Genomic DNA, 65,707 nt, shown 5'->3' on the forward strand with positions numbered 1-65,707 from the left:
TGACACAGGAAACAGGGGTCCCCGGGTCCCGAGGCCAGGATAGCAAAGTGCCACGTGGCGCCCTCCCTCGTGGGTTTACCTCCCCGAGGTCCGAGAAGACCAAGTCCCAGGAGAGGATGCTCGGGGCCATAAATAGTGGTCCCCGAGTACTCGAGTTCCCCGATGACCTAAGAAGACCAAGTGCCGGGAAGAGAGTGCTCAGGGCTGCGAGCAGTGGCCCCCGAGCACTCAAGTCCCCCGACGACAAGAAAAGCCAAGTCCCGGGAAGAGGGTGCTCGGGGCTGTGAACAGTGGCCCCCGAGCACCCGAGTCCCCCGAGGACCCAAGGGAAGTCAGTTTCGGGAAAGAGTGCTCGGGGCCGTAAACAGTGGCCCTCGAGCACTCGGTTCCCCGAGAGCTTGAACAGCCAGTTCCAGGAGAGAGTGCTCGGGGCCGTGAACAGTGGCCCCCGAGCACTCGGTTCCCCGAGGACCAAGAAAGGACGTATCCAGGAGAGAGTGCTCGGGGCTGTGAACAGTGGCCCTCGAGCACTCGGTTCCCCGAGGGCCTGAGAAGTCCTTCGCCAGTGGTCCCCACAGAGGCCCAGCGGTGATGTGTCAACTGGTGAAAGGCCTGATGCTGCATTTGAGAGGGCGCGTGGCCTGTCACCTTCAACTGCTCCCCCACGCTTGCTGTCAGTCCCTGTCATGGCCTGGCAGGGAGGCGTGGGGACATTTAATGCACGGGTCCCATCGCGGGACATCCGGCGCGCCTCGGGATAACATCGCGAAGCCCAAGGCGCCCCTCCTGCCGTCCTGCTGTGTCAGGCTTGCTCTGACCGGGCGGGCACGCCGGGCTGCTCGGTGGCTGCCCGGTGGGCCCTCCCAGCGGCGCCCTTTGAAAAACGGCATAATGACAGACAAGACTGAACGGGGGCGCGTTTTCAACCCTCCCCATCACCTCGCGCAGCAGCCCATTATGGTTGCTTTCCATTTATGGTGCCTCGGAACTCGTGCCATCTCTTTCTGGGCACGCTACCGCCCCGATAGGTATATATGTCGGGCGGGCTCGCCGAAGAAAAAGGGGACTGAGAGACGAAACCAGTTGAGCCAGGACAGGAGCAAAGTGAAGCACAGACAAGCTGGACGAGTACCGAAGAACAAGGAGCACGAAGCTCTATACTAGACAAATATTCTTGTAACCCAGCAAGCACTCAGAGAGACATTCTCAGAGCCTTTATAGCATACACACAGAAGTAGGGTGTTACGCTCAGTGCGGCCTGAACCTGTCTAAAAATCCCCTGAGCATTTACTGCCTCCTGCATCCGACCGTTCCATTCCACCTGCATCTCATTTACGCCCATTTATTTCACCCGCAAAACAGATTCAGAATCATCCCCCCGGCCGAATCTCAAAGGGGGTCCCTCCGGATCCCCACTTGAGGAGTTCACCCTCCGACAATAGTAGTACTAACACCGGATCATCCGGCGAGTACACTCTCACAAACTAGCTGTTAGAATCCTCACTCAAGCCTCTATGAACACCGGATACTCAGATGTATACCGCAACTCCATCACCGGATATTCCGGTGAGTATACCTTAGCTATCCGAGCCAACATCTTCTCTGTGTAAATTGGTCCAGTGTAAGCAGCCGGTGCATATCACTTCATCACCGAACGATCCGGTGAGTTATCCTTAGCCAGCCGAGCCAATGCAACCCTCTCTAAAAAATATGCTTCGGTGTACATATCTTCATAACACCGGACCTTCCGGTGAGGTCACTGCATTCTCCCCTTTGTCAACAATGCTCCGGTGCTTTTCTCCGGAATGTTCGAATCAATCACCAGATTATCCGGTGGACTTTGCACTATTTATTATCCGGTGTATTGTCGATGCATTTCTCTTCATCACCGGACCTTCCGGCGTGTTGATCTTCGATCTTCAACGTCTGTAACCTTCTCTGGTAGAAATGCTCCGGTGTGTATCCTCCTCTGAGCACTGGACCATCCGGTAAGGTCAAATACATCTAGACACAATGCTCCGGTGTGTTCAACCATATGAACACCGGACTATCCGGTAAGACAAATCTTTTTGAAACTTCTCCAATTCACTCAAATTTTATCCCAGCTTCTGTGACTTCTTTATGTATTGCATCCATGAGACCTACTAACATATATTCTTGACAAATATGTTAGTCTCATTGATTATGTTATTATTAATCATCAAAATCACAATCATGATCTAATAGAACTATTTTCGCTATAAGAGGCAGGGTCGAGTGAGACCGCTCGTGCATGCATGCCTGTACGAGCGCTCGGGCTTGAACATGAGCTGGCTCGAGCGCTCACACCGTACGAGCACCGTCCTTATCAACCGGGCTAGTGCTCGGATGCCACATGGGAAGATGGTTGAGCCGGAAGAACGCATTACTGGACCGTAGCGTGGATGCATTGAGTTGAACCGAGTAGAATAAATAAATAAGTAAAATATTGAATTGAACCGAGTAGAATAAATAAATAGAAGAAAGTAAAATAATGGACGTGACGAAATGTGCATCTGCCCATTTGGTACGCATGAAGAGCAGATTGGACCGTAGCGTCGATGCATTGAGTTGAACCGAGTAGAATAAATAAATAAGTAAAATATTGAATTGAACCGAGTAGAATAAATAAATAGAAGAAAGTAAAATAATGGACGTGACGAAATGTGCATCTGCCCATTTGGTACGCATGAAGAGCAGAAGAGACGAGGTGACGCGGCTCGTCCTCGAACGTTGCGTTGCGTCCACTTGGGCCCGCTGACGTGCGTGGCCAGATGGGCACGGTGTACGTGTACGTCGTCTCAACCCAATACAACGCCACGGTGCCGCCGGCACAGTCGACACGACCACTGGTCATGGGACCACGACGAAAAATTGTACGTACATTTTGTGTGCACCAGTGCAGAGAAAGATGTACGCGACCTCTCCTTCCTTCCCTGTGGCCGTCGCTCTTCAACCCCAACGATCGGAGAGAATGATTGGATAATTGCACCGATTCAAGCAGCAGCTGGTTTTGAGTAGCACAACGCGCCATTGACCCATTTCACCGAATCTTACCGATGGTTGCACTGGCATGTCCCCATGGTACAAGTAGAACGAACCGGACTGGTTTTGACGTCCGCTCACTGCCAGGCAAAAACATAGGCAGCAGACTCTGGTGGTAGCACCACCAACACCCCAAATCAAATCCATGGCTCCGGGCATTTTTTAAAATCTAGGTCGAAAAGGACCAGTGCAGACAATGGCTACCTTATGGCCCCATCCAGGAGATAAGATCATCTCCTGCAGGACAACCCCAGGCCATTCCCCACCAAATCCTACTATAGCATCTCATCTCCTTCCTGTACCCATTTCGACAGCGAAAACCTCTCACAATCATCATCGTTCCTTCACAAAAGTCGCAATCCGACACACCAAAATCTTGTAAACTAATGTTGAAGACCCCATCAAGGTGCCCACATCTTCTTCAGTCCCCTTCAAAATAGACCTCCTACCAACCATGAACATCCATGCCACAATTCGACCTCTCCGGGCCATCCATCCATCCATCGGAGTTTGGTTACCCACCTCGGCCGCGTGTCCCCTATCCTGTCACTTGTAAGCATGACCATCCACAGCAAAGGGGAGCCTGGAGCTACCAGCAAAGCATGTCTGCAACAGCAATGATGGTCAAGCTTGCAACTAACATAGTTGCAATACTCTTCTCATCAGAAAGCATAAGCTACAAAGCAATGCAGAGTGCAAACGATGGAAACATGGTGTGGCCCAGATGTGCAGCATGTTATTGTGCAGGCCCGGTTTTATACGGCAAAAGGAGAAACATAAGCAGGGCCACAATATGAATTATGAACATGTCTGTCAGGCCGTCCAGCCCTAATTGAAAGATGATTAATCATACCAGGTTGTATAAATTTGTAACATCAGCTGGCTTCAAAGAAATTATTTAAGTTGCTATGTGATGCCAAAAATATATCTCATGGAATTTCCTTCAAGCATGCAACAGTAGGCAGCAAGAAGGAAGACAGGTGCCAAAACAAATAAACAGTGAGAAACAACCAGATTTTGCAAAACAATGTAGCAAGGAGGATACAGATATCCACCAAGTACATTAATATAGATGAACACATTGCATGTTGGAAATAAAGGCCTGTAATTACCACATGTGAAAATGACAAACTACATCAGTGCTTCCATGAGACAAACAACATCATCAGTGCTTCCATGAGGCTATACGACAATCGTATTACTGTGCTCGATGTAGCATTTACGTCTAAAAAAATGTAGCTCCATCACTGGTTCCACCAAGCTAAACAATAATGGTATTCCTGTGTTTGATGAAGTGTGTTAACTTCTATAAAATCGTGACATCTACACAAGAAACTGACTCCTTCAAACCACAGACGCTGTGATGTATTCAGGGCAATATAATTTTCCTCTTAGACAGTGACGGAGTTTGGGCCTAATTTCAGCAGGGGCCGGCATAGCAGGTTGGGCCAGAGGAGGGGTTAAATTGTGCTTACGAGGATAGGGTGCGCCAGAGAGCAGCGGTGACCTCCATGAAGCTCCGCCACTGCTTTTAGAGGTGGTTACCTACTGCCAGGTTAAATTCCGGTGTTAAAAGCCATGTAATGCAGATAAATAACAAGACAATAAATGGACATTATCAACTAGAGCTTGTTTTCAAGCAGTAATTCAATGTACGAAGCTCCCTGAGGCCCCATAGCGTGGAAAAGAACCATCATGCATAATCATTCTTGCCATAAATTTCCACAACCATTCACATTGAAGCTCTTGAAAATAACCATCATTCATGACAGATACAAAAGTCATATTCCCACTACGCATAAATCACTATCCACTTCTCTCAGTATTCTACTACAGCCAAGTATAACCACAGTTACCCAGCTATTACTCATTGAATCAGTGTCGATCAACTTCTTATAGTGCCAGTTAGCTTCTTGTACCTATGGAATAAGTTCCCTCCGATCAGCATCCGTAGTCAACAAACAGGGTATGAGGATCCTGATAAGAGCAAACAATTAACTACGTCCAGATATCACAGGTACATAGGGAAAAAAATTGTGTATAAACACTATTTTGCATTACATCTAAGAATCTAGTTGGTGTAACAAGAAAAAGTAGTTCAGAAACGGAATCAGTAGTTTAGGCGTTTCTACGATGCATAAATACAGACAAGTGGATTTATTTTGGAGACCAGCAAGATCTAACAAAAACTCAATTTAAAACTCTAAAACATGTGAAAGTATAGTTGTTGTGGACAACCAACATGGCCACCAAGCCATCATGGATTGCAGACAAATGCTTTGGCGAAAAAAAAAACCATGTAGACTTCAGAATTTGAATAGAATATTTAAAGAGTGAAGGTATTAACTATCAAACTCCACTAGTACCAAGCCCGGGTTAAGGAGGGTTATGATAGGCTTGGTGAGCTAACGTACAAAACCCAGCAACTCTTGTGGAGATGAAACCTAAAAATCCATTGAGACATAACCCTCTTAGCGACGCGCCATATCTGGATCGGGTGTGGTGTTTGATGGAACTATTTCTAGCTATAGTACCGAAAGGTTTCATTCCAGGCAATGGAGGTGCGAGGAGTCAGCCCCTACCCTTGACCCCTTGGATCCTTTATATAGGTGAGGGGGGAGAGATGAAACTTCCTCTCTAATCCTTGATGGGGTACAAATATTACAAAGAGGCCCTTAGGATTTTACATGAGCTGCTTTTCTACGTGGGTTTCTTTGCCAGCCTAGGTCTTTCCCCCAACAATAACTCCTCAGTTGTAAGTTCCGATGGGACAATGGAGCGAACAACTATAACTAGAGAAGGACCCAGGTTTATTGCCGACATGTATGCCTCGCTAAAAATTCCATCCCAAAAACCCAGTAGGAAAAAAGGGTATAGAGAAAAAAAGCACGTACATGTCGCATGTTCTTTCTTTACATGATTGCTATAGCTAGATACTCTTATAACTAAGCTTCGCTTTGCTGAGCGAAGGGGTTTTCGGCGAAGGCCAAAGTCGAAGGTAGATCTCTGTCCTCGACGAAGGAGGTCTTAGCGAAGGCTACCAACGAGGCTTCAGTAGGCGCCGCTTCAACGTATCCAACGAAGCGGAGGTCAAAGGTTGATACCACGGCTCGCCGAATTCGATGATGTTCACGCGACTCCGCTCACGTGCTTCGGCCAAACTCTTGGGACCCAGGACGGGAGTGTAACCTGGGTACCCCTGTAGCCCCTCTTGACCGGTGTTTGTGAGTGGTGAAGGATGCCACATGGTCGACATAGTCGAAGTCGGCGTATTCGTTGTGACCAAAGCCCCTCTGGTTGACGTAGTCGAAGTCGATGGAGGCGTAGTCATTGTGGTCGAAGCCTCTCTGGTCGACATAGTCGGAGTCAGCGGAGGCGTAGGCGTCGTAGCTGAAGCTCCTCTGGTCGACATAGTCGAAGTCGATGGAGGCGAAGTCGACGTGGCTGAAGCCGCTCTGGGCGTCGTAGTCGTAGTCGGCGGAGGCGTAGGCGTCATGGCCAAAGCTCCTCTGGTCGACGTAGGCAAAGTGGACGTGGCCGAAGCACCTCTGGCCTACATAGTTGAAGTCGAAGGAGTCATAGTTGATGCGGTCGAAGCCTCTTTGGTCGACGTAGTCGGAGCCAGCGGAGACGTAGGCGTCGTGGCCAAAGCTCCACCGGTCAACGTAGTTGAAGTCGGTGTGGCCGAAGCCCCTCTGGCCGACGTAGTCGAAGTCGACAGAGGCGTGTTCGATGCAGCCGAAGCCTCTCAGGTCGACGTAGTCGAAGTCGGCGGAGGCGTAGGCGTCGTGGCCGAATCTCCTCTGGTCGACGTAGTCAAAGTCGACGTGGTCGAAGCACCTCTGGCCTACGTAGTCAAAGTCAAAGAGTCATAGTCGATGCAGTCGAAGCCTCTCTGGTCTATGTAGTCGGAGTCGGCGGAGGCGTAGGCGTCGTGGCCGAAGCTCCCCCGATCAACGTAGTCAAAGTCGAAGGAGGCAAAGTCGACGTGGACAAAGCCCCTATGGCCAATGTAGTCAGAGTCGGCGGAGGCATAGGTGTTGTAGCCGAAGCTCCTCTAGTCAACGTAGTCAAAATCGATGGAGGCGAAGTCGACGTGGTCGAAGCCCCTCTGGTCGACGTAGTCAGAGCCGATGGGAGGTGAATACGACTCATTTGAGTCAATGTCGAAGTTGAAGGTGATGATGACCTCGTCTGGATCGTCGTCGAAGGCAAAGGCGACAACGACCCTCTTTGGGTCGATGAAGCTAAAGGTGAGGAACGACTCCGTCCGAGTCGATGCCAGTGTTGAAGTTGATGATGACTCTATCCTGAGTCGATGTAGAAGGTGCCAACGTAGTCGAAGAAGGCGGAGCCATCTGACGAAGCCCCTCCATCGTCATTGAAGTCGATGAGGGTGGAGCCATCTGTCGAAGCCCCTCCGTCGACAGTCATAGTCGACAGGGGCATAGTTGTTACGGCCGTAGTCGTCGGCCGAAGCCCCCTTGGTCGACGAAGGTGTAGTCATTGCAGCTGTAGCCCCCCTGGTCGACGTAGTCAAAGTCAACGAAGGCGTGTACACCTTGTACCAGGAGCAAAGGTCTTAAACCCAAACTCACAGGCCACAAAGCCACGACTAAAACCTTACCAAGTATAGTTTATATTCATCTGGCCCTAAGTTTCTCACTACACATTTTACAAATAACGAAAACAAAGGAGGTAATAATAGGTAGGAGAATAAAATTGATAGTTAAGTGATTCAGGCACCATTGTTATCGATTCATATGAATTGTTTCAAAAGTTGCATGCCTAGGCGCTAGGCGCCACCATCCCGCCTAACGCCTGATCGGCGACTAGGCGCTAGGTGCCAAAGCGTGGCCAGCCTAGTGCTTAATGATTTTTAAAACACTGCATATATCACACACAAAATCTGTTATGACCTACTACACCAGAGCAGAACACAAACAAATAAGCCAATCCCTGCCTCCAGCAATGTACTAATCTTTTACATTCGTTTGACTATGCATGGGTAACAGATCCTAACAAATCAGAAGGAACAATTTAATACAACCATAGTTCTGCCAGGTTCTCTATTGCTTCACATAGGAGAGTAGTGAACCCAGGGTTAGTCAAACATCTGTTGGGCTCTTTAATATTCCTTTCTCTATTTATAGTATCATACTCACATCGTGTTGACATTTGACTTCAACATTACACTGCCGTTGACATTCCCACAATACCATTTCCTATCTGCTTTCAACCATATGAACAAGTAGCGCGAGGGCGTGCAAGCACATGAGTATAACAAAGAAATCCTAGCCCCTTGAAACCCAAATCAAGGTGACACATTTTGCACGATTGGATACCTCTACATTAGAATCACAATAGCCCAATACAATGCCACTCCGACAATCCACACAAAAACTTCACCTCCTCCATTCTGCAAGTAAGATTAAAGCGTAGAAATAAATGATAGGACAGTTAAATCACCGCACTAACCTTCACAACACGACATCACACCACCTTGCCGGCCCATTGAACGCTGCTTCAGTGGCGTTCTCCCCGCGGAAAACCACCGGCACCCCATCGCAAAACACCCTCATCACCCTGCGTCGTGTGCGCCAGCCCCCTCGGTCGAACACTGCCACGGCCATGAGCCTGACCTCGACCTCCACAGTCCCCCCGCCCCCGCTCTTGAGCGCGGCCGCATCATCAGGCCCCACGTAGGCATCATCAGCGACGAGGCGGAAGGCGAGCGTCGTGGTGTTGCGGGGGCCCTGCGAAAAGGGGGGCAGGGTCGCGACTGCGATAGGGGAGGAGGGGGCGAGGGAGGCGGACGCGAGCGGGGTGAAGTAGGTGACGGAGAGCTTGGAGTTGGGGTTGGCGGCGAGGAGCGCGGCGTCGAAGGAGGCAGAGAAGGTGGAGTTAGCGGGGGAGTAGGCGACGCGGGAGAGGGTGAGGGAGGTGAGGGAGAAGGCCGGCGTGCGCGGGCGGAGGAGGAGCCAGACGATGAAGGTGGCGGCGCCGAGGAGGAGGAAGGCGCCGACGACGAGCGCGAGGAGGCGGCGGAGGCAGGTGGGCGGCGGGGGGTACGGGTAGTGGTGGTGGTGCGGAGGCGGCGGGTGGTGAGGGGGAGCTGGGTAGGGGTACGCGATGCCGAAGGCCGCGGCGTTGCCGTTGGTGGGGGGAGTCGGTGCGGCGGCGAAGTAGGCGGCGGGGTAGCCCATGGCTGGGGCGGGAGGGGGCGGGGGCTTGGTCTTGGGGTGGTCCGGCGAGTGGGAGGACGACGACGACGGGGAGGATCCCGACGGCCGCATGCTGGAAGCGGCGACGGCGGAGTGGCGAGGCGTCGTGGGGTTTGCTTTTGTTTCGGCGAAGTGGGGTGGGGGGAGGTGATTGTGATTTGGGATCTAACCGAGCATAATGTTCCGCCGGAACCGGATCATCTGACAGTTAACTCGGGAGAGTGCGGCAGTGATTTCGCACATAGACACAATTTTCTGCAAAATTATGAATGCTATGTAACCAATTTGTTAGCTACAAGCCTGAGTACCTTTTACATAATGTGAATTTTTTGTTTATGTAATGAAATTTTGGTCTATATTATCAAATATTATTTGATTTAAAGTTTTTCTTGTACACATGGAGTCTCACTTGATTTTGCTTTTCAGAACATATTATGTGAGCATTTGATAACTGTTGCACGGAGATACAAAAGATCCAAATATATTGTAGGAAAAGAGAGGTACAACAGCTCGAGTCGTAGGTATCAAAGAGAGCTAGAACATTTCAAATATGTTTTAGGCGGTCAATTATATTTTTTATGAAAACATTTGGCTCATATTGCAAAGCATGGACATTTAACTATACAGTTTATTTTATACACACATGCAGGGTAAATCTATCATTCATTCCGAGAAGTATTAGAAATAATAATAGTTACAAATGAGTATCAAATCTACTATGAGGCAGCACAGGGAATTATTTCTTAAATCTATTGATGTAAGTAATATATATATATATATATATATATATATATATATATATGTTTGATGTTATTTTGTATAAATTTTATTTTTGTTGCAACGTACGGGTACTTAATTAGTTTGAAAGATATGTCCGTGGTATTAGGGTGATGAGGTTTAAAGAGTTATATATTTTAGAGGAAGAATTTTCATATAATACCGATACGAAGAATTAAATCTTAATCCGGAAGATTAAGTATCCAAAGTTAATTATGAAAATTATGTGAAGCATTTAGGTGGATTGTACTCTTTTTCTATTAAATAAGTTTTTCTGAAGTTTTCTCACGTCAAAGTTTTTATTGAGGTAATTTATGTGACCATATTGTAAGCTATATACTCTTTCTCCTAATTTTTTTCACTGAATTTTTTGGGAGTTTTGATAAGCCATATATATTTTACGAAAAGTGTCTAGGGGAAGTGTTATAAAATCTAGAGTTTTACACTAGAATATAGGCATATCTTTAGAGTTTGGCTTTATCAGAATAGATCTTTATCTGTTTGAGATTGATTCTATCTCTAAAAGATTTTTGATATTATAAATATAGAAGTGAACTTTTCATTGTAGAACACAGATGAATAAATAAGAGGAAAATTTTCTCTTATATTATATCTTCTTTGTATGATTTTTTCTTAAAAAATCTCTGGACTACACTGATAATAGTAGTTCCTCAACAAATGGCACGATGAAGATGTGTGATGACGAATGACATTTAGAGACTTATCTTCCAATGGCACTATGAAGATGGATTGGTGGGAGATTGCTACACGAAAGTACCAAGATAAGAATGGTTTTTTTCCCTGTAAGGGCATTGACACGCAAAGTTATAGCTGGTTCGAATTACCTGCTCAGAATGAAAGACGGTGAACTCCAAAGATTGGTAAGTTCCTGAGGGCGGGGTCGTTGTATTTGAATTTTGAGGCAAGCACGGTGCCAAGCTTCTTACAGTGTTAACGGTTAGTTGAATATGGTTTTACAAAGTCGGTCCGTGTTCGAGACTCAGCACCCTTTTAATAAAATTACAGAGAGATATCCTCCCCTGTGTGCTTTTTTTTAAATGGAGAAAATGGGGAAATATCCTAAGTGAGCGGCTAAAGCCAGATGAACTCTGTTCTTTACTTTCACTGCATTAGAAATATATTTAGAATGCCTTCTCTATAATTCATTACTGATCAAAAAATGCTTGAGAATGACTTATTCATCGTGAAAAGCGATGTCCAAACTGTCTGTCACGCTGCCCAGTGCACACGTCGTCGAGGTGCATCCTCTGGACAAGGTGTGTTGTCGACTTGGTTGAGAAATTTAACGGTGGCGTTAGGGTGCAAAATGAAAAGGGGAACACGAAAATGGAAAGAAGATACAGGGCGCAGAACCAGCCCATCAGTATTCCTACCGAAAAAGCTTTCGTTCCGAGCAATGTCCGAAACGTGATCATTTAAAAAAAGAAGTATGAGGACTGTGATAAAAAAAAACAAAAGGGCTGAAATAGAAATATTGTGCCGGCCCATTTAGAGCCTTAGATCATGCACCACGGATTCCTTCACGACTTAAAATCTCTTTATGAACGGATTTTGGTTCCTTTCAACGTTTTAACAGTTTTTCTTCACGGTTTATTTCACGAAGGGATTCTCAAGATCATTCCCTACAGAACAGGATTCTCTTTTATTTCCTTTTACGAATCACTTCAAAGGGAAGCTGTTGGAGATGAGGAAAAATAAAAAATAGGAACGAAAAAGAAAATCAGAAAGAAAACGAAATGAAGGAAAAATAATTTGAATAGTCTTATGCATTGTGACATTGAAACCTGAACAGTGGCTTGAGCACAGGTGCCACACTCTCTCCCAATTGCATTTGTCTTGCCCATAAGTGCTGCATGATCAAGCAAAAGTTTTCAATGGTGACGCCGGCAGTTGGTTCAGAGAGCGCGTTTGTATTGACCAGTGTTAAGCATGGGCGGATAAGGGGGGTTGAGCTTGAGCCCCCTACCCCGGAGCATATTTGGGAGCCCCCAAGCCCCCTTCACTTTTTGAGCATGGAAAGGAAAGAAGAGAAGGAAGATGAGGAAAAAAAGGAGGGAATGAGGAAAAAGAAGAGAGAACTCTCAAGTTTTTAGCTCTGGATCCACCATTGGTGTTAAGCATGTCTCAAGCTCTCAACCGTGGCGTTACGGTGGCGCAACTGCAAACCGTGTCAAGCTCAGCTGCAATCCCTTGCCTGATCCGCCACTTATTTGCTGCAGAGAATGGATCAAGCGATAACAACGCGTGTGTGCAGCTTTATTCTTCGAGTAGGAACGCAATTCACAGAAAAAGAAAGTAAAGCACTATCTCTCCTTTTCCCTCGCCATGACAATCATATATGGTATATGCGGTCAAGTAGAAAAAATTATTGAAACAGACAGTTCTATACCAATTGAACATGTTCTGCTTCACCAGCAGGAAACTAGAGCTGCTGACTGTGAACGCCACATTAGCATAGCATAGTTGAGGAATCCCCATCCGAGAAAAGAATTAGACTGGTGTCATGAACTCTTTTTTCACCTGTTAGCTTGCCGTGTCTGCCACCCAAATGGGGAAAAGAAAATTAGGTGCGCTTTCTGGAAAAAGAACATTAGGTAGTGTTCTGCAGAGCAAGGTTTATGTCAATATGTTATGTTGCAAAGAATTGATAGTTGCTTCGAAAGAAGTCTTGGCATAAATTGTGCTGTAGAACTTACTGGCTGTGCTCGTGCTGTAGAACTCTGTGCTCAACGCTTTTGCTCCGCCCATTGCTGTCCTTCGAAGAACTGACCCAAAAGTTGGTCCACCGCTTCTGGGCTGTACCTAACGTACTTCTGCGGGTTCTTGCCGTTCTCGACAAGATTACTGCAAGTCATAAGGATCGTACAGTTATTTCTTACTAGCTGTTACAGCCACGGGGCTGCCACTATTGCATATTTGCATTTACCATCAGGGTGTGCAAATGCGCTATACTACTATCCCCTCACTTATTCACACATAGAAATGAAAGTTTGGAAAAGATAGAAATAAGTCAATAATAATTGTGCTTCACTTGTAGGTGGGTGAAAAGAAATTATTAGATGACGTACCCAAAGCGTTTGATAAATGATCGATAGGCTGGCAGCAGGACTTCGGCTACAGCAAGTCTCAAGGATTCTCTCAATTCTTGATCAGGTACAATCCATTGTGATTGCTTTGCATGAAGCTCTTCAAATTGCATATTGAAAGACTTGAACCTGCCAAGGCAAGGTATAGCTGTTTGAGACTGCTGATTACTGTTATTATGCAAAACAGTTAAAAACAAGACGCCTCCAAGTACCCACCTTTCTTTGATCATAGCTCTAGAGACTCCACTGCTGCTAAGGTCTGAACCACTGCCTGCACCTTGAACTGAAAGTGTCTGAAGAATCTAAAATAACAATAATAGGGTAGCTACAATCAAGTGTTATTCTATATGTAGTTATGTACAATAATGTAAATACAACATGACAAACATGTTAACTATGGAATCCACAGAACATGACAAACATGTACTGTGGACTCCACAGAACATGAAAGATAGTCTTTCTTTTCCAAGCGAGAAAGTGCAAGTGTTTCTATTTTCACAAGTGCGGAATGGTAGTGAATAGAGAAAAAGATTCTTCTGATTTGAATGTCTTGCCAGGAAAAGGAAGACTATAAAAATGCCTAGTAAAATGAAGTCCTCTGCAGTTCAGCATTGCCACATGTTTTACTTTACAAAATTAAGTTTGGTTAAAATGACATGTGTTATCAAGTTTATTTAACACTAGAGGTACAAGAGGAATTTCCAGACATTATTATTTTTTAATTAACTAGAGTTGTATTTTATAAGCACAGCTTTATAACAATCTTTTTTTAAAATTGATGTATGAGGAGCACTATTATACCCACCTATGAATTATGATACTGATATGGTTTGGGTTCTAGCGGGTAAACATCTATCGGAGAGGAGCCGGACGGCGACGGCGTGGAGAAGAAAGCGGTAATGAAAGAGAGCGCCGAGGGATTTTTTTTTGGGGGGTGGAGGGAGAGACGCTAGGCAGAGGGACGTGAGGTAGATGGGAACCAGAAGGGGACTTTACTTTGATTATTCATTGCTTAACCAAAGAGATACACGGCTGCCTCTTAAATAGTCTGTACCCTTAAGAATCCAACCTAACAAACTTTATCTCTAAGCAACTAACAGGATAACCATGCAACTAACCAAATTTCTGTAATACCCCGTGGCCGCCAACAGTGATGACCGGGATGTGAGGAGATCTACAGCTCTCAACGGAGAGAACTTGCAAACCAAGAAGGACAGGGGAGGGGGAAAACTTGTTTCAGTTCATTTTGTTCGATGTCCTGTTCCTGCTCGGCTGGGGGACATATAGCACAGCTTTTGCACCTTGCCTGGGTCCCATGGCTCATGGACCCACTTGTCACTCAAAGGTTCGGCTGGTTCAGCATCAACTGTGATCTTGCCCTCTTGCAGCCCAGGCATTACAATCTCCATGTGTGCTAACAAGCCATCCACATGCACCTAAGCCTACTAACAACTCACTAACTAATGCATCTAATAGCTAACAAACTAACTAATTGCAGAACTAGCTTGCTGCTGTATGCGCCATGCATGTGCAGCTGCTGCTCGCACAGGCCCAAGGCCATAACAGATACCTTCAACAGGTAGCTCTCCATAATGTGTTAATATAAATTAAAGTGCTAATCACTAAAGAATAATAACAAAATAGCAGTCTGATCAAGGCAAAAAGATCCATTCCCATAAAAAGAAAGAGGCCAAAACGGTCCACACATCTAACACAGTGAAGCCAAATAGAAAAGAAATATGGTATGCCCAATTATCGAAGATTTCGTTAGTCCACTGACCTTTGCCCAAGCAACACGCTTGTACTGATTGGCATTTTGCTGCACAATCCTGCGATGCCTTTGAATCCAGTCATCACCAAGTATATCCTTTGCTTCTGATCTAAGGCAGCACAAGAGATCATCAAATAAAAGGTTACCAGAATATTATAGGATGAAAATCATACAAGTAGACTGAACATACCTGCGAACAGATCTAACCATATAGTGGATGTTGTTCATAAGAAATAAGTAAGTCAACGCAGGATCCTTATACTGCTTAGATTTTCCATCCAAGTTATTCTGTAGGGCTTGCATTATCCTTGTGGTAACAATGGCGAGTTGAGATTCTGCCTCACTACCAGTTTCAAATTCCTGAAATAGTAGCTTCAATGTCGACTGATAACTGTTCAAATGAGAATAACATTTGTTAGCTACTGCTTGTTTCAGAAACAATAGCAGGAAAGCTATCAACAAACTAGGCATTGCTTAATGCGCAAATGAACAAACTAACAACTAATACGTAAGCCAAAAGACATTCTAGAATCTAGAAAGTGAAATTGGCACATGCCTCCCCAAGTCTGTTGAGGAAAGCAAGGTCAAAAGATGCTGTAAATAACTTTGTGTAGGTATTACAGATTATAGGCAGAAGAACTTTTCTGAGCTAAATTTCTTCAAAATGATTCATATAACCAGTGCTGTTGTACAATTTTTTTTTTCAAAAGAGCCTACCTGTTATAATTACGGTAATTGAAATCCTTTCTACTTCCTCTAAAAGGTATGGTTTTTTATTTAAATGGAGATGAAGTTCAGAATAGTTCTCAGAAGGATATAAGCATAAAGCCCCACGAGTTAAATCATCATGGTCGTACCATTATGTTTGTCAGATTAATGTGATCAATATTATACATGTCCATGAATTTGATAGACCATGTGAAATGGAAAGTACTTACTCAAATAGGAATTTAACATAATTAATCACATAGCTAGTCAAAGGGTGGACAGTTCCATCATGAACAATAGTTTTTGAAGCATCTTTTTCAACTGCCTCCTCAAAATCTGCAAATGTTTCTTGAGCGGTCTGTGCCAAGCGCTTTGCTAAGCCTAATGCGGCTTCACGCATCTCAGAGCAAGGTTTGCCTTCAAATATTACCTCGATCTGATAAAAAAAAGTTCAAGCAAAGTTAGCATTGACATCTTTGTAATCATCATCAAAAGTAAATAGCTTAAAATCAAAACAACATAAAAACTGCACAAGCTGATTCTGCAAGCAGAAAAATATGCCGAACATTTGGGAGGTGGCCTCCACAAATTACTTCCAGAATACCTCTGATTGAAGTTCACGCATTACTTCATACATGTCAAGCAATACAAACAGCTTTTCAGGAGACCTTTTGCTTCTAGCAACAGCATCTCCAAAGCTGAGAAGAGTCACAACACTATTCGCTGTCAGTTCAGCAAAACATTGTCCCTTGTTAAAGTTGACACCATCAAAAATCTGATCGCAGATATTTCTTTCTCCTGCTAGTAGTAATTTGACCTGTTGGAAAAGCACAATATTGTTAGCTTCATTCTGAAATGAACAGACATAACATGGATATATTTTAGGAAGGTTCCTCACCGTAATTCGCATAAAGTGTATCCAGTTTCCAATTTTAGCCTCCAAAGCTTCCCATTGCATTTTTTGTACATCATCTTTACTGAGCTTTTCCACTCCTAGCTTCCGAAGGCTCAATTCTAGTGCTGAAGCACGAAAATCTCTGAAAGACGAGGGGAAAATAGCTTGAATTATAAAAAAAAAGTGTTAAAAAACTAAATGCAGACAGAAATCAAGATGGAGCAGGAGCAGAGTCATAATAGATGTAAAAACATCATTCACATTCTAAACCTACCTGTAGATTTTGTAGCAAGACTGCTGATTTCCAGCCTGGACCAACTGCTGAGCTATGTCATTCATGAGGGGCAATATTCTTGGAGGAATTAGTGTTGGGGTCCTGTATATGGCAGTTTCCAAGCTTTTGGATGGATGCTCTGAGCGGCTAGCACCATCATTCTCGTGCTCGCCTTTTGTTGGCCGCAGAGACTTGGGGAGACAATCAAACAGGCGATCAGGCTCAATAGGCTTGCTGTAAAAACAGATAAAGCAACACAAATTGAAATATTAATTAGGACAATACAATTTCACTGTTTTTTGCCAATATGCAGGCAAATAGGTGATAAACAGGACAACAGTTTCAGGAATGGGTGTGTAACAAGAACTGAATATCGAAAACTAAGCAATAGCTTAGTTGGTAAAGCATCTAGTTGAGAGGCACCCACCCGGGCTCGAACCCGGGTGCTCGCAGGTCGTGTGAGTACCTCCCTAAAGGGTTTGATACTCCCCTCTTAAGACAAAGCCAGGGGGACGTCTTCTCCCCATGGTCGAGGTTTTTTTTTTAACAATAACTGAGTATCTTACCTGTATGTGCTCATCAGCTGCCTAAATTCCTCTTCAATCTTCAGAGTAGACTTAGCTAACAGATTGTTGACATGATTCAGAACTCCTTCGCTGCTCTTGAAGTTCTTATTTGAGGAGAAGAAGCGAACGATGCCTTTCAGCACATCCACTGCCTCCAGGTAGCTCTCCAAATCCTCATGGGGACCCCTCAATATCGCCGCCTCAGCCTAAAGCCCGAAAGCAACAATTACAAAAACTAAGTGAAGCTGCCAAAATCCTGAGGTTTGAAGTAGAAGCTTGACAAAAAAAAAAAGCCGATTAGCAGTAACTTACAGAATTACTATATTTTCTTTTCAGTGCCATGAGTTCAATTAACTATCAAATTAACATTGCAAGATGGTCTAAAAATAACATTCTCTTCAAAAGAAACGTACAACCGTCTAATGGTAATCCAACTTAATCTAGTAAAAATGCTAAACATATCACCCACTGAATATGTGTGAGTGTGGGCCTCCTCTTTGAAAAAAAAAATCACCCACTGAATCTCCTAAAGAACAGAATCTTAACAGTAGCTTGTCAACATGTGAACCCAAACTAATCAACTCCACCCTCCAATCCAGCACCAAATTTATCAATTTAGAAAGAAATCAGTGCAAGTACCTGGCATTTTGCACATTCAATGCCCTCAGATCCAAACAAAGCCAGAAAAAAACATATCAAATTCACCACCGATTTTCAGCTAAAGGGCTAGCATATTGACAGAGGATAAGCGAACGCACCCGGCGGGCGAGGTCAAACTGGGAGAGGATGCCGTCGGCGGCCTTGATCGTCCTGTCGATGTTCTCGTGCGCCATCCGGATCGCGTGCGTCCTCACCTGCAACCGCACCAAACAGACGACACCCTCCCTGTCTCAAATTTCACCGAATGAAGCTGAGGTAGTTGAAATGGGGAGAAGATTAGGGGACGATGGTACCTGGGTGGGACGCATAGCGGCCTCGAGCGCGGAGAGGCGGTGGTCGAAGGAGCCGAGGATGGCGACCATGCCGTCCGTGTTCCCCTGGCTCCTCCGCAGCGAGTCCCGCAGCATGGTCGCCCGCCGCGACAGGGCGTCCATCGTCTTCGGAAGCTCCGCTACCGCCATCCCTCCTCCTCACAGGTGGCAGATCAAGCGCGAGCCTTCTCTTAGGAGGCCGGGGAGATCTCGGCGCGGGGGTGGAGGCTGAGGGGCGGCTCGGCAGGTGGACGCACCCTTCTGGAAGGGCGAGACCTCGCGGCGCCGCAATGGCGAGGAGCGATTTGGTGGTGGCGGTGGTCGGCGACGACGCGTACGACGTGGAGGATGGAGAGGAGGGAGGAGAGGGGAAGGAAAGAACTGTTCGAACGCCTCCGCGAGATTCGTGCAGGCGTGCTGACCGTTGACCGCAGGGACGGTTCGGACGTGCAGGGGAGCTGCCGGTGCCTCGAGATTCGTGTCGTGGGAGGGAGGACGCTCCGGTGCCGCGGTGGACGGTTAGGATGGGTTCGATGCATGGAGTACGTGCACGGAGGAGGAGTCGGCAGCTGCGTCGGTTGTTTGCACGGGGCCACGGGCGGTGTGGACCGGGTCCATCACGCGTTTATCCGGTTCGGGACTTTGGGTACTTTTTTAACGGTAACGCTCCTCCTCTTACATCCGTTACTGGGAAAAAATCGAACGCTGGCGCTCGAGTGTAAAACGCTAACGAGTTTGTATCAAACGTAAAATATCGCACGCGCTTGCCGTCTGCTCGTAGTCTCGCTCGCGGATCACATGATCAGCACACTCATCCGCTCGCATATTCACTCGTCACGCGTATACGTTTCAGAGACTCTTGCATATTTTTGTTGACGATGTTGCATGATTTTTTTTTTGTTACAGTATATGTTTTTATTCATTGCAGTAATAGTTTCTTTCAAGCGTCGGTGATGACGAAGGTCTAATAATACGGTGCCACGACAATGGTACTGCCCGTCGGATCATCCAGATCGAAACTTCTGATTGAGGAGGCCGAAACTTCTGATTTTTCCAGGGAGGTTTCGATTCGATTTACACACGAGTTGCTCAGTGTTTGGCGTGATAACTTTTCGTGTCAACACAATCTCTAGGTATCTGGTGGCTCCATATGTGGATTTGGTACAGTGATCGGTCTTGGCCAAAAAAATTTTGTAGGAGCAGGATACAACGAGCTTGAGGTCGTGAGATTGATCCCACAGCATCCCATGGCTTATAGTGTGCCACATTCTAAGTAGGCATGTTGTAACAATAATTTCAATAGGTATTTGATATTTGAGCATCCTCCTTTAGATATGTATGTTATAGATGTTGCTTGATACAGATATTTTAGTTTTTGTTTTTAGATGATGCAAGTACTATTTTTTAATGTTGTGAGTTATGTTTTGAAATATTGTAATATTGCATAATTCTAAATTTGTTTATTTGAGGTCTTTGAATTATATTTTAATATGTTACATCAGTGTTACTTTTATGTTTCATTAGTTATTCTGAAATATTGCAACAATATTTTCTATTTGTTATAATCTCTTTTATTTTTTGCATTTGTTGCACTAAGCTTTTTTATGTTGTAAGGACCATTTGTTTCTTGTTGCACTGCCAAATATTATTGTTTCAGTGAGAGTGTTATGTCATCTATTTGAGACTATTCGTATATGTCAGTTGTTACTGGTGTACTCTTGATTTTGTTCATATTTTGCTGTAATTTTTGCAACAGGGTGGCTTAGGATGTCGACCTTATCGTGAGGTGTTACAATTTTTCGGTTAGTTTTGTTGCCTCATTAGAAAAAGACGGATCGAAATGAATGTTATGTGAAACATCTTCATATGTTATGGTGGGAGATTTTTGGTTATGATTGAACGATAAAAAATTGTCAATATAATTTAATTAGATGGTAGAATATGCATCTGATACTAGCGTTTGATCGGACGTCTAGGCGCTAGCGGGACTTTTTTTTAAGGGAAATTTTGAGGTACTTCTGCATGTTGCACCGTCATGATTCGAACATTATCATTTTCACTAGTAAGTTCGAAGGACACGGGCTGTCGAAGGATTTGCTATACCAATTTTTCTCTATTTTTCCTCGATTACAGCGACGACGAACACGCAAGCACACCATACTCTTGCGACTACACACATACAGAAGATGGAACAAGTTTCCTTTTTAAAAAAATGGTGTGCATGTTTATTAGTTTTTTAATTTCTCTATTTACCTAACCAGTGGATATCCTTAAATTCTAATATTGCTAGGTTGGATGTTTGCTTCTACCAAACTAGGTGGGAGTCGCTGATCATGATCGTTTTGCACCATCTATTACATTTTACTGCTATAGATTTGTGTGTCTATTTTTTTTTAACTCCGTAAATAAAAAGTAGTGATGATATATTATCTCTTGATTGCCAGAAAGAAAAAGTTGATCAGGAAAGTTAGTGTTTAGTTGTCGATCGTGATGAGTAAGAATCATCACGGTTTTGAGCTCAAAAGGACTGAACAGGGACTAAAGAAAAAAGGGTTAAAAGTCCTAGGTATTCACTTACGAATCCTGGCATTCGTTCGTGTTTGGGACAACACTATGAGATAGTAGTCATTGACAACAGAGAGGGATGATTTTCTACGCCGGTTTACGTTTATCACTTGTAATTCTTGGTGCTTATCTGGGTGGAGTCGTAAGTTGCAATTTTTTTGGCTTTGAAATCAAAATTCAAATATAACTTGGAAAACCTTGAAAGTTTACCAAGTTTCCAGAATTAAATGCAATTAATTATGGGAGCCGCTACATTGAGACAGCTCTCCCATTATTCTAAATTAAAGAACCACCTTCACTTTCTACAAATAGAAATGCTTTCAGTCCGAAATAAATATCATTTTTAATATTGATACGTTCTCTAAAATATAACTTTGACTCTATTTGTTGTAATATATTGATAAAACATAGAAAAGTATACTATTATAAAAATATTTTTCGAGAAAAATTTACCCCTGTAATTTTCAATATCCAAACTCAATATATAAAAAATAATTTATTAAAGTTTGAAACAATTAACTGCATACAATATAAAAAAAAACTCTTATTTTGACTGAAGGGAGTATCACATAGTCAGCCCACATGTTTATGCCCTCGTACTCTCCTAGCCCTTCCACACCATAAACAAAGCAAGTAGATTGCAAAAAAAATGTAAGTTAAATCCAGTAGATAGAAAGTTGCATCCTTGTAGCTACATTCTCTAGCTTTTGAGTTATGTCTTTGCACTCCTCGCTACAAGTTGCATCTATCGCTTTCAACTTTCATCGTTGCAGTTGCTTTTGGCTTCTAGTTACACCCACTGATTGTAAAGTTACATCGCTCCTGCAACCAATGTTTACATCCCTGTTTGTTAGATATTATGAATTATGACTATTGAATTTCATCTAACAGACCTTATAGCATAAATATCTAGATAACTTGAGGAGGAAGCTAACCCCTGGCCTCATTGTTGATGGCGGTGGTGAGTATGAGGCCTCTCAATGTGATATCATGTGCTAATGTTTAAAGTATGCAACGTCATATAGATATAAAAGTAGATATAAATTGTCCCAATACATTTTATCTAAAATAGAGTCTATATAATTAATACATATTCTCTCATCTCAACCCACATCATACAAGACATAAGCTTATCTCCATTTAATACCATCTCTTAGATTTTGAGCCAACTAATATCTTACAGAAGATATTAACTTATTCTCTTCCTTCATTTAATGCTATCGCATGTCATTATCTTTCATCCTGGGTGGCTACGTAATTAACACATCGGATGGGTTTGTTTTTCGTGGCTCAACGCCAAGGCAAGTCAGCACTTAAACAGTGCGATGCGATAACAAAGTGTGTGGTGGATGCATTTGGCTATTTCTGTTTGCGCTATACATCTAGGTTTATTCAAGGCTTGGTGTAACTTCACACTGTTATTTTTAAAACTATCAACTAAAATAATTGGTATCCACATATCTAGAAGAAAGCAAATTTTTATATCCTCAATTATACTCTAACTAATCTTATCGGTGGGTATCTTTAGGTTAATTAATTTACACTTCTATTTTTATCGGTGCTATACAAATTAAATACGGTTCAATACAGATTCTTTCGGCGTCAGCGCGTACGTAACCATGATAAAAAATTTACACAATGATTACCATAATAACCCGTATCACAGACAAAACGAAGTTTTGATGGAGAAGTAACCATCCACTTGCAGTCCTAGATATTCATCGCTGCACCTGCACCACTTTTCCATGTAGTGGCCCATTCACACGCAACTTGCAAAGCTCAACGAATTAATCGCGGACAAGCTAGCAGCCACGAAATGCACTAACACCCCAGCGCCGCGTTTTTTTATTCCACAGCTAGTCCCCAAACACATGCCAGGAGAATAGTCTCGTCCTGGATGAGGATACGTGGAGGTGACTGTATCTTTTATTTATCAGTGATCAAATCTCATATTTATTTCTTATCTATCTTATTAAGATGAAATTAATTTTCTTATATATACATAACGTATCTATTAGTAGCAAGCGAGACATATGTAATAATTTTAGCAATTTTCAAACTTTGTATATCTGTTTTTCAGTAGATAATGAATGAGTACGTACATGTGACGGTGTAAATATATATAAGCCCGAAAATATTCCTCGTTCAGGCTTGAACCTCGATGCTATCGGGAGCGGTCATATGTAAATATACATAAGTCAAAAATATCTTCGAATGAACGGTCATATATAAAACATCTCTGTTCTTCAGTAGTATTTTAAACTCAGTATTATCATCCGTCGCTTCTACGACATATGTAAATATATATAAGCCCAAAAATACCTCTAGTTCAATCTTGAACTCAGTGTTGTCGGGAGTGGTTTAAGAACAGATCAATAACGTACCATATATTGAGACATATATATGTATGTATGTATGAGTCAGGGGCGGATCCGGGGCCTGTGTTAGGGGGCTGTAGCACGGGTCCAGCTCAGAAAACCAGAAGAAGATAGAGAAAAATTCTGAAAAAAATCATCATTTCAACCTACAATCTATAAATTTAGTCCAATAGCAAGAGGCTCAGCACTCCCTTATATTAGGCTGGATCCGCCCCTGTATGAGTTGTGCTTTTTATAAAAAAAAGGTCTAGTAGCGGCCAACAAATATCTAAATGGAGAACCAAACCATCACCTGGGGAAAGAAAAATCGCGCAAGAAATATCTCGAATTCATCTGCGGAGCAAAATATCTGAAACCACACACCCGCGCGCTGGCTGCTGGCCGGCCCCAGAGGAGGGGAGAGGCGACGGTGGTAGTATTTCTTGGACCCCACGCCTTCTCCTCCGCCCCCTCGCCGCTGACGTGGCGCCCACCGCTTGAAAAAAGACTCACGTAGCAGATATTCCCCCCGCTCCCTTCCCCTCTCGTCCTCCACTCGAATGTCTCCCCACGCCGACGCAGCCACGGCCACCGCCTCTTCCGGCGCGTCGCCGTCGCCCTCCCCAGCGGCGGCGGCGGCGGTGGGGCGGGGGATGGTGCGGTCGGACCAGATCCTCCCGCGCCGCTCCCTCCGCGTCCTCCTCGTCGAGCACGACGACTCCACCCGCCAGGTCGTCACCGCGCTCCTCCGCAAGTGCGGCTACCGCGGTGAGCCCTTCCCTCCTCGCCCCAGGCTGGGCGCGTAGTACCCTGCCGGCCCCGTGTGCTCGTGGGGTTGCTTCTCCTCAGGAGAAATTGGGGTTTGATTTTGCTTCTCTGCTTCTCTCGGAGCTGGCAGTGGCGGCGGTGGCGGACGGGATGAAGGCGTGGGAGGTCATGCGGGAACGCGCGTACGCCTTCGACCTCGTGCTCACGGAGGTCGACATGCCCACACTCTCGGGCATCCAGTTGCTCGCCAGGATCGCCGCCGCCGCCGAGTGCAAGAACATCCCCGTCATCAGTAAGCCCCCGTCTTTCGATTAAGCCCGACCCTGATGCTTCGTGTGTGCTGACGTGGCTGATTTGTGATCTTATATAGCTCAAATCGATCTTGAGAACGGATTAGGTCTCACTAAGTAAGCGGTTACTTTAAGCAAGGGATTCCGTGACAGACTTTTATGCTTGCTGCTCATTTCTGCCTGGATTTTTATTGTCGTCTGCACATGTGTTTTACTAAAATGGAATGCTTGTCCCCGCTTTCAAATGGGCTTGGGTATTGTGCTGTGTTCTTGTATAGGTTACTTTGTATGGGCGACTTTAATGTAACTGAATCACTATTGTTGGATTCCATTTGTGCTATTGCTCTAGCAATTGCCGTGGGTATAATAAGCCAAGTGTTGCATTTCTTTTATACCTGTGTGGATATCGTTGGAGGATTAAATTGACATCTCAATTTTAATTGGCGCAGGACGTTAGAGAGTGTAGAGAGTGTTAGGAATATGGGATTGGAGGAGTTTCATAGTTTGTTTGAAAAGTTTCTGTGGTAAATATAGTTCTGTTTTTCAGAATTTGATTTAAAATATGTGGTTGAAGGCGGAAATTTAGATTTAGGTGATTTTGAGTGGTATACAGATTGTGTCTTAGGGTCTAATCACATAGCTTGACTGGGGAATCACACCATTTCATGGGGTGCTTGCAATGAAACTTGACATATCCAAGGCCTGAAGCCCTGAACTTTTCCAAAACTAAGGTACTGCTAGTCATGGAAATTGAATTAGTAAATATTGAATTACCTGAACTTTTCCAAAAATGAGGTGCTGCTAGTCTTGGAAATCAAATCAGTAAATATTGTTTGGCAGTATTAGGTAGCCGTAAGAACTAAGAGAGCAATCACTTACCGTTAAGTACTTATTTTAATGATACTGGATCGATGCTAAATATAGGTGACGTTTACATTAAGAGAACAAAAAAAAAGTCTCTTTACTAAATATAAACAACCGATGCCCTGAATAACAAAATAAGAGCTATTCAACACGTGACTGGTGTGCTTACGGAAATGCAGTCACGATTGTAACACTGTTTTCCTAATGTGACAAACACATGAGCCGAACAGCTGATTGGCCTAGTAGAGTGATGGGCCTATATTTGATACTTATAATGACACTTATGCATCACGAGCGGCCTTGACTTACAGACAGATGCACCAGATATTTGGATTTGTTATGGGGTTTCATGTTTTTTCACTGGTTGGCTTTGGCAGTGATGTCGTCCCAAGATTCTATTGGCACGGTGCTCAAGTGCATGCAGAAGGGTGCAGTGGACTTCCTTGTAAAACCACTGAGAAAGAATGAGTTGCGTAACTTGTGGCAACATGTATGGAGGCGGCATGCAGTAAGTCCTCCTTTTGCAGGTCTTTAAGAACGTTCTTTCTTTTGGAACCAACACTTAGGTTTGTGCGGCAAAATGTAACCTTCTCCAAATGCACCACTTGATTTGTGTTGGTCAACCTATCTGGATTTAATTTGGATGCTTTGGTCTTGAAACACCATGAACAATATAGAAGTAGTGTTATATTGTATGCATCAATTTTAGCCATCTGAAATCCTGGGTGATATTGTTCATGTGATCATTTTAGCTTTTATCAGTTATCTGTTATGTATTATAGTTTTGTTTGGGATACTTAGGCTTAAGAATTCAATGCAGATGAATAGCCAAACAAATGGATCAGAAAATAATGCAGCCAGCAATCATATAAGTGCCAATGCTGCTAATGGGTCAAAGACAGGAGAAAACAGCGATGAGGAAAGTGATGCCCAAGTGAGTATCTGATCTTTTTTATACCTTATCTGTCCAACTGGTGTTGATTCATGTGTTCAATTGCAAATTTGCAACGCTGCAAAGTTTGACAACTCCAGTAGAACAGAAAGTAAAAATCTGACAGTAAAGTATTTCGAGACGCCTCTTTTTCTATGTAGCTGTTTTCTTGACTTTGCCCAGTTATTATAGCCATCACTGTTTACTGAAACCATTTAGAATTCATCATTTGGTCATCTATGCAGTTCTGACATATCCTTTTCAGTCATATTGGATTTCCTTGTCACCTAACATTATGGAGTCTGTTTTGCCTTGATCAGAGCTTTAGAAGCAAGAGGGAGACTGAAATTCAGAGCGTTGAGAAATTATCAAAGATTTGTACAGATGAAGGGGCTGGTTCATCCAGAAAACTTAAAATACAGAATGAGTCTTATAACACAAAAGTGCATGTGTCAAAAGGCAGTGATGGTAAGGAATTTGGACATGGTTATCTGTTCTTTGATTATTTTGCGCTCTGTTACCGGTGAGTTAGGGTCTACCACTCTGCCGTGCACATCTAATGATCTAATAGCTAATTGTGATTTCACCTCATGCAGATGCTCCAAGTGGAAGTGCGTGTGACATTAGTAAGCTACAAGCGTTTTCAGCTGAGAAGAATGCACGCTCCAAATGCCTTAATGGTATTACTTCTGCAAAGGTTGCTGAGCAAATAATGGATAATGCCTTGAGGTTCGCTGATGCAAGTTCACGTCGTCCAAGCAATCTTGGCAAAGATTTGGCTATGACCCAACCAACAGCTGACAGAAAATGCAAATCTTCAGTCATGGAAAATAATGCTGTCATGGAAAATAACCTTGGTGAAAACTCAAAGGGTGCTACAATAGGTCATGCAGAATCTTGCCCCTCCCAATTTCTGGAGATCAACTTAGGAAAGCAACACTGTCTTAATGGTTATGCAAACCAAGAGTTTAGGGAAAAAGATACCTTCAATCATTCAAATTCCTCTGCCTTTTCGAGGTACTTCATGCTGATGAATTTTAAATTTTAAATCTTAATTCAAATAAATTATGATATCATTTTCAGTTGCTGAATGGCGGTTCAAAGAAATTTCTGTTATTGAATGGCTTTCTTTTGATGCCCATTTGTTTCTTTATGAGGTTATGTTTTTGTGGTTTTAGACCCATAGTTTGATATTCGTAATTGCTCAAACATGATGCATAACTGACTAGCTTTATTTTGCTTGTTCGGTGCTTCAACATGACACAGATATGGTAATAAAACGATAGAACCATCAGCTCAGCAACAGTTGTTCCCTTCTCTCTGCATAACCCGCCAAGAACCTGTGTATGAAAAGGACCCAGTTCTACAACCCAATGGGGTATTGCCGTCCCATGAACATAATACAGGCGAGAGTAGAATGCAAACTCGAATTCCTTTGGGCAGTAGCACGGATGGTGCTGCTATCCTGTGTTCCAGTAGCGCAAGAGAAGATGCTGGTACAAGCAATTCCTCTCATAGAAAGGACAGCCTGAACCATCCTTCATATGGGTTTATACCTCTTCCAATTCCTGTTGGTGCTGCGATGCCCTACCATTATGGTGCAATTCTGCAGTCATTATACTACCCACAGGCTCATGTTCATTGTGATTCAGCTGGCATCAACAAGGCAGCAATTCAGCACGCCTCTGGTCAATTTAGTTACCATGAAAATCACAGAAAACCATCTCAGGTTGATGAACACAAACAGTTGGATGAAAATCAGCTGCATCATTCAAGACAAGTTCTCCGAGAATCAGGAGAACTAATTGACTTGGCAAGAGCTCATGGGGAGCTTGTTAACCAGAGTGCTAGCTGCAGCCAGGATATCTGTAAAGGAATTGGATGCACTGGTAGTGGTGAAACTGTCAATACAAATACGGTAGTTGTCCTAGAAAGTGGCAATGAAAGTGGTGTCCAGAACTGCGGTTACAATGGATTGGATAGTGAACGGTCTCGCCGTGAAGCTGCCTTGATAAAATTTCGTATTAAAAGAAAAGACCGATGCTTTGAGAAAAAGGTATTTTGTTTGATAAACCTTTTTAGTTCGTAAATAGTGAATGGACATTACTACTGTTGTTTGTGTAACTAGTTATCCAAGCAGTTGATCATCCATACGATGCTTTCTTTATCAATCTTTCATTTTTCATTTCTACAGGTTAGATATCATAGCAGGAGGAAGCTCGCAGAGCAAAGACCGAGAGTTAAGGGGCAGTTTGTGAGCCAAAAACTGAAATCAGCTACAACAACAGATGCGGAAACTGACCAGTAACGATGTTAATTCGTGACTGTACTTTTGATTCTTCCCTTCCCAGGTGAAAACGGTAATTGAAGTGGTAAGACTGAAGGCTGGCAAAAGTTTTCCTTCCATGGTTAGCCTTTTTGCACAGGTGAATTTATTGGCATTCGAGCCATATTTTGTAAAGCACATCGAGTTGACAAATGTTCAGGGAAAAAGGAGTGCACAGATCCGGATTTTCATTGTATACTTTAAATGTATCTGGAGTGAGGAGTCCGTACAGCTTTAACTAACTTTTGTTGCCACTGCAGTAGTTGTAAGGTGTATGTACTAGTCTGTACACCTAGAACATCATTAGTAGTTAGCTTATCAGTGTAATAAGGTCAGTTCTGTTCCATACCCAGCGACTAATTGTCTCTAAAAGAGTTCCTCTTGCCAGACAGTGGAGGATAGATTCAGCAATTTGCTTGCCTGTAAATTGAACTATCCGACCGAGTACCCCATGTCTCTCAGATTCTCATCTGACACGAGTACCTATCTGCAAATTTCAGCTGTTCAAACGCATATATCCTTTGCATGCCTTGCACTCTAGAGAAGCATCGTGCATAAGAATTCTTGTAACTATGCTCTCACTCCATAATTACGGCATCTAAACGCTTCTTTTCTCAGACTTTATACGGCTAAATATTTAACAACATTACAACAACTTATATTTATTTACATGAAAGATAAGCAGATGGCTGGTTTGTTGGGATTAATCTGTGAGTGTGAGGACCGAGGAGGGAGTAAGACGATCTTTAACTATATATTTTTTATTTTATTTTCAATCTGATTCTTCTTTCGGTTCTTATTTCTTTTATTTTCTCTTATCTTCAACAATTTTCTTTTAAAGGGAATCGTGAAGAAAAAGAAAAGAGAATTCTGTCCTGAAGCTTGAGAATCCCTTCGTGACGAGAACCGTGAAGGAAAATCGTTAGAGTGTTGAAGTGAATAAAAATCCCTTTACAAAGGGATTTTAGTCCTGACAGAAAATTGTTGGAGATGGTCTATGAGAAATCTAGCTGCTTGAAAATTCAGGAGAGGAGCATCTCTTGTTACAGCCAGCATTTGCATTGCACCCTTCTCAGCTCATATATTCCATTGGAACTTGCACCTCAAGTTTGGCACATCTTTTTGCCGTGTTTGGCCCCATGAGCTTCTAAGCCATGTCCACAAGCTCGCAGGAATCTCACCTGCGAAAGCGGACACACGCAACGCAAGGAAGCAAGCGCATGACTAGATTCTCCTAGTAGTCTAAGTCCTTAAAACTGCATACAAGAACAATTCAAGTCGATAACCCCAAATCAACACTGACCCAATCCAATGCAATTCTCAAACTCACAACCGCATAAAAATCAAGGTGCAATTATGTGTACTGAGTTGTTATCCAATGGATGCTAGGGACTTAGAAGAAACAGGGTGTCTTGAGAGTTTGGCATAAAAGACACTCTAGTGTGGCATTACCGAATCTAATTTAATGTCAAGATAGACTTATTTCTATGTGTGAGGGAGAAGAAAATCGGTGAAAATGAAATCTAATTCAATCTCTTTTTATTATTGGCCATCATATTATTGATGCCTAGTAGTAGTACAAGCATATTCTTTGCGGCTACAAGTCTAGAGCAATAAATCAATCAATGAGAGGATGGATTAGTAGACCCAATCCTCGGGCAGTAGAGTGATTTGATCAACCAAATCCTCCAGCATAGTGGAGGTCACCTCCTCCTCCTCCCTCTTGTTACCCTTATTTAGCCTTCTTGGATCTGCTTCTGTAACCTAACTGCCACTGCAAAAAGCTTATTCCTCTTTGTGTTCTTCATGTTCAACTGTGGTTTTGATACGGTTGGTAAATGTTTGATGCCACCTGAACTATAAACCATGCAAAACGGGTGAAGCAACAATCAAAGAAGAGATGCTTAATTATCTATGGTTTGTGAAAAACAACACTTCTAATCACTAGCGATTGTCTTTTACTTAAGCTATCCTTTATTAGTATGATACCTTTGTGTAGATGCCAAAGGAAGATTTTAATCTTAAGTGGTATTTTTAATTTACAAATTTTGCTTTTCTGGATAGGTTGGCCTCTTGTATAATTGTCCTATAGAGTGAGTTGATTGAGAACTTTCCAAATTAATTTAACCTCCATCTAAATTCATCTCATCCCTAGGACAATGTGATGTTGTTGAGATATGCCATTAATTTGTTCCACGCCATTAATTTTAGGCCAATTAGGTCCCGCCTGAACTATATATTGATGAAAAATGACTTCATTACCTTAGCAATAGTCTTGCTTGTTTCGGATGATATTATATAAGGTAGGGTGTTGGCCTCTTAGGGGAAAATTGCTTAACTAAATGTCATCCTAAAATCTAATTTCATAGCCCTAGTTTGTGTGTGTGTTGGGGGGGGGGGGGGGAGGAGGGAGCAAGAGATTAAAGGATGGAACTACCACTAAATCTGATCCAATCTTACTTTATTATTACTCACCACATTGTTTATGCCTAACAGTATTACATTCTTATTCTTTGCTGCTACACATCTACAACACAACACATTAGAGGATGTGTGAGTAGACCCATTCTTTAGGTAGTAGAGCAATTTGATCAACCAAATCATCTATAGTAGTGCAGGTCACCTTCTCCACTTCCTTCTCCTTACCCTTCTTTAGCTTCTGTAACTCTGCTTCTATATCTACCACTACAAAAGGCTTCATCCTCTCTTCGATCTCCATCTTTTGGTGCTGCAGTTTCTGTTGTTGTTGCCAGGGTCGCTTCTCCTTCCAAGCAGTTGCCTTCTCATGACCCCACTTGATCCTCACTTTGCTAGGACTTGCCTTCATGTCATTCATCATCTCCTTGTCAGCGACCACTTTGATGGTGTCATTCTTGATCACCATCTTGCTGGCATGTGCATCTAGACCCAACTTGTCGCTAAAAATTGTTGCATTCATACCTACACATAATTAGCGATGCACATTTTGTACAAATTAGTAGGATAATAGTAATTAAACAAACAATAACAGTACTAAACAAACCATAGTTAGCAAGTATAGTATTTGCTAAGTCCATGTGTTCGTGCAAAAGCATAGATGATTAGTGGTTCAATACTAAGATGCTCTTTCCTTTTAGACCTTGAGATTTGGATGAATAGAAGGTAGATATATTTGATTTGAGTGTCTCTTTATGATATTGTATTCCCTCCACATCTAAATTTTATGCATATATCAATTTTGTTTGATAACGTAAGATGTGTAAATTTACTATAGGTAAAATACAAGCAAAAAATGTGAACATAGAAGAATAATGGGTTAACAAATAAAATTAAGGGCATGCACTATAGAATTGAGTAATAGAAAAATAGATGAGCAGAGAAAACACGATAATGACATAGGAATGCAGTGGTAAAATAGAGGATTAAAAAACATAGGAAAAATATAGAAGATGTGTTTGGAACAGAGGAATCCACACATTACCAGGAAACACCCGAATGATAATACTCTATTTTGTGATGGATTCGTTAACAAGCATATATGATTACAGGGGAATTTTATCTTCAAAAGGCCTGTCGGTGTATTGAGTAAAGGGGTACCCTGGCTTACAGGCCCCACGAAGGGTGTAAACAGCTAGGGGAACATGCCTCCTAAATAGCTGATCGCTCGCACGACTAGGGTAGGGTTACCGTGACCAGTGCAAGGCCTCCAGTGAACAAACTCGCTACGCCTTCACATAAACTCGCGACCAGCCTCACTGGTCGTGGGACCAGATTAGACATAACCCATCCGAAGCGCCTTTATTGGTACTCGCTCGAAAGCTTCTCTTCACCAGGCACCGGCTCCAGCGGATAAAGTCGTGGGCGGTGCAGGGGGCATTGTCCCATCCCGTAGCATTAAAGGCTATGGAGTGAGACTTTCCAGGCCGGCGCTGCACCGCACGATAGATGAGACGTTGTCAACCACCCGACAGGGCAAGTGGACGGGGACGGCGCAGAGAAGCAAGCGGACGGGGACGGTGCAGAAAGGCATCATTCTGTCCCGTCGCATTAAATGTGGCGTGGTAGAGCTCTACGGGCTAAGCAAGACGGCGCATGGCAGCACGACATACAATACTATCAGAGCAAGTTGGCATGCCTAGTCCTCCGTAATGATGATTTGGGTTAGATATTAGAATAAGCAGGGGCCATCTGTGTAAGGCCAACATGTAAGTTCTCCCCCTCCCTACTATATAAAGGGATGAGGACCCCGTTTGTAAGATAGAAAAAATCAATTAGGACATACTGCTAGAATACCATCTATAATCAAGTGAGATCTACGATAACACAAACACAAGACGTAGGGTTGTTATCCTTCGGGAGATCTGAACCTGTATAACCCATGGTGTCTCCGAATTCACTATCTACACACAGACACACCTAGTCCCTGAAACACCGTTCGTGCCCCCAATGTACAGCATACCCCGAAATCTCTATCAGGGTTTTTTTCGTCATTTTAGCAAGTTTGAAAAAACTTGATTAGGCTACCCATGGCCGAACCCACGGCAACCACTAAGTCCCGTTCTGAGGACCCCAACCGTCACGACGTATTCGTCATGGGGTACCATCCGGACGAACCAGGTGTACTCCAGGCATGGGACACCAAGCCGAAATCAGGGAGCTCCGAGACCCAATGCGAGGTCTGCATGACGGCCCATTCCGCAGGGGGCGCTAGAGGGCCCCACACTTCATACACCGGCAACGAACCCCTGGCTTTTCGCCCAGAGGGAAACCAGCTTGGCGCCAGACATGTAGGAGCTTTAAGACAGCCCCAGCATCCCCTGGACCCTCCCGAGGAGCCCCTAGGCCATCACGTCGCCCCAACACTGGGGGTTCCCCACCTCACGACCTATCGCCGCTCCATGCCCAGCGTCTCGACTACGAGACCATGACGCTAGCACAGAACCTCCAGACCCAGGTTCTCCTCAGCCACCCGTCGGTGCCCGTACTGGAAGGCTCACTGGTGGCACCATGGCTACGTGATCTCGCCCTCCTGGTCGAGACCGCCCGGTGCCAGACCATGTCAGCATGCACCGCGCCTGTCGCAAGGTTCGGTGAGGGTCGCGGTCACCATGGGTCACAATCAGGCTCGCGATGGAATATGTCATTTTCTCCCCCAACCACGGGGAGTACCCGTGGGCCACCACCAAGTCGGGGTGGCCAACCTTCGACCTACACGACTCCCTGCGCCAACGTGACCTTCGTGGCATAATCCAGAGCCAGTGGCCACTAGAGAGGAGGAGAATAGGGCCCGCTGGGTGCTAGCAAAGGGCAAACAGCCCTATCGTACGCCTTCCCCCTGCAGGGAGGCATCGGATGGCTCCACTCCGTCGCTAGGGCCTAGAGACCATTGTGTCTCCCCCAGGACAAGCGCCGTCACCCAGCAACGAGTGGCCCCCCGTTACAGAACGAGGTGTAACACCCTGTCCGCCAGGCAACGAGAGGTGCGCTGGCCGGACAAATTCTAGCCGGTCCTAGGCAAAAAATATGACGACTCGACCAACCCGAAAGAGTTCCTACAGATCTACACCACCATGATGTAGGCCGCCAGAGGACATAGGAAGGTTATGCCCAACTACTTCCCTATTGCCCTGACCGGTTCCGCCCGGTCTTGGTTGATGAATCTGCCCTGCGGGTCAGTTCACTCCTGGGAGGACCTGTGCAACCAGTTCGTCGCCAACTTTCAGAGAATCTACGCCCAACCAATGGTCGAGGACGACCTGTATCAGGTCCGACGGTGAAAAGACGAGTCGTTACGAGACTACATCCGGCGCTTCACTAAGCGTCGGAACACCATTCCAAGGATCACGGGAGAATATGTGGTCATAGCGTTCAAGAGGGGAGTTAAGGACCAGAAAATGGTCGAGAAGCTGGCCACCCGGGTAATCCAAAACACCACCGAGCTCTTTGAGCTCACAAACAAATACACACAGGCCGCCGAGGCCCGGGAGCAGCAGATCGACTCCAGGTCGCGCCCGGCGTTCGACCGACCTGCCTCTTCTAAAGGAGCCGACCGAAAAGACAAGAAGAGCAACTGAAAGGCTGGACCTCCCGAGGTCTTGGTAGTTGAATAAGCCGGCCTTACACACTGACACTTCAAAAAGAAGGACGAAAAAAGGGGTCAGGGCTACTACCCGATCCACCGTACAGACGCCCACGATCTAACAAAATGCAAGGTCATATGAGGCATCATCGACCAGGAGCTCGGAGAGTGCAAGCACAAACGCAGCGACAACAATGAAGACCAAGCTGCCCCCGACCAGTCGGCACTGGTGTACCAGCAAGTCGATCACATGGTCCATCACATCTTCGGAGGGGTCGCGACATATTCCTCTAATAGGGAATACAAGTCGGTGGTCCGGAAAGTGTGCGCAATCGCATCAGACCGGAGCCCATGCCTCAAGTGGTTGGAGGTCCCGCTCACCTTCAGCCAAGCCGACCATCCGGCATGCGTCAGATGCCCTGGTCGCTACCCCATCATAGTCGAACCCATGGTATAGAACATCCGGCTAGGCCACGTGCTCGTCGACGGTGGGAGCTCGATGAACCTTCTCTTCACCGATGCACTGGACGCCGTGCAAATTCCGAGAAGCTCATTAAAGCCATCCCCACCTTTCTTCGGGATCACCCCAGGCTCCTCGGCTAAGCCGCTAGGACAAATCGAGCTACCGATCACCTTCGGTTCGCTGGACAACTTCAGGACCGAAAGGGTCCTCTTCGATGTGGCCGACTTCGGGACTGCGTATAACGCAATCCTCGAGCGACTGGCAATAACCAAGTTCATGGCCAATTCTCACTACACGTACCAGGCAATCAAGATCCCTGGGCCAACAGGGGTCATCACCGTTGTTGGCAACGCTAAGACGGCCCTGCACTGCGACAAGAGGAGCCTCGACATGGTCAAGCTAACTCCCGGGTCGCAGCCCGAGACCGCTGAACCCAGCGGACGGCCAGTAAAAGTCTAGATCGTCGCCATCGCAGATGATCAACTCAAAGCAGCAATGGACGACACCAACCCGACTAAGATAGTCCAGATTGGGGCCTCGCTGGACCCCAAATAGGAACTCACGCTCATCACCTTCCTCCGGGCGAATGCGGACGTCTTTTCATGGGGTCTGTCTAATATGCCCGGAGTCCTCAGGAATGTGATCAAGCATAAGCTATCTATATAGTCGGACGCACAACCCGTCAGGCAGAAGGCACATTGATTCGCGGCCGACCGGAAGGGAGCACCTTGACAGGAGATCGACAAGCTCCTGAAGGCAGGCTTCATCAGGAGACACAGTACCCAGAACGGCTAGCTAACCTAGTCATGGTCCGAAAACACAATGGTAAGTGGAGGATATGCGTCGATTTCACGGACCTGAACAAGGCATGCCCGAAAGATCTTTCCCCCCTTCCCCGAATCGACCAGCTGGTTGACTCAACTGCCGGCAGCAACTTGTTATGGTTCTTAGATGCCCGGTCGGGGTACCATCAGATTAGCATGTGTAGGGGGATGAAGAAAAAATGGCTTTTGTTACACCCTTTGGGGTCTTTTGTTATGTAAAAATACCTTTTGGCCTGAAAAGCACTGGCGCCACTTACCAATGGTGCATTCAACTCATTCTCTGACCACAACTCAGGAGAAACATCAAGGCATACGTGGATGATGTGGTTGTCAAAAGTCAGATGAAGACAGACCTGGTTGCTGATCTCCAAGAAACATTTGATAATCTCCGGAAGTACCGCATGAAGCTGAACCCGAAGAAGTGTACGTTTGGGGTTCCATCAGGAAAGCTACTAGGATTCCTCGTATCTCATCGGGGAATTGAGGCAAACCCCAAAAAGATCAGAGCCATCGACCAGATGCAGCCACCGACCAGGTTAAAGGAAGTTCAGAAACTAACGGGATGCATTGCTGCTTTGAGCAGGTTCATTTGAAGGCTAGGGAAAAAGGGACTGCCACTCTTCAAACTCCTGAAGAAAAACGACCGGTTCCTGTGGACACTGGAGGCAAAAACAGCATTCCAAGAACTCAAAAGATACCTCTCCACCCCTCCCATACTAACCGCACCTCGGCCTAATGAGGAGCTCTTGCTCTATGTTGCCGCAACACCACAGGTCGCAAGCGTGGTCCTGATCGCTAAGCGAGCGCGCCTCCAGCGACTAGTGTACTACGTCAGCAAGGTCTTACGCGACACCAAGGCTCGATACCCACAAGATCAGAAACTGTTGTACGCCATCATGATAGCCTCCCGCAAGCTTAGATACTACTTCCAGCTCACAAAATCAAGGTGATTTCCTCATTCCTAATTAGGGAAAATCTCTATAATAGAGATGCAATAGGGAGAACAGCAAAGTGGGTAGTAGAGCTCGAGGGATTCAACCTCCAGTTCTTTTCCCGAACTTCTATCAAGTCCCAGGCGCTGGTCGATTTTGTAGCCGAATGGTCGTCCTTCGAGCCCGAACAGGCGCAGCGACCAGAGGCGGACGAGCACTGGACCATGCATTTTGACGGGTCATTCATGCTAAAGGGAGCCGAAGCTGGGGTGGTTCTGACCTCACCCACAGGTGACATCCTCAGGTACGTCGTTCAATTGTATTTTCCAGCCACTAATAACACTACTGAATATGAGGGCCTTTTGTCCAGAATGCGAGTAGCCTCCACACTTGGGATTAAACAACTGTTAGCGATAGGGGACTCACTACTAGTCGTAAACCAGGTGCAAAAGGAGTTTCAGTGCTCTGACCCGACAATGGTGGCATACCTCGCCGAAGTGAGAAAATTAGAGTGACGCTTCAACGGCTTTGAGGTCAAGCACGTCCCTCGTAAGGACAACTTCCTAGCCGATGAGCTGGCCCATCTAGCTTCTTCTCGAGAATCTATCCCGGTCGGAGTCTTTGAAGAAATACTCTCACGACCATCCACCGCAGTCTCGTGCCAAGGTGAAGGGGATGCTTCGCTCGAAAATAGAGCACCCGAGGTAACACCTTTGGAGGCAACGCCTCCTTCAGTGCCGTCGACCTCAGGCGACCATCATATGGTCGCCCTGCTTGGTTCGGGTACGACTTGGATGGATCAGATCTTGAACTACCTTCAGAACCGAGCAATCCCTGACAATGATGCATCAGTAGAAAAGGTCTCGTGGCAAGCCCGCAGATACTCCCTGGTAGAGGGATGCCTCTACCGCCGAGGGAGCAACGACCTCTTACTAAAATGCATCACTCAGGAAGAGGGGAGTACGGTGCTCTCTGATATCCACGGAGGCATATGTGGTAGCCACACTTCATACTGCACCCTGATCGGAAAAGCGATCCGGCAAGGATTCTATTGGCCCACTTCCCTCCAGGATGCCCGCGAGCTGGTGAAACGGTGCGAGTTGTGTCAGTACCACAGCCGAAATACCAACCTACCAGTCCAGACACTGCAAACCGTACCACTCTCTTGGCCTTTTGCTATCTGAGGGCTCGATATCGTGGGACCGTTCCCTAGAGCCCCAGGCAATTTTGAGTTCCTGTTCGTGGCAATAAAAAAAATTCACTAAGTAGATCGAGGCTGAACCCGTCAGAATGATCACCGTCGCAGCAGCGATTAAGTTCATACGAGGGTTGGTAGTGCGGTTTGGCAGTCCAAAACGCATAACCACAGACAACGGAACTCAATTCTCCAGTAGTGCTTTCCAAGACTACTGCGAGGAAATCGGGACCAAGGTTTGCTATGCGTCTGTGACTCACCCCCAAAGCAACAAACGAGTCAAGAGGGAAAATAGGATGATACTACAAGGGATCAAAACCCGGGTCTTTGATTGGTTTAAAAGCTATTTAAGATGTTAGGTGGACGAACTCCCCATAGTACTCTGGTCGCTGCGGACAACCCCCAGCCGGGCCACGGTCGAAACCCCTTTCTTCTTGGTCTTTGGCGCGGAAGCCATGCTCCCCTCTGAAATTGCTCTCCGCTCATCCCAAGTCAACAACTACTCAAACGACAACCAAGTGCCGCGACGAGAGGACGACATAAACCTGATCCAAGAGTTCCGCGATCGTGCTCTGATTTGAGCCGCCCTGTATCAACAGAGCCTTAGACGCTACCACAACCGAAGGGTATGACAACGAACACTGGTCATAGGTGACCTCGTCCTTAGGCAAATTTAGAATAAGGCTGGTCGGAATAAACTCTCCCCCAAATGGGAGGGACCCTACAAAGTGGTCGATGTCACCAGACTTGGTGCGATCAAGTTAGATATGGAGGACGGCCGTGAATTACCCAACTCCTGGAACATCGCCCTGTTGCGCAAGTTCTATGTGTAGGGCCGCTCGAAAATAGGACTGTTTTCTCTATTTTGTAGGACCTTCCTGACGAGTGTGGAATACGACCTGTCACTTCTCAAATTCAAAAAACCAGACTCCCTATTTTGCAGGACCTCCCAACCAGCAATGGACTCCCCACAAATTGGTCCTCCAATCACAGCTTGACGACCACTACCGAACCTGGTGACCAGGGCGCCAAACAACAAGGTGGCTAGAGACCCCAGAACAGGGCAAAGCCCCATCCCATATGCTCACATGATAATAAGGGAACGAGCGGTCGGAAATACGACGACAAGGCCACAAGTCCTCACTCGGGCTGAGTGCTGGTCGCCACCGACGAACTTGTCGAGCTATGGCCGTTCTACATGCCAAGAACCTTACTAGTGAGTAGGATGGGATGAGCTAAGCCAATTCTTCGCATCAACACCGGGAAAGTTTTCCCAAAAACTCCAAGCATTGGTCCAGGCCAATCCATCAAAAAAACCACGGGACTCTGTTTTTGTCCTCCGACCATCAGCAAGGCCCTGGAAAGGGGACGAAATGAAGATGGGTGCCATAAAACCCCAGCATTTTTCATTCATAAAGAGGATAGGTTACAAACTAGCTGGTTACATCTGATTGGGCTAACTATCCTCCCTAGCTCGAACAGCTAGTGCCCTATCCTCCCTAGCTCGAACAGCTAGTGCGCAGTTGACAGAAGGGGTCCACTGGACTCTCGCCTCTATCTGCCCCTAAACGAGTCAAGGAACCTCTTATACTCCTCTCTGGAACGATCGCGCACCACTTCAGGGATCGAACGACTACCTGCATAAGGGCCAGGAAGGGTGGCCAACGCAAAGGCCCTGCTGGAGCTGCTGACTGGCTCTGGCGCACCCTAAGGATCTCCCTTCCGCTTCATCTTTGACTCTTCCTCTTCGTCGCAAACCTTCTCCAGAAGGTCCCAATCGATCCCCTCATCATCCAAAACATCGATGACCTCGGCTGAGGGATCCACCCAGGCGGGAGAGCGAGATGGGCCGACAGGAGGTGGCCTTCTTTGGAACGGTAGCTTGATGGTCGACGGCTTCAATCTTGCAAGTGTCGGCTTTGATCTTGCAAAATGCGCCCGCGGCAAACTCTACATCCGAAAGCACCACAGCAGGCGGGTCCAGAGCTGGGGGCAACTCCCCCTCTGCCGAATCATTCGAGATCGTCAACCTCTCAGGCGAGAAGGGAGGGGAGCACGCCATGGCCTCAGGGTCTGCCTACACTACGGAGCCGAACACGAGACGGGATAAAGAACGGGACTCTAGGAGCAAAAGGCTTGAAGGAAAGACGGAATGCAAGACGAGGACTCGAAGGACCCTCAAACACCCATCCTTTAAAAAGACTACAACGGTATCCCAACCAACACAGCATTCAAACCACTCAAAACCCGAGGGGGCACGCCAAAAGAGCCAAGAGTCCTTCAGGTCCAACGACAATAAATGTGCCTCCCCCTTTTTTCTCTCCCACGACACTTAAACCTCCCCCTGTGATGCAGAACTTAAAGTTAAACTTTAAGGACGAACGACGTCAATGACCACTCCAGGGGTGAACTACGTTTGGCCTGGGACCCAAGTGGTAGGATCAGGCAAAACCGCGATCGCAAGGGAGAGTAGGGGCTACTGTCGGTGTATTGAGTAAAGGGGTACCCCGGCTAATAGGCCCCACGAAGGGTGTAAACAACCAGGGGAACATGCCTCCTAAAAAGTTGATCAGTCGTGTGACCAGGGTAGGGTTACCGCGACTAGTGCAAGGCCTTCAGCGACCAAACTCGCTACGCCTTCACATAAACCTGCGACCAGCCCCCTGGTCGTGGGACCGGATTAGACGCAACCCATCTGAAGCGCCTTTATTGGTACCCGCTCGAAAGCTTCTTTTCACCAGGCACCAACTCCAGCAGACAAAGCCGTGGGCGGTGCAGGGGAGCATTGTCCCGTCCGGTAGCATTAAAGGCTACGGAGTGAGACTTCCCAGGCCGACGCAGCGCCGCACGACAGATGGGACGTTGTGAGCCACCCGACAAGGCAAGTGGACGGGGACGGTGCAGAAGGGCATCGTTCCATCCCGTCACATTAAATGCGGCGTGGTAGTGCTCTGCGGGCTAAGCAAGACAGCGCACTGCAGCACTACATATAATGCCGTCAGAGCAAGTTGGCATGCCTGGTCCTCCGTAATGATGATTTGGGTTAGATATTAGAATAAGCAGGGGCCGTCTGTGTAGGGCCCACATGTAAGTTCTCTCTCTCCCTACTATATAAAGGGATGATGACCTCGTCTGTAAGATAGAAAAAAAATCAATTCTGGCAAACTGCTAGAACACCGTCTATAACCAAGTGAGATCTACGATAACACAAACACATGATATAGGGTTGTTATCCTCCAGGAGACCTGAACCTGTATAACGCCTGGTGTCCCCGAATCCACCATCTACACATAGACACACCCAGTCCCTGAAATACCGTTCACGTACCCACTGTCCAGCATACCCCGGAATCACTATCAGGGATTTACTCTCGACAGGGAACCTCTAACATGTTGGACTTGTGGCCCATTAACTAAATCCATCCACACACACCATACTCTTGTATGTATCCTATTCATCATTCTGCAAGCGCAACACCTACTTTTCCCAAATTTGCTCCCAACCTTGTTCTACAAGCACAACCCCTAATTTCTCCAAAATTGCCTCCTGCAACCTCCTGCATCTTGTTTCTTCATATATAAACACCATGGACTTCTCCAAGAATTCTCATCATGGTCTTTTTTCTCTAGATCTGGCGGTGGCTCCACTCAGCTAGGTGGGGCACGAGATCTCATGCGAAGGCAGCGGTGGGCTAGCCAGGAGATCCATGAGTTGGTCACAATGATAGAAGATAAAGTTGCGGGTCTTGGGTTGATTGAGAGCTCAGTGTGACAACTTGCAACGGAACTGCATGGGACAGATAGGGCTTTGGCGCAAAATGAGCATATCTCAGTTGGTTAGGTTCTTGTGGTGGAACCTGCCCACCCGGTTTTGAGTCCTAGACTCGGCACGGGTGCTCGTATTTTCTTGGGATTAAATACTGAGATGAATAATACATGCTCACATGGGTGCGTTCAATGGTCAAAGTGTGTGTTCGTGCTACTTGAGGTTATACCTCCAATCGTGTTTAGACATATGCTAAGACACACCCATGTGAGTGGGTGTGGGCATGAGTGTGGTGTGCATGCGTGTGTGCGTCTGACTTGTACTCTAAAAAAAAGAAAGAGCTTTGGCAATGCCTGAGAGCCCGCTGCACTACCCACTCAACAATCTTAGCGCACATGGCTGCCTCGGGCTTACGCAAGGGAAAAATTCAAGAGGTAAGACAGGACTTTTCCTTTTCCTATAAAATTCAAGGTCTGGAATAGTATTCCACAAGAAAGGTATTGGTAGTTCCTTTGATCCAAGTGCTATGTGTATAACCCTTTCCTCGATTTCACATATCTTGTACTTTTTCCATGAAAATCCTTTGATCCAAAACAGAGTCAAGAATTTATATATGTTGATAAGGCAACTGATTATGTGCCATATATAAGCTAGCAACTTTTTTAACCTCTAGATCAAGATCCGACCATTCTCCTCACTCCCCCACTTCATAGAAAAACTCACCTACTCAGCTCCCAACCTTAAGCTGGTCTACAAAAACTCCCAATCCTAACCCCAATCCATCCATGCTGCGCTACTCCCATCCACTCTCGATGCACTTCCTCACACAATGGTTGATGTCACCACAGACCTTCCATTGCTGCTCCACCACTACACCTCATTCTTCATATCTAGAAGCTTTATACATTAAGATCCATCATATAACATTGTTTCTCTGCCACTCTAGATGGTTAGCTACAACACCCTCTTGTTGCATCATCACCATCACACCTCCATCCCTCGTCAGTCAGGACTAGTTGACCCTAACAAAAATCATGGAAAACTAAACCCTAACCCCACCCCTGGTTAGAGCACCACTACAAGAGATAAGGAAGATTGTTCTTGAAGAATGGATTGACAACAACCAGATCTAACAATTAGCAAAACTACTACACTTCCAAGTAACTGAAAAATACCAAATCCAGAAGTCAATTTGCAATATTACCTCTTATAGGGGCTTCAGACGTGAAATTAGGTTCATGGTACACCATGGGGACAGGATTTGGAAGGAACACACCAGTCCCACCACTCCACTGTGACAAGGGAGCTTCCGTGAAGTGTATCGTTAGCACCTGGCCATTTCTGAACCAACCTGTAGCTACCTACATTGAAGGAAATACATGCTCATGAAAGAGCAATAGGTAACAATGCGCACATTTGTAATAGATTTCGAGTAGAATCAGAAATAATCTTTTTGATGGAGAAACATGAGATTTTGTACAACAAACAAAGAAAGACAATATGAAGAAGTGACAATATATATTTCCTCCCATAGTCACCTGCCAGTCCATTGGGGTAAAATTCCATGACCCTGGTGGTGTGACTGGCCACATCATTGTATTCCCTCGATCATTGCCATATGCTAGAAGCTCTCCAAATGGTCCAACTCCATACAACTACATACAAAAACATTCAGGTTGGAAACCTCAAGCCAACACGAAACAACTCAATGAAGTAACCAACCAAACTCAAAGCAACACAAAAAGTAAGTTCTAACACAAACCAAGATAACTAGTGCCTTAGTAGTTGTCAATTGGTTGCTAGGGACTTGAAAGAAATGGTTCATCCCGAGTTCTGCAGGATTGATTGTGTGGTTGTTGGATTCTATGAAGATCTCTAATTAAAACTTTTGCTTGGCAACTGTTACTTAAGAAAGTGTGACAAGGGGATGATGGTGCGGTCTTGGTGGTGGGGGTATTTATAGGTGGTGCTTCCTCTCTCTCTCTCTCTCTCTCTCTCTCTCTCTCTCTCTCTCTCTCTCTCTCTCTCTCTCTCTCTCTCTCTCCACTTTTGCTCATTTACTCCTATTGCTTTTGACTTTGTGCATGTTGAACACTTGTACTCTTGAGCTTACTCTTATTGCTTTCGACTTTGAGCATGCCGAACACTTGTACTCTTGTGCTCACTCCTATTGTTTTTGTTTTGTGCATGTTGAACATTTGTAATTTTGGTGTCACTCCTATTGCTTTTGGTGTATGCATGTTGAACATTTGTCCTCTTTAGAGTGAATCGAATTAATTGTGACATTAAGTTGTCTATTGTTTTCTATGATGCATATATATCATTGAAAAGAAGTATCTAAGATTTGGTATTCTTAGAATTAATAGGTGAATCTAATAGATCTTATTATAGAAAATCTCTTCTCAAGATAACAAATATTTTGTAGAAAAAACTTTAGTTTAGACATGATCAGCCTTGCAGTTGGATCTGTCAATAATCAAGAAACTTTCTACACTCTGTGAGTCCTTGTAAGAAAACTAGTTTCTCTGGATAACCCAAGCGTAGGGGATTGCCATTTGTCACAAAGTGCCAAAAAACACTTGACACTTGTCCCCAAGGTGGCAAAAAATGGTGGATATTTGTCCTAGAGTGTCAAAAAATGTTTGGCATTTGTCCTAAAGAGTCAAAAGATTATCGAGATAAAAGTAACCATGTGTTACAACTTTTGGTTAGCTGAACCGCTACAAATTAAAGGTAAAACCGCCATCCTGGCGGGAAAATTGGTTGATATGGACAACACAAGCATGGGGGATTGCCATTTATCTCAAAGTTAAAAAAAAAACGTTTAACACTTGTTCAAAAGTGTAAAAAAGAAACACTTGACATTTGTCCTAAAGTGTCAAAAAAAAAGACCAAGGTAAAATCTTAGAAAACCGTGCGTTTTAACTTTTGGTCGGCTGACCTGCTACAAACTAAAGGTAAAACCGACATCCTTTTCCTCCCATTTTTAGCAACAAAGTAGGGGTTGAGCATGCATATGTGGTGAGCACAAACATATTTTAGCAGTCAAACTAACTGACTTTATTCTTATGGAGGAGCTATGCACTGCCACAAATGAGCATAACCAATCACATTGATATCATTCCATTTAACTAACTTATGGTGATCATACTATGCATGAATAGTTTGAACAACTATGGATTGAAAAATGTGCCCGATGTCAAGCTAAATATATATCCTTTAAAATGAACGAATTGTGGTAGATTTGAATGATCTACACCATACATTTTACACAATCAAATAGTCCATAATCAAAGTTGGTCCCCCGTCTCCTCCCCATTTAATTGTTTAGAAAACTCCAATCAATTTAGAAATCTGCAATTAATAGAAGTTGTTATCATTAAAAAATATTAATACACCATTATTTCCTTCTATCTATATCCAATAACTAGAATATATATATATATGTATATCTTCTATAATAATTAGATATAAAATGCAAGAGTTATACATGAGCTTTTGATATCCACCGTTCACGAGTCTTAATCACATAACTCAAATTCCTATTTAGACCCCACTAATTACAGAACGTAATCAAATTCCTTGATCTTCTCCCCCAAGAAAATAACCAATCACCTCCCATGCCTCGCATGATCGCATTCAACTCTAAGTCTGTTTCTCTATGTTGTGCGTTAGAGGTTAGCTACCTCCTGCCATTTCCTTTCCTTTCTATTACATTTCCTTTCCATGTGCAAAGATGGGTACATTTTCACTATTTTAAGTTGAGAAGTTTTAGATGTATTCTTAGCTTTTATTTTTTAATTTTTTTTGTGAAACTTTTTTATCCTTACCATAATATTATTGATTTCACACACGCGCTCGGTTGCTATACTCCTAATTGACAGGCTTAGCCAGCAATTTTCTGGCCAGTAGTAATTAGTACTCCTATTTTTGGGAAGCTTGTTTTAGTAATTTCCCGGTAAATTAGCTCATTGACAGGTGGGTCCATCTCCTGTCAACTAAGCACTATTCCGATCAATCGCGCCGGCAACTTCTCTTGGTGAAACCAGGACTCGATCCGAACAACCATGCTGCGTTCCAGCGGGGACCGCGTGGTCATAGTCGGCGGCGGCATCGCCGGCGCCCTCCTCGCCAAGACGCTCCAGAACCACGCCGACGTCGTCCTCATCGACCCGTGAGCTAGCGCCATTGGAGCTCGTCCTGCACATTTATTTTCTCCAATTCAGCGCGCATGCACGCAGCCATGCATGCCTTCACGTTCTTCGATCCTCTGGCTGGTGACGCGCGGTCAATGGATGCATGCAGGAAGGAGTACTTCGAGATCCCGTGGGCGAACCTGCGGGCGAAGGTGGACCCGGCGGCCGTGGATCGCACCGTGATCCCGCACTCCGACTACCTCACGCACGCCAAGGTCGTCACCGCCTCGGCGGTCGGCATCGACGACTCCGTCGTGCTCACCTCCATCGGCCGCGCCGTCGCCTACGACTTCCTCGTCATCGCCACGGGCCGCACGTGCAGCAGGCCCCAGAAGCGGTCGGAGCGTCTGGAGATGTTCCAGCGCGACAAGGAGCGGATCGACGCCGCCAAGTCAGTCCTGATCGTCGGCGGCGGGCCCATCGGCGTGGAGCTGGCGGCGGAGATCGTGATGAAAAGCCCAGAGAAGAGCGTCACCCTCGTCCACGGCGGGCCGCGGCTGCTCAAGGTGATGGGCGCCCGGGCGTCGGCCAAGGCGCTGGAGTGGCTCCGGTCCAAGCATGTCACCGTGCTGCTCGACCAGACCGTCAACCTCGCCGGCGAATCCCCGGACGCCAAGGTCTTCAAGACGTCCGCCGGGGAGACGGTCACCGCCGACTGCCACTTCGTGTGCACCGGCCGGCCCGTGGCGTCGGGGTGGCTGAAGGAGTCCTTCCTCAGGGACCACGTGAACGAGGACGGGCACCTCGCGGTGGACGACCACCTGCGCGTGGGCGGGCTCAAGAACGTGTTCGCCATCGGCGACATCACGGACGTGCCGGAAGCGAAGCAGGGGCACCTGGCGCAAAGGCAAGCCATGGTGGTGTCCCGGAACCTGCGGCTGCTGGTGAAGGGCGCCGCCAAGGAGGAGAAGCTGCACCGGTACAAGCCGTCGTCCAAGGCGGCCATCACCGTGACGCTGGGCCGCCACGACGCGCTGTCGGAGCTGCCGTTCATGACGCTGATCGGGCACATTCCCGGCGCCGTCAAGCCCCGGGACCTCTTCATCTCGAGGACGCGCAGGATGATGGGGCTCAAGAGCAAACCGTACAGCACGATGCCGCGGGCCATGTGAAGAACCGACGGCCCCGATTGACCATCGATCCTTCCATCCGGCCCATAATCTACTGTCAACTCCGGCCCATCCTCGCCGTCGATAGGACAGTGATCGATCCATAGCACGATAAGATTCATTCGACAGCAATTTAAAGGGACCTTGAGCCTTAAAACTCGTATAATGGGGAGTGAAAAAGGAGCTATCCAACAATGTATTTACATGTTGATTCACATGGTTGTTCCGGTTTCCGGACTTTGTGAACCACAACATACATCACAAATCAAATATATCAAAAATTGAATACCTCATCGAGCACCGTATGTCGACAATTTTGGTTCAGTACTTGGTTATTGTACCATAAAAGTGTCCACCTCTAATTACTCCCAAACCACCAACCCCCCATATCAACAAATTAGAACCAAGGAAGAAGCCCAAAGTCCCAAACTCGATAGACGGAGGTGATGAAGAAGCGCAATGTGATGGGAAGAGGAGGTCAGATTCGGCGGGTCGTATGTGTTGGAACTTTGACTAACTTAAACCGAGATAACGCTTAGCCTAATTACATGAACTTAATCATAATGCTGAATTAGGTGGACTTAACCGTGATTAGGTGATGCCATTGGTTGATCTCAGTCGCTCGGGAAGAACAAGGACATGGATCAATGCGTTGATGTAGCCTCGCGTCAATGTTGACATGGTAGTGGTGTTGATGGTGAATGTTGGGATGTCCCGAAGGAGGTGACGGCCTTCCGATCGTAGCAGCACCCTCAGTGACCGGATTTAGGGTTTGGGAGTGTCAGGGTGAGGCTAACCTCGAGAGCGATAAAATAACCATGAGGTGTCTAGCTCCCCTTTTTATTTGGCGCTATGCAACTCGGGACCAAAACCAATAGTTGGTTTCCGCCTCCGATCATGACGCGTAAGTTGTGGGCCTCAACTCCTTTTTATCTCTCAGTTAGTTAGCCGAGATCATAACCAACATTATCCCACTTGATCAAATGACTAACAACATAAGTCCACACTCAATAGAATAGTATACTAATATATTGTGTTGCAATGGCTAATGAAAAAACACCTCTAAAACCCCGGTACCTATAATGTACCATTCCATCTCGATACAATAAATACTTATTTTTAATGGGAATTGGTTTTATTCCTTATGGTCCTTTGTACCTAGGATTATGAAACTGAGATCTTAAAAGAATTATCTTAAAATCATAGGCTATTAGTTAAACCCATATCGACAACATATTCCTTAAATATATTGGGTGTTAAGCCTTTAGTTGGTGGGTCAGCAAGCATTGACTTTGTATTTATATGCATGGTCTCAATAGCTTGATCCTGTATTCTATCTTTCACTACATGATATTTAATGTCATTGTGTTTGGTAGCACCACTTGACTTATTGTTGCTAAAAAAAAACTATGGCTTTGTTATCGTAGTATATCAGGAGTTGCTTACTTATGCTGTCAACCACTTTTAGTCCCAGAATAAAATTCTTAAGCCATATGATTTGTCTGGTAGCCTCATAACATGTCATAAACTCAGATTATATCATAAAAAAATACAATAAGTGATTGATTGGAGCTCCTCTAGGAAATGACTCCTCCCATAAAGATGAAAATATATTCTAAAGTCGACTTATTTGTGTTCATGCACCCCGCAAAGTCATTGTCTGAATAACCCTTAACCTCAAGATTATCGAACTTCTTATATGCGAGTATGAAATCCTTAGTGCCTTGTAAATATTGTAAGGTGTTCTTAACAGCTTCCCATTGCTTTAATCCTAGATTTGACTGATATCTATCCAACATTCCCATTACATAAGCTAAGTCAAGACGCATGTAGACCTGAGCATACATGATGCTCCCGATTGCTAAAGCATAAAGAATCATATTCATTTGACCATATTCTAATTGATTTCTAGGGGATTGAAATATACCAAATTTATCCCCTTTAACAACAGGAGCAAGTGATGCAGAACAATTACATATTATATATTTTAAGTACTCTATTAATATAAGACATCTGGGATAGATCTAATACCCTGTTGGACCTATCTCAGTGAATCATATCGAAGTTGGATGATAGAAATCTCTTAGTCTCATACAATATATCATTATCGCTGCTGGCCAATAAAATATCATCCATATAAAATACTAGGATAAATTTTTTGCTCTCCTTAACTTTTATATAAATGCAAATGTCCACTTCATTTTCTTTGAAGTCGAATTTTATTATGACTTCATCAAACTTAAGGTATCATTGTCTACACGCTTACTTTACTCCATCTATGGATTTTCTAAGCCTACAACTCATGTGTTCCTTGTCTTTTATGACAAAACCTTTCGGTCGAGCCATGTACACATTCTCATACAAGTCGCTATTAAAGAATATAATTTTAACATCATTATGATGTAGCCCTAAATCGTATAATATGCTTCGGCATGCACCCATAGGATCGGGTCATCTTTCATGCATTGTTTCCGAATGACTTTGTTGAGATGATTAAGCTGACAAGAAAAGGACCCCCATTTGTGATAGCTCTCTCGGGGCGACCCTCCTGGCCCCCTCTCCACATCACGCTTGGTGGCCGCCACCTCCAACGACCTACCCCATGGCGGCGGTGGCCCCATCCCTCCCCCTCTTCCCCTCCTTTCTCCTCCCCCTCCTCCCTCCTCCCGTGCCACGTGTCGGCGGACTAGTCCGTGGAGCGCTTGGCGGTCTGTTCCTCGGCACAGCGACCGGATCCATTCACCCAGCAATCTGGTCTCCCCCCCCCCCGTCGGCTGGATCCATATGCCAGGTGGCCCAGCTGTGCGGGTCCATGCGCGACGGTCTGGTCCCTCCCTCGGTGGTCAGATCCTTGCTTGCACTCAGTGGCTTAGTGGCGCAGCACGGCCTCCCTATGTCGCAGTGGTCAGATCCATGCCCCCGACAACCAGTTCTGCTTGCCCTCTGTCGGTGGGCGCTTGCCTAGTGGGTCGTGCGGTTGCGGGGCACGAGCATCTGTGTCTTCAACCTTGGTGGTCGAGGGATCTTCATCGCCGGGGGATGCGGCGGCGTCGTGGCCGTGGTGGGGTGCTTATGCGCGTGCCTGGCGCTTAGGACAGTCAGGTTCTGCTGGCACAGGAGGTTTCGCGTTGCTAGCGACGTGCATGCTGTGCGGGTGCTTAGGGATGTGCGTGTGGGGAACCGTCCAAACAGTATTTGAATTAATCATTTAGTCGGTCATTTACCTAATCACGATTTCAATGATTAACCCAAATACCGCTCTGGTAGTCCCGGCACGTGTTTTGTGCCCAAGATCAAAACACATGCCTTCCAACATGATACATCACAACATAGCTTAATAAAAAGTGAGCAATTAACATTATATTACAAGTTCTTTAAATATGCAACGGTTTCCAACAATTTACAGCAAAAGAAAAACAACAACTACGCAGCGAAAGAAACCTATACAACAAAAGAGAGAGCGGTGCCACATGCCCTTAGGCACCGTCTCAAAAGCACGACCCCCTAGAGTAGGATGAACTACGCTTGCCCGCCACTCTGATCGGCAGGCAAGAAGTAGCCAAAGACAGCTTCTTCCTCGGCAGCAGTAATATCTGCATCAACTTAAGGGTAGCACCCTGAGTACGAAGGTACTCGCAAGACTTACACAATACGTGTATATAATATTCCGACTCCAAGGATTATTCATTGAGCTATTAGCAAGGACAGGCCATAAGGTTAAGTAAAATATATGCGGTATGCAACCTAGACATATATGTGTGAGCACCTATACTTAACCAAACATGTCATTCTACCCCGCAATAACCAACTGAACATAAATTAAACTGTAACATAAATGTAACATAAGTACTTGAACATATAAGTAAACTAAACCAACTCATCCACCACCACAATAACCGAACCATCAACCACATATCCGAACCATCACCCACAAATCCGAACCATCAACCACATACATGAACCATCACGCACAAACGAGAACTCTACAACCGAGTGCAAATGAAACAATAGCATGCTCATGACTGAGAGCGCGGTAGTTCAAACTGTTTATACACCCTGCAGGGGATACTCTTGGACCCACACGACACGAGGACCATACGGCTTGTACCACCCGCTAAAGTGCACACAAGGGGTACTCGTAACAACCTTTCCCAACCAGCCCCAACCGTGTGGATCGTGCATCGCTCGGCGCGGCGGTACTAGAACTACTCCCGGAGCAGACTAGTACCACTTACAAGCCCGCCCACTCACACCGTCAATGTTCAAGCCCACAAAGCCACAGCTACGAAGATATTCGGCTCGCCTTACCATTAGATCGGCATATGGTGAGTAAGGTAAGTGCTAAAGCCAACTACCCGACGATCGGCCTTAAACGATGCAAGCGATCTACGGTGCCCAGGTTCCTCTCCCAAACTACCCCCAGGACTTCCCTTCGAGACAGACGTCACCCCAAACACCGTCCACATCTCGTCTCATACTCACCACTCATCCAACTAACATCCACATAACCATATATGTGAACAAGTAGTAAGCCCTAAGCTCGCAAACAACGGTCAAACTATTGCTCGTCTTCTACCGAGGATATATGCATTGCTAAGCATTTCAATCGACTCTTAGATATTTACCACGTTACCAAGGCTACAAGGATATAGATGAACAATTCAAGATAGGGATTATGCAATCAACATAGGTTCTACCCATAAAAATCCGACATCGACTCCACATACATGCAAACCTATACATAAGCATAGTTTATCAATATTTAGATTTCATTCAATTCGATAAAGTTGCAATATGATAGCTGCTTGTCTGGCTGCTCAGGTGGCTGTCTATAGTTACTCCCGTATGCAATGATGAGTATGAATGAATGCAACAAGGTATACCACAATGCTTAACAACATGCTAGAAGTATAAGATATATGAATCAATGCAATACTAAACGATCTAAATGAAATCCGGAAAATAACAACCATCTGGAGTATCCGGGTTGGTTCGGAGTAGCTAGGTGCGGACCCTCCGGGTGAACCTCCAGAAGAGGCGCTCTGTTACCGCCTTTTACTTGTCTGGCTCGGAGTATACGGGTGAATCCAGAATATTCGGGTTCCGGAGCCTCCGGGCCACCCTCCGATGAAGGCTCTCGGTTTGTCACTATTCTAACTTAACCCAGAACCTCCGGGCTGGTCCGGACTATCCGGGGTGTGCCGGACACTCCGGGTGAGGCTCCGGGAGTGGCTCTCGGTTATTCGTTAACACAACTACCTGGAGTCTCCAGGCTTACCCGGATTATCCAGGTGATACAGACTTGGGTTCTTCCATAACTTTTCCTCTCGGTGATTCGACTCACTTTACAAATATGTGCTACACAAACATGTATATGCCCTATCCAAAGGATTCTAAACCCATCTTGCATTCTAAACCCTAACTAATTTTGAACACAATTCGACGGACGATTTCTGCTGAACCCGGAGTATCCGGGTGAGGCCGAAATATCCAGGTCAGCCTAGAAAACTGCTCTCGAGTGGATTTTTGGTCGATTCAAGTTGCGATCTTTTCCAAGCCTAAAGGGAACTTGTTAGGGGTAGTCCAAGGGTCCTGGAACTTACTCATCAACTATTAACACAACTCTAGAGGTCAAATTTGTCCAAAATTTCATTTTTACTCTAAAAAGCTTAAGAACGCCAAGAACTTCAAGAACTACTCGATTCTTCCATGAAAAATGAAAATGAATTGGATAGATGAGCATCTCATGAGCTAGAGAATGCAATGGTACCACATGCATACCTTAAATCCCCCTCTTGAGCTTGGATTTGAGGAAGGAAGAGAGAGTTTGAGAGAGAGAGGGGGGTGCTCCTCTTGCCTTGGCCGGTTGGAGCTCGGGAGCAGGTGGGAGAGAGTGGGCTGCTGCCCATAGAGAGGTGGGGTGGTTGGCCCACATGTGGGGCCCACGTTTTAGAGAAAATAATACGTTTTGACTGCGAATTTCATTCTTTTCCCTCCTAATTTTCTCTTCTCTCATCCAATTGACTTTTAACTAAATGCATTAGTATTCTGAATTACAATTATGCAAAATTAAATATAATGCTTAAAAAGCATGATTATGCTTGATTGCGTGATTAAGGATTTGGGGCGCGACAGTGCATGTGGTGGCTTAGCTGCGCGGTATCTGTCAATCCTCGGCTCGGGGATGAGCCTGTCGGTCCTCTCCACCCCGGCGTTCATGGCCACGGTCTCGGCGCTACTCTTGCAGTTCGACGGGAGCCAGGATCTGTCTGTTTGATAGCCAGTGCGGGGCCTGGGGATGCTATCAATGGCTCTCACCTCTTCTTGTCATCTCTCACTGGCCTGGCTGCGGCTCCTCTCCGGAGCCCTACGGGGATGCGATGGTCGATCCTCCCCGCCTGGCGGTGCCCGCCCCTAGCCTCCCAGCGTTGTTGGGATCCTCCCCTTGCTAGGTCTGCTCCCTTCCCCAGATCTGGCCCGTGGGGAGCTCGACGACATGTTGGTGCCTTGGGGCGATGCTTGCATGTGGTGATGACGGACGTGACGGTTGTGGCATGACTTTAGTGTAGGTGCTTGGGGAGCTTAGGCCGGCTTTCTGCTCGATGACACTTGCGGGTGCCATTTCCTCCTTGGAGGCGATATTGTAGCATCTCTCCCACCCTGGGGGTATCTCTGGGTGAAAACCTTGCCCTAGTTTTTCTGTTGGGCAACAACGGCGTTGACGTTGCTACCTTCCTGAAGGTGCCATCTTCGAAAGCCCTCCTGCACTTGTTAGCAGCACCTGGTTCTTCTGTTCGAGGTGTTCCGCATCGTCAGTGCATTTGGCTTCTTTTGTAGGTTGGCACCTACGCCTCTGTTCGGTGCAGCGGTGTTTTCGGATCATGTGGCGTTCTCAATATCAATTGTTGCGTGATGCGCACTCCTCCGAAGCGATGTGTCCGCTGAATGACTAGGGGTTTGGTTCGGCGTGAGAGCAGGACTCCGCCAACAAAGTTGCTGTTGGCGTGGTAGCAGGGCTCCGCCAGCTTGTTGCTCAAGATGTCGGTTTGGTGCGTGAGTTGAGTTAGGTTGGGCGTGGCTGTGAAAAAAATCCAAAAGTAGACAACACACTCGACTGTATTTGTCGAAATAGACAACATGCCGCTGTATTTACAAATTTAGCATGCATATCCGGCACATTATTTACCGAAAATAGTGAACAATACCATATTCGGTATCTCAAGCGCCGAATATATAGCCCAGCTACCGTGCATGAACAGTAGCCACGTTGATTAAATTTTATTTCCACTCTCCTTCAAAACGGTAGTCTTCTGTTACTCAAAAAAAATTAAACTTTTTGTACGTATTCCATAATCCATGCGCGAGATGAAAAAATAAGTTTCTTTCTAATGCTCTATTTATATGCATTTTTATTATTTAATATGATTTTTTTTAATTCAATTTGAATTCAAACAAAATTCAACTATCTTATTATTTTTATCCCATTAACATACTAATTTTTTAACTATATTTCTGAAGAACGGTGAGCAAGCTGCCACGTCTCTTTAACATTCAACAGATGTGCCAGGTTAACCACATTTCTGCCAGCTCGCCCACCGTTCAATGGGAGAGCTCCATGAAACCGACAAATTGATGTTGCTGTTATGTCTGAGAACTTGTGTTGAGGGCTGTCAGTAATTTAGGTATAGAAGCTGCTGAGTTCCTACATCTTTCGTGGTGGAAAATGTACTTGCTCACATATTGGGAATGGAGTTGTCTCTTGTGCTTACTGTGGTACCTCCAGTTCTTGGTATTGTACACTGGACATATGCCTGGAGTAAGAATCTCACCACGAAATTTATGCGTTACAATCTACTTCTTGAGTTCACATGAAGACTGGCAGATGATTGGAGCTCTTAAGATCATTCAGATAACTTAAGACATGGCTGCGATAGAATACAAAGTTGGGCCTCGAAATTTCAAAGATTCTGATACAGATGATGGATGAAGACACCTCAATTGCAGGGTTCAAACCTGGACCAAATTACCAGGGGAGACAGATACTGCGCATATGCTTGGAGTGACAATCTTACCAGTCGAACTGTCCGTTACAATGGCAAGTGATTGGAGCTTTCAGATCCTTCAGATAAGTCACATATGGCTGCAATAGGCTACTAGACTGTCAGCCCTAGGAATTCTAGAGGTTCTGATACTGGTCTTGACTGGAGACGAATCAACTGCAGCCTGGAAAAATTTAGCCAAGGGAAGAAACGGGCAGATAAACGCAGAAGCACAAGCATCTTAATCTGTCCTTGCATCTATAGGGACTCATGAAACAGAAATTATCAACGCATTTTTTTCATGTATGGGACGATAAATCGACAATTTTGTGGCTGGCGAAGTAACTCTTTCATGTGCCAGACATTCCTCTGCTGATGCTGATCGCTGACAGATGGAGACGACGGAGAGGCACCCAGAGCCAGAGGTCACAGTCAGAGGTTGGCAGCCGAGGGAAATACTGAAGGTGAACTCGACGGCCATGGCGGCATCTGATGAAGAACTCAGCACCGTGCATTTGTACAGGTTGCAAGAATGTACCAGATTCAGATCCCCGTGTCTGTCGCAGTGGCGTTTGCTCGACGGCTGTCTGCCAAGAACAGCACACGGCCGTTGCTTTCGGTCTTCTTCTTTTACTAGTGCAGGAGTGCACGTCTGCAAGACTCCAACTGAGCTGCCGTGCGAAACTCGAATGATCGTTGCTTTCAGTTTCGGTTTATGCTAATCTGCACACGTCTAGAACCGTACACTTGTGTTGTGTCTTTTTCTTGCTAGTGCTCGGTAACTAACTCTAGTGTTTTTCTTACTGCGCTCAAATTTCCTTTGGGGAAAATGATGCGGAAATTCTGCATGTTCTTGGGTGTGCAAGTCAGAAGACGAACTCGAGATTGAACATTTAACAGTTATTCCTTTGGTCATAAATATATATTATTTTAAATAATATACGGTCTTAAATAAATAGATTTGATTATTATTTTCTATTAAACTATATATTCATAAAATCTATTGAATTTATGATATTATGAACTTATTTTTCAAAACATACTACACATGATTTTAAGGTTTTCAAACTAAATATTGTAAAAATTATTTTTATTTAAAGATTTAAAAGTTTGATCGAATTTTTTAAAAAACGATATATATTTATGACCGGAAGAAGGAGTATCAGTTTTGCAAAAGTCCTACGAAATTCATGTGCAAGTCTTATTGTACAATCCTAATTGCAACCATTTAATTTCATATGAAATTCATGGCCGTGGAGGAGCTGATCATAGGAGTTAGAGGCATCCATCACCATCAATTCCTCACCATCTCCATCTGAGCCGTTGATTCCCCGCCCCATAAATCACACCGGTGAGCCGTCGGCCTGGGCCGGGCCCACCTCACCTCCGCCCGTGCCGCCACGTCAGCCGTCGTCGGGGCCCGCGAAATCTCCTCGACGGCTGCCTCCTCTTCCTCCGCCTCCCCATCCTTTCCTCGTGTCCAGTCCACCGCCTCCGCCGCCTCCTCCACCACCACCATCTCTTGCCGCGCAGAATCCTACCCCTACCGCTGCCCCGCCCCGCCCCCGGCGAGCCATGGTCAGCTTCGGCGTCGACACCCGCCCGGCCGCCGCCGCTGGAGGCGGAGGCGGCGGCGCGGGTGCGGCAGGGGAGGGCGCGCTCTCGTTCCTCTCCCGCGGCCTGCGGGAGGACCTCCGCCTCATCCGCGCGCGCGCCGGGAAGCTCGAGACCTTCCTCAGCGCGCCGGTCCCGGAGCCCGAGCTCTTCGCGCGCCTCCGCCGCGCCTACACCTCCTCCACGTCCTCGGCGCGGACGCGGCTGGACCTGTCCGCGGTCGGGAAGGCGTTCGAGGCCGAGTCATGGAGGGGCACCAAGGCGAACAGCTGGAGGTGGGAGGAGGAGACCGAGGAATGGGAGCCCGTGCGGATGGTCAAGGCGCGGCTCAGGGAGCTCGAGCGGAGGAGGCAGGGACAGTCGGCCAACGACATGCTCCAGAAGGTCAAGCTCAGCTTGGTAAGCTTACGAAACCTGGGATAGTATCATTGCTAGGATAGTTAGTAACACTCTCCAAAGCCAATACGACTCAAATTGAGTGGAACGACGAACTGATTGATGGTGTGCATAATTTTGTTCAATTGTATTTTGGATGTTGTTGCATTGGAAATTTGGTTGATTTTGGGAAATTTTGCGGTTCCCTTGGGTCCCAACTGAAGTTTTATGCTTGCAGTGTGGAGGAGAAAAGCATATTGATTCGAATTGAGTTTCCTGGTGAACCAAAGTTCAATATGGAAGCACACATACTTTTTAGTGACTTTGTTAGAAGTAGTTCTCATGATTCATAGTTGTGGTTGAAATTTTGAAAACTGAGGTGCAAAAACTCTACAAGATGCTGGCAGCTACTTCCAGTATTATGCATGTGATGAAGATTTTGATTCTTAGAGGTTCTAGGTCCAGAAAGGCCAGGTCACATATTTGGAAGAAATTGACTAATAGGCATCCTACTGTAGCTGCATAATGTTTTAATATTGCCACCTTGTGCCATGCTGATTAATCGGATCTTGATGGAATCTAAATTGCATCTTGTGTACTAAATAATCTAAGGCAACTAGTTGCTTAAAGAAATTGGAGGTTGAAAGCTCATGAAGTTGTTCTGCAGTAGTAGTCCGACAATTTTAGATTTTCTTCAGTTTTAGATTTGTATACAATGGGACTTATAAATTTTGAATCCTTTAAATTTGACCCAAAAAAGTCAGCAATCTCGATTCAGGTCATAGTCATCCAATATATTTGTAATCGGCAAAATCATATAATTTATTCTCGGTTGCAAGCACATAGATTATAATTAAGCTTGTTCTGGGATATGCATGTTGCAGATAGCTCTAGTTCTTCTGATTGAACACATATATGAGCAGACTGAATTGATGCACCATGCATTTCTTAATGCAGAAATTGATGAGCTTTGCACCTGAAGTATCCGAGGTTAGTCATCTGGATTCACATCCTGTTGCACTATGTGGTCAAGGACAATACCTTTTGGACATATTCTAGTTTTTGTTTATTGGGGTCTAGAGGCAGAATGTTACCCATTTCATTATAAAGAGCAAATATATTCGTTCTGTCACACTTTTCAGAAACCCAGGTGTAATTAAATTTTATTTGCACATGCCATTAAACCTTTTATCAAACTAAATTGAGCATTTTCATTTTGTGATCTTGGTAACACAATTTAATCAGTATTGATGTAAATATACATATTTTTTTCTGCATTTGCACTTTCATAATCAGTCTTGCTCTTGTGCAGGAAGTTCCACCACTGGATTTAGGAGAACTTTTTGCTTATTTTCTAAAGCAATCTGGACCATTGTTCGACCAACTTGGTATAAAAAGAGGTAAGATGCTTGATTTTAATTTGTTTTTAGTTGGAATGTTTAGCTTGTATTGACCTGATTTTTCTCTCTCATGTGGTTTAGGTATGTGCGACAAGTTGGTGGAGTCTCTATGCAGCAAACGCAAGGACCACCATGTATATAATTTTCTGTCAACAAGTGAAGCGTCTTCATTCAGAAATGACAATGTTGGGGATGAACTCGACCAAAGAATAGCAAGTGTCCTACAAAGTACAGGACACCATTATGAAGGTGGACTTTGGAATGATGGGCCAAAGTGTGACATAACTGACAAGAGACATGTTGCTATAGTCACTACTGCCAGTCTTCCCTGGATGACTGGAACAGCTGTGAATCCTTTGTTTCGGGCTGCATACTTGGCTAAATCTTCCAAGCAAGATGTAACCTTGGTAGTGCCCTGGCTTTGCAAGTCGGATCAAGAACTCGTCTATCCCAATAGCATGACTTTTAATTCTCCACGAGAGCAAGAGACTTATATGAGGAATTGGCTGGAAGAAAGAGTTGGTTTCAAGACGGACTTCAAAATATCGTTTTACCCTGGAAAGGTAAGGTTTCTTTTTTCAGCACAATATTTCAACACTATGTGCATAACTCATCTAATCTCGATTTTTTCAAACTATAGTTTCAGAAAGAAAGGAGAAGTATAATTCCTGCCGGGGACACTTCACAATTTATACCGTCAAAGGAAGCAGACATTGCAATCTTGGAAGAGCCTGAGCACCTCAACTGGTACCATCATGGGAAACGTTGGACAGATAAATTTAATCATGTTGTTGGTGTTGTACACACAAATTATTTGGAATACATCAAGAGGGAGAAGAATGGTGCTATTCAGGCATTTTTTGTTAAGCATATCAACAACATAGTTGCCAGAGCTTATTGCAATAAGGTATTATTTTCTCATATTCTGCTGTGATGTTTGAGCATACGCATCATGTATGTATATTTATTTGAAAACTATATTATGGTTTGTGTATTGTTGGTGGGCTGATGATGTCGATGCTGTGTAGATTTTGCGACTATCGGGTGCTACTCAAGATCTGCCTAAGTCAATGATATGTAATGTGCATGGTGTCAATCCCAAGTTTCTGGAGGTTGGAGAGAGAATAGCAGCGGAGAGGGAGTCTGGTCAGCAATCCTTCTCAAAAGGAGCTTATTTTCTGGGGAAGATGGTCTGGGCCAAGGGTTACAGAGAACTGATAGATTTGTTTGCGACGCACAAGAGTGATTTGGAAGACTTCAAGTTGGACATCTATGGAAATGGTGAAGATTCACACGAAGTGCAATCGGCCGCCAAGAAGTTGAATCTGAACCTTAACTTTCATAAAGGCCGGGACCATGCAGATGATTCTCTTCATGGGTAAAGGCCAGAACTACACAACTGCCTTTCTATACATTCATCTTCCTATATCTGTGATTGTGATGTCATTGATTTGAATGTTTCTCCCGTTCTATTTTCAGATACAAGGTTTTCATTAACCCAAGCATTAGTGACGTCCTCTGCACTGCGACCGCTGAGGCGCTAGCAATGGGCAAGTTTGTCGTCTGCGCAGACCACCCGTCCAACGACTTCTTCAGGACATTCCCAAACTGCCTGACCTACAAAACCTCGGAGGACTTCGTCGCCAAAGTGAAGGAAGCCATGACCCGCGATCCGCAGCCCCTCACCCCGGAGCAACGATACGACCTATCATGGGAGGCCGCCACCCAGCGATTCATGGAGCACTCCGAGCTGGACAGGGTCTTGAACAATAGCAGCAGCAGCAGCGAGTGCACCAGCACCACCGAACGCGCCAAAAGCACAGACAGAAAGATGAGGAAATCAGCCTCGGTGCCGAACATGTCAGACGTCGTAGACGGCAGCCTGGCGTTCGCCCACTACTGCCTCACGGGCAACGAGCTTTTCAGGCTGTCGACCGGAGCCATTCCCGGGACGCTCAATTACAACAAGCAGCATAGTTTGGACCTTCACCTCCTTCCTCCCCAGGCACAGAACCCTATATACGGCTGGTAAAGTATACTGCCACTGTCGATTAGTAGTACATAGCTATAGCCCGGCAGTTTGTAACACTAGCTTTTCCCCACTGATGCCAAAGGCAAGCCTTGTTCATTATTACAAACTACTCTACTTGTAGTGAAATTAGATGAAAAAGAGGGCCGTTTTTTGAACTTTTGATGCCCTCTCACTCTTCATCCATCCTCACACTAAGTAGGGTGTTTCAGAGTTGAGCTGTAGCTGCATCGATCAAACATGCAAGCGCATGCTGCCTTGCACCTGTGGTCTCGTTTCTCTGTCTGGTAGCTACCACACCATACGATGGTTGCTGCTGTTGGGTGCTGGAAACCCCATAGCAGGCCATGCCCGGCCCTGTGTTTGCACCAAAAGAGCCAAAGCCTGCGCGCATCGCCTCTCGCGTGCGCGTATGGCGCTGCTGCTCCCCTGCATTGTCCCACTCGTGTAGTACTGCTTCTGCTGTTGCCTTTCGTTCTGGGCTCTACCTACTGAATGTGGTGTGCACTGTGTACATGTAGTGGTGCTATCATGATTGGTGAGCCATGGCTGGGTGGAGCTCGGAATGTCTGTATGTGTGTCCGGTACAATACATGCCACTGGTGAGGGTCAGTGCAAGAGAGCCTAGGCCTACACCATAGGCCTTGTCATTTTTGCTCGGCATGTGTTGGTGGCCCTGCCCTGCCCTGCCCCTGTGGGTATCTCATTCTCTCATACGGGCAGGACAGGCTCTGTGTGGGCCTCTCCTTCCCTGTCTGAGCAGGACGGGCACTAGCATGGCGAAGGGTGGTGCTACCCTACCCTGTTTCACGGTGCCGATGATGCAACGCCTGCTGTCCTGTGCCCTTGTGGGTAGGGAGGACCAACGGACCATGTGCATCGCAGTGCAGCGATCTGTTGTGAACTTTGTGAGAGGATCCAATCCCGTTCACTGATTGATCTGGGTGAGTAGGAGCGAGCTCTGGTTTCTGTGTGATGGAGCGAGCCATGGAGAGGATCTTGTTCGTCAGATCAAGATCACACTAACGCTGCTTACCTGAGATAGATACTGGCATTACGGTTTTAAGGCCATCTCCAAGAAATTCTCATCAGGAACTCAAATCTTTTCACGCAAAAATTTTTGTTCCCTTTAGAATTCTAATGATTTCCTTTTATAATTTTCGTCACAAAGAGATTTTTAAAATTATTCTTTTCAGTACGGTATTCTCTCTTATTTCTCTCCATGAATTCCTTCGAAAAGAAACTGTTAGAGATAAGAGAAAATAAAAGAACATTTGAGAAGAGAAATCAGAAAAAACGAAATAAAAAAATATGGTTGAAAATGATCTAAGCTGGCCGAAGGTTGGTATTAGTAGTGCAGTTTTCTGTTCTCTTGCCTGTCATGTTGTTTTCTCCTTGCCTTTATCCGTTACTCCATCTGAGGAGAGGAGCCGGATTTGCAGGGATCCTCCCCTTGACACGACGGCACATTTGTCGACCCTGTTTCCCTCTGTTTTCAGATCCTGATAGCATAGAGTTTTTTATCGTACCATGTTGGCCTTGTTGGGGGTGACGACCGGCGACAGGTCATGATCGAGCCCATGATCGGTACAGAGCCTAGGCAGGCTAGCAACAATGAGTGGCTGCACCGGCCAATGGGGCGCGATGGGACGGGACGAGACGTCGTGGTTATCTTGTCCTTCTTCAGAAGCTGCGCCCCTGCTGGCCTTTTACACCCACGGGCTGAACATGACTCCTTTTCACCGTGACCGCCTGACCGGCGAGTGTAGCAGCAATTGCGAGCCCAGTTGCTTGAACTTGACGTCTCTGCGTGAGCTGAGTGTTCCACTGTGTGAAGATTCATGTTGTCTCTGTTTTCTCTGTCCTATCTAGACAGGAACAGTCGATGTGATATATATATATATATATATATATATATATATATATATATATATATAAAGTCTTTTCTCTAGGGATGTATTTCTCTTTAATAGGTGTTAAAAAGGAATATGTATATTTAAAAAATATATTTCACTTACAAGAAGTGTAAGTTGTTAGAATTAGAGGACCTATATAATTTTAATGTGATTACACCATCAAGTTAGGAGAAGATAACAAACCAAGTAAGCAAAGACAATAAGAAAATACGGAATTGTAAGTTTGCAAGAATGTAGATGCTTAAATTAAATTGTAAAATAGTATAGAAATGGACATGAGAATATATAATTTTTTCTCAATGTATCGAGAAGTTGGTACTTCCCTAGTTTTTGTTGGAGCATTCACCAAGGATATCACTCCCCCTTGAGTCACAAAAACTCAATTGCTCTCTCATAATTGTTACTTCTCTATCTCCGAATTAGCGAGCATCAAATCAAGTACATAGCTCATCCCGGAGCTCCCAGAAGATCAACTCTAAGAGCTCATTAAGACACCTCCAATCACCAAAGACTGGCTAGATGTTGCAACCACTAAGAGTGACAAGTCAATAGCTTTACTTAACCAAGATTGACCCTAGACTACAGCTAGATGCACACTTGTACTCTTCAAGCACTAATGATGACCTTAATCTTCAATTAGGGACTTGAAAATTAATTCAAGTGCTCTCTTTTGCTTCTTGATGACGCACACAGTGTATGAACTCTTCTGGGCCACAAGGAAGAGAAATGAAACTAAGTGAGATTTACACCATGGGTACCCATCTAGTTATTCAAGCTAGATATCTGATGCTGATGAGATTTGCACCACAAGAGGATATGTATTCACTCTAGGAGGTGCTACTGTCTCATGGATGTCTTGTAAATAGACTATATTGATGAGGTCAACTATGAAAGCGTAACTCACTGCATTAGACACAGTCACTGTTGAGGTAGAATGGCTTCATGAGTTGTTGATAGACTTGTCTGTTGTTGAGAAATCGGTACCGACTATCCTTATGAAATATGATAATCAGACGATTATTATCAAAGTAAACAGTTATAAGAATAATGACAAGTGCACAAGTCACGTAAAGAGATGATTAAAGTCTGTTAGAAAATTAAAAAGCTCTGAAGTGATAATCTTGAATTATATCCAAACATCTAAGAACCTGGCAAATCTTTTCACAAAGTGACTATCACAGAATGTAATAGAGAATGCATCGAAGGAGATGGGTATGAGACATAAGTGAGTTATACCATAGTGGTAACTCAGCCTATATGATCGGAGATTCCATAAATTAGCATCTAAGAAGAACAAGCTATTAGTCTAACTGAAGGAGAGTACTTTACAACTTACTCCAATGAAGATGCAATACTCTTAGAGATATGTAAGGCAGGTTGACTATTACCTTAATGTGTTATGTTGGCTTTAATAAGCAAAGGTGTTGTCTTGCATAGTTATCGGTGATATGGGAACAGGGGTCCCCGAGTCCCGAGGTCAGGACAGCAGAATGCTACGTAGCACCCTCCCTCGGGGACTATCCCCCCGAGGGCCGAGAAGAGCCAGTTCCGGGAAGGGTGCTCGGTGCCATGAACAGTGGTCCCTGAGTACCCGTAGTTCCCCGAGGACCCGAGAAGAGTCAGTTACAGGAGGGGTGCTCGGGGCTATGAACAGTGGTCCCCGAGTACCCGTAGTTCCCCGAGGACCCGAGAAAAGACTTATCCGGGAGAGGGCGCTCGGGGTCATGAACATTGGTCCCCGAGTACCCAGAGCTCCCCGAGGATCTAAGAAGCCCCTTGGCGGTGAACCCCATAAGGGCTCAACGATGAGGTGTCAATCGGTAGGAGGCTCGATGCTGCATTTAAAGAGAGAGCGTGGCCAGTCACTTCCAACCACTCCCGCCCACGCCTGTCGTACTGAGTACGTCAGTCCCTGCCACCGCCTGGCAGGAAGGCATGGGAACATTTAATACGATAGGTCCCATCACACGTCACCCTACGGGGCCCATAAGGGAAACGGCTTGGAGATATCATCGCTGGGCTCGAGGCGGGTCGCCTGCCCCCCTGCTGTGTCAGATCTACTCTGACTGAGCGGGCATGCGGGGCAGTTTGACGGCTGCCCTGTGGCCCCTCTGCACCTGCTAAAGCTGGGTGTAATGGGCAATAGGACCAGCCGAAGGCGCATTTTTAACCCCTGTAACATCAAACTGTAGTTTCATGACGGTTGCTTTCCATTTATGGCTCATGGGAACTCGTGCCCCCGTTTCTGGTCACGCTGAGCCTCCCCCGATAGGATAAAGGGGGGGTGCACTCCATAGAAGGACAGGTCTGAGAAGCTTTCCGATAAGTCAAAGCCAGAAGCAAGGAGCAAGACCGGAGCTCAGGACTTAGACAAAAAACCTTGTAACATAAGAGATCCAGAGAAAAGCATTCCAAAAGCATTAATAGCATACCAGACACACAAGAGTAGGGTATTACGCTCTGTGCGGCCCGAACCTGTCTAAAATCCCTTAGCATTTACTCTCACTAGCCGACGATCATCCGTCCCGGCCAGATCTCATATATTCGTATTAAATCTACGTACGAGGTAGATCCAGAATCAGCCTCCTGGCCAAATCTCAAAGGGGGTTCCTCAGGATCCCCGCTTGCGGTGTTCACCCACCGACAATAGTATTCTTTAAAAAACACTCCTATATGAGCCTGACTATTGGTCGCGATCTGTGAGAGATAGGTAATCTCTATTAAGCTCATAAAGGTACCAAGGAGTACGACTTATATGCTCCACCTACGAGGTAGCCTGCAGGCAGCAAAGTATCAGTCATGATCTCTAGTGAAATTTATTTGTACAAAACTTGTAGTTCAAGGCGTAGTCTATTGTTCAAGTTGTAAATGAGAGTAGCTTGATGTACTAGGTGGATGTTTAACTTAACAGTCTCTATTGAAATACTGGTATATCAAACAACAGTGAGAAATAAGCAAATCTTTATGGGACTTTGAGATTCGATGGGGTATTGTTAGAATTATAGGGGTCCATATAATTTTAATAATTCTCAATAAATTTTAAAGTCCCGTATTATGAAGAGGTGGCTCATAATGAAGCTCACATTTTATTAATACTATATTACTAATAGAGGTGGAGGTGAGGATTTTCCTCCATGTATACTAAGGACCTCACCTTATGGGAGATAGAAGATATATTACTAATAAGAGTAGTCCTCAATTTATGAACGTTCTTATTACGTGAGTTTATATAAGAATTAGGGTTTTTGTCTCTTCCTCTTACTGTTGTGTTGCCGCTGTAGTCTACTTCATCTTGACATCGGTGTGCACCGGTAACCGGGAGAGCAGGTCTCGGA

At 45.3% G+C, this 65,707-nt stretch overlaps 6 protein-coding genes across 17 annotated transcripts; 4 read left to right on the forward strand and 2 right to left on the reverse strand.

Moving 5' to 3' along the window:
• Window positions 1–2,656: 2,656 nt before the first annotated feature.
• LOC133900846 (uncharacterized protein At1g08160-like) lies at window positions 2,657–9,462 on the reverse strand. Of its 11 annotated transcripts, none has more exons than XR_009906599.1 (4): window positions 8,542–9,461; window positions 4,983–5,040; window positions 4,539–4,608; window positions 2,657–3,669 (listed from the first exon to the last, which is right to left on the reverse strand). XR_009906599.1 is itself a non-coding variant. In XM_062342101.1 (2 exons), exon 1 carries the CDS (start codon window positions 9,357–9,359, stop codon window positions 8,544–8,546), a length of 816 nt encoding a protein of 271 aa, XP_062198085.1. In that variant the 5' UTR covers window positions 9,360–9,462; the 3' UTR covers window positions 4,150–4,608; window positions 8,542–8,543. The 11 variants fall into 11 exon arrangements, 3 of the variants coding, with proteins under 3 accessions (XP_062198085.1, XP_062198084.1, XP_062198087.1); XR_009906597.1 differs by having other exon boundaries at window positions 4,539–4,611; XR_009906598.1 differs by lacking the exon at window positions 2,657–3,669 and adding an exon at window positions 4,150–4,343.
• A 2,914-nt stretch (window positions 9,463–12,376) lies between these two features.
• Window positions 12,377–18,941, reverse strand: LOC133900784 (exocyst complex component EXO70A1-like). 2 transcript variants are annotated; one of them, XM_062342021.1, is made up of 13 exons: window positions 18,339–18,941; window positions 18,144–18,239; window positions 17,386–17,591; window positions 16,820–17,053; window positions 16,549–16,687; window positions 16,255–16,467; window positions 15,881–16,086; window positions 15,133–15,333; window positions 14,952–15,051; window positions 13,388–13,473; window positions 13,154–13,300; window positions 12,782–12,929; window positions 12,377–12,622 (listed from the first exon to the last, which is right to left on the reverse strand). In XM_062342021.1, the coding sequence occupies exons 1-12, from the start codon at window positions 18,504–18,506 to the stop codon at window positions 12,812–12,814; spliced, it is 1,914 nt and encodes a 637-aa protein (XP_062198005.1). In that variant the 5' UTR covers window positions 18,507–18,941; the 3' UTR covers window positions 12,377–12,622; window positions 12,782–12,811. The 2 variants fall into 2 exon arrangements, with proteins under 2 accessions (XP_062198005.1, XP_062198004.1); XM_062342020.1 differs by having other exon boundaries at window positions 12,377–12,687.
• Window positions 18,942–23,693: 4,752 nt separating this feature from the next.
• On the forward strand, window positions 23,694–28,904 carry LOC133900118 (two-component response regulator-like APRR3). Its single transcript, XM_062341247.1, has 8 exons — window positions 23,694–24,046; window positions 24,177–24,338; window positions 25,578–25,708; window positions 26,021–26,134; window positions 26,452–26,599; window positions 26,728–27,148; window positions 27,398–28,187; window positions 28,326–28,904. Exons 1-8 carry the CDS (start codon window positions 23,839–23,841, stop codon window positions 28,437–28,439), a joined length of 2,088 nt encoding a protein of 695 aa, XP_062197231.1. The 5' UTR covers window positions 23,694–23,838; the 3' UTR covers window positions 28,440–28,904.
• Window positions 28,905–35,014: 6,110 nt separating this feature from the next.
• Window positions 35,015–35,437, forward strand: LOC133900285 (uncharacterized). Its single transcript, XM_062341386.1, has one exon. It carries the CDS (start codon window positions 35,015–35,017, stop codon window positions 35,435–35,437), a length of 423 nt encoding a protein of 140 aa, XP_062197370.1.
• Window positions 35,438–45,761: 10,324 nt separating this feature from the next.
• On the forward strand, window positions 45,762–47,040 carry LOC133900075 (uncharacterized). Its single transcript, XM_062341169.1, has 2 exons — window positions 45,762–45,868; window positions 46,000–47,040. Exons 1-2 carry the CDS (start codon window positions 45,762–45,764, stop codon window positions 47,000–47,002), a joined length of 1,110 nt encoding a protein of 369 aa, XP_062197153.1. The 3' UTR covers window positions 47,003–47,040.
• Window positions 47,041–56,417: 9,377 nt separating this feature from the next.
• LOC133900344 (digalactosyldiacylglycerol synthase 1, chloroplastic-like) lies at window positions 56,418–60,614 on the forward strand. Its single transcript, XM_062341438.1, has 7 exons — window positions 56,418–57,051; window positions 57,985–58,017; window positions 58,340–58,427; window positions 58,509–58,990; window positions 59,068–59,334; window positions 59,456–59,805; window positions 59,907–60,614. Exons 1-7 carry the CDS (start codon window positions 56,614–56,616, stop codon window positions 60,457–60,459), a joined length of 2,211 nt encoding a protein of 736 aa, XP_062197422.1. The 5' UTR covers window positions 56,418–56,613; the 3' UTR covers window positions 60,460–60,614.
• The last annotated feature ends 5,093 nt before the right edge of the window (window positions 60,615–65,707 follow it).

The sequence above is a fragment of the Phragmites australis genome, chromosome 19 (assembly GCF_958298935.1).
Source record: "Phragmites australis chromosome 19, lpPhrAust1.1, whole genome shotgun sequence".
NCBI classification, from domain to species: Eukaryota; Viridiplantae; Streptophyta; class Magnoliopsida; order Poales; family Poaceae; genus Phragmites; species Phragmites australis.

Bases quoted from the DNA above. Each gene is read 5' to 3' on its own strand.
- LOC133900846 (XM_062342101.1), bottom strand. From the start codon at position 9,359: ATGCGGCCGTCGGGATCCTCCCCGTCGTCGTCGTCCTCCCACTCGCCG.
- LOC133900784 (XM_062342021.1), bottom strand. From the start codon at position 18,506: ATGGCGGTAGCGGAGCTTCCGAAGACGATGGACGCCCTGTCGCGGCGG. The intron at 16,688-16,819 runs GTAGGTTTAGAA...CTCGTCTTTCAG, and splicing joins TCTTGCTACAAAATCTACAG to AGATTTTCGTGCTTCAGCAC. The intron at 13,474-14,951 runs GTCAGTGGACTA...TTGTTATTTTAG, and splicing joins AGCGTGTTGCTTGGGCAAAG to ATTCTTCAGACACTTTCAGT.
- LOC133900118 (XM_062341247.1), top strand. From the start codon at position 23,839: ATGTCTCCCCACGCCGACGCAGCCACGGCCACCGCCTCTTCCGGCGCG. The intron at 24,047-24,176 runs GTGAGCCCTTCC...CGGAGCTGGCAG, and splicing joins CCGCAAGTGCGGCTACCGCG to TGGCGGCGGTGGCGGACGGG. The intron at 26,600-26,727 runs GTAAGGAATTTG...CACCTCATGCAG, and splicing joins TGTGTCAAAAGGCAGTGATG to ATGCTCCAAGTGGAAGTGCG.
- LOC133900285 (XM_062341386.1), top strand. From the start codon at position 35,015: ATGAACCTTCTCTTCACCGATGCACTGGACGCCGTGCAAATTCCGAGA.
- LOC133900075 (XM_062341169.1), top strand. From the start codon at position 45,762: ATGCTGCGTTCCAGCGGGGACCGCGTGGTCATAGTCGGCGGCGGCATC. The intron at 45,869-45,999 runs GTGAGCTAGCGC...GGATGCATGCAG, and splicing joins GACGTCGTCCTCATCGACCC to GAAGGAGTACTTCGAGATCC.
- LOC133900344 (XM_062341438.1), top strand. From the start codon at position 56,614: ATGGTCAGCTTCGGCGTCGACACCCGCCCGGCCGCCGCCGCTGGAGGC. The intron at 58,991-59,067 runs GTAAGGTTTCTT...TTCAAACTATAG, and splicing joins TATCGTTTTACCCTGGAAAG to TTTCAGAAAGAAAGGAGAAG. The intron at 59,806-59,906 runs GTAAAGGCCAGA...TTCTATTTTCAG, and splicing joins GCAGATGATTCTCTTCATGG to ATACAAGGTTTTCATTAACC.